Source organism: Solanum stenotomum, chromosome 7, assembly GCF_019186545.1.
Source record: "Solanum stenotomum isolate F172 chromosome 7, ASM1918654v1, whole genome shotgun sequence".
NCBI classification, from domain to species: domain Eukaryota; kingdom Viridiplantae; phylum Streptophyta; class Magnoliopsida; order Solanales; family Solanaceae; genus Solanum; species Solanum stenotomum.
The window spans coordinates 8,285,291-8,357,379 of NC_064288.1; the positions used below are offsets into that span (position 1 = coordinate 8,285,291).

At 33.3% G+C, this 72,089-nt stretch overlaps 2 protein-coding genes and 2 pseudogenes across 3 annotated transcripts; 2 read left to right on the plus strand and 2 right to left on the minus strand.

Moving 5' to 3' along the window:
• The first annotated feature begins 13,292 nt into the window (after window positions 1–13,292).
• LOC125869615 (uncharacterized) lies at window positions 13,293–18,776 on the plus strand (annotated as a pseudogene).
• An 18,623-nt stretch (window positions 18,777–37,399) lies between these two features.
• Window positions 37,400–42,644, minus strand: LOC125871821 (RNA exonuclease 4-like). Its single transcript, XM_049552500.1, has 7 exons — window positions 42,537–42,644; window positions 41,919–42,070; window positions 41,709–41,842; window positions 41,377–41,594; window positions 41,078–41,284; window positions 37,954–38,034; window positions 37,400–37,731 (listed from the first exon to the last, which is right to left on the minus strand). Exons 1-7 carry the CDS (start codon window positions 42,584–42,586, stop codon window positions 37,443–37,445), a joined length of 1,131 nt encoding a protein of 376 aa, XP_049408457.1. The 5' UTR covers window positions 42,587–42,644; the 3' UTR covers window positions 37,400–37,442.
• Window positions 42,645–44,204: 1,560 nt separating this feature from the next.
• Window positions 44,205–46,146, minus strand: LOC125871812 (heavy metal-associated isoprenylated plant protein 32-like). The gene is made up of 4 exons (XM_049552489.1): window positions 46,126–46,146; window positions 45,604–45,679; window positions 44,708–45,068; window positions 44,205–44,226 (listed from the first exon to the last, which is right to left on the minus strand). Exons 1-4 carry the CDS (start codon window positions 46,144–46,146, stop codon window positions 44,205–44,207), a joined length of 480 nt encoding a protein of 159 aa, XP_049408446.1.
• An 18,018-nt stretch (window positions 46,147–64,164) lies between these two features.
• Window positions 64,165–67,284, plus strand: LOC125870169 (endo-1,3;1,4-beta-D-glucanase-like; annotated as a pseudogene). The gene is made up of 7 exons (XR_007446868.1): window positions 64,165–64,385; window positions 65,193–65,214; window positions 65,873–65,999; window positions 66,192–66,282; window positions 66,394–66,483; window positions 66,618–66,686; window positions 66,878–67,284. The product of XR_007446868.1 is annotated as an endo-1,3;1,4-beta-D-glucanase-like (transcript).
• Window positions 67,285–72,089: the final 4,805 nt, after the last annotated feature.

Genomic DNA, 72,089 nt, shown 5'->3' on the forward strand with positions numbered 1-72,089 from the left:
ATTTTCAAATGATCATAACTCCTAGCTCAGGATGAGTTAGGAGTATTTATAGATATGGTTGGAAAGCTCTTGGAACTATCTTTCCAACGCTGCCAAGTTTGCGCGATTCTGAGTTCGTATGAGTGAGATATGCACTTTGGAAATTGGGCAGTTGGATTAAGGAAATGTCCAATCCGGATTTTTAAGGGTAGTTTGGTCTTTTCCTTACCCTTTTATTTTAATTCGTTTCTGGAAATTAATAAGGGGTCTAAACTGAATTAGATCAGTTTAGACATTTACCAAATAGAGCTAGGGTTTTGGAGGAGGAACGCAAGAAAAGAGAAGAGGAGGAAAAAGCTAAATTCTTCATCGTCGTAAGGAATTGCTTGCGAATTTCGCCGAGGATTCAATCCATTAAGGTATGTAAGCTTCCATAGTGTTGGGTTCTTTCACCCACACGCCAATCATGATTTATTCAGTGTAATTTCGTTCTTGAAATTTAAAGATTAGGGTTCTTGATGAGTCTTGATAAGTGTTCTTGAAGTTTCATTAAGTTTTGAAGTAAGATTCTGCTTAGGTCAACTTTAAACGACCATATCTCTTAGAATATTAAGAGTTACGTGAGCCATAACCTATCCAATTAAAGGTAATTGAATCTACTTTCCAACCCTACCAGTTTCACATCAATCCAATAGCTGAGTAAAAAGTTATGACTATTTTAGTAACCTATACAGTGCTGTTACGAATTAGCCGACGGGAAAATATTGAAAACAATCGTCTTTGTCTTTTTACCTCCAAGAAAACCATCACGAATTTCTTGACTAATAAAAAGCTCAAAACAATCAGATTTTCATCTTCACTCATGAAAATCATAATTTTTGGCTATAGAGATTTTAAGAAACTAACTTGAGAATCTCAAGAAAGGTCTTCTTGATTGTTTACCCTCAAGCTAGGGTTTCAAGACTTCTAATCAAGTCCTTCTTCAAGATTCTTCAAGAACCTTATTTTTTTTCAAGTATGTAAGGCTATCATGGTGTTGGACTAGTTCATACTCACGCCCTACATCTACGTTTAAATCGGTAAAAGAGGAATCTAGGATTTTTTTTTCCCTAGATTTGAGTATTCTTGAAATAAGGTGATTTTGAGTTCTTGAGTTTGTGTTTCTTTTAAAAGTTCTTCCTAATTATCGAATTGCTATATTGTTATTGAGATACTCCATAAACATGAGATCATGAACCTTGAATCCATACATTCAAAGTCAAGGAAAGTCAAGAGCCAAGTCTAGGAAGTTCTTAGAGTCTTTTCAAGAAGTCTTTTGCAAAATGCTTTTAACTTTGTTTTAAGACTTAAAGATCAAGTTGAGTAAAGAGTAAAGAGTAAAGATTTGAAGTTCATTTCTTCAAAAGAATATGGGGACTAAGTATTCCCAAAGAGATTTAAAATGTTTTCACATTTAAATAAGAGCGGAAACTGAGATTTCCAAAGAGTCTTCGGGCTAGTTTTCAGAAAAGAGTATTAGCTTTTTAAATGAAGCAAGTAGGGAAACTGAGATTTCCAAGGTAGCCTTTGAGCTAAGTTTTGAGCACTAATCTCAAATCACAGAAGAAGTATGTTTTTAAAACATAAGAGCTAGTATATTTTGGGAGTAGTATTGAGCACCGAATTGGGGGCGGGCATGAGTTCAGATAACTCACGTCTCCATAAAACCATGTAGCCATCATGGGTAGAAATGGGTCATACTTTTTAGATGAACCCCTTTCGAAATAGACTAGTGGATCCATTAGGCAGTTCAGGTCCTATACCTTTGGCCAGGTATAGGATGCGCTGGCAGCGTGAGGTAGATCGCTGTATCATCACTATAGCTCTTAAGTGATGGTTGTCGGTTAGAGAAACTCCCACATAAGTTATTGTATTTTTATATACATTAGTTCATTGTATTTTTAAATACATTTCAGAGTTATTTGTATCTTGCATACACACAGAGTTGATATCATGTTTTTAAACAACTTTTCTTTATATTGCACTTGCTTTTGAACTGCTTTATATTGAAATGAGTTCTGTCATGTTGAGTTGAATTGAGCCAGGTAAGTTCTTCAGTTTCTCTCAGATTCTTTCAAGCCTATGTTATTTTAGCATTCCAACTTGCATACTCGTACATTCAAAGTACTGATGCCAGTTGGCCTGCATCGTATTATAATGCAGACACAGGTAACTAGGATCGGCATTCCGGTGCATCGTTGATCCAGTGAGCAGTCTAGAGTCTGTAGGTGAGCCTCCTTGCTTTCCGGAGGATCCCTTTCACTGCTTTCTAGTTTAGTTCATTAGGATGTTGTGGGGTCTGTCCCAACATCCATCTCAGTTGTTATTAGAGGCTTCATAGACAGTCAGATGTTAGTCCTTTGAGTTTTTATTTCAATATCATTTCTTATTGTTAAGACTTGAGTTGCCATTTTGGCCAAGTTGAATGTTGACTATTAAACATTCTAAGTTATTTCATTAGTTAAGTTGAGTAGTGTGCTATTAATCTTTATAAATATGCATATATTATTCCGCTGAGTTAGTAAGCCAGGCCAAGGGTTCGCTTGAGGCCAGCAATGGTCTTCGAGTGCCAGTCCCGCCCAGGGTGTAGGCTCGGGGTGTGACATAACTCATAAAAAAATAGATTCCTTTGAAAGCAAGGAGGCCTCACTAAAGCTAACAAGCATATGAAGTGATCTCAACGGAATTCTTGTTGAGGATCTTAAGTAGCTGAATTTGCATCATAAAAAAATGCAAGTAGAATGACATTAGTACATTGAATGTACGAGTATATAATATAGTTGAATAACAAATATCTGAACTAAAAGCCTGAAGGTGACTCGGCTGAAAAAAAGTATAAATTATGATGAAAAATTATTTAAGCTCTTACTGTAAGGATACAATAATATCAAATATTGAACTAATACACATACATACACACACAGACATAGACACACACATATATATACACACACTTTATTTTACTTTACTTTACTGGGGAGTTTCTCTAATCGACAACCATCACTATGAGTCTCGTGATGATACATCATCTCGCCCACGCTGTTAGAATTGTCCTATACCTTGCTAGGGTATAGAACAAACTCAACTCATGGATCCATTAAAAGGTCTGCTCAAAAGCAGTGAGGAATTCCCGAGAGTCGTTGCAATCCTAACCCACGTTGGCTATGTGGTTTATGAGAAATGTGAGTTTTCTGAACTGTTCCCCCATATCATTGCTTAATATTGCTCCCAAAAAATATATAACTCAATGTTCAAGTAAAAGTAATCTTTGATTGAGATAAGTTCTCAAAATGGCTTCTTTAAGAGGTATAATTTCTACGTACTCTATCTTTCTGAAAAACTCTTTATACCTTTCTAAAAATAATATTCTCTTTTCAATGTGAAAATAATAGACTCTTTAAGGGTAATCGAACTTCTCTTTATCTGACTGAAATGCTTCTGAAAAACTCTTATACTTTTTTTAAAACAATATTTTCTTTCTCAATGTAAAAATAATACATTTAGAGCCATTAACGTTCTCCTTAAAAACTCTTCTAAAAATAATACTTTTAAAATATACTTTGACCCACTTTAAATTTTAAAATCAATGCCTGGAAATAATCGAACAAAAATTTTCAAAAAAATCTTATTAATTAGAGTTCATGTGAAAACATAAGCATGAACAACAATTCAAGGATCTCAATGAATAGAATATCATAATCTCATAATTAAGAAATCAAACTCGGAATAAGAACACAATTCGAATTGAGGAAAAATTATAGAACTGTAACACCCCAGAAATTTTTTGAGCTAAGACTCGAACCGTTCTTCGTAGTGAGTGAGATTTTACCAAGGAATTAAAAATTTCTTAAGTGTTAAGGTCAGTAGATGTAGCACCTTGAGTTCCAAAAAGAATTAAATTGGAAATAGCAAAATCTGAAATTTTGCAAGTTAAGCTAAGTATGAGTTTTGGGTCAACTTCAAACGACCATAACTCTTAGCTCAGGATGAGTTTGGTGTGCTACCAGATACCGTAGGGAAGATCTTTGAATTATATTTCCAACGCAACCGAGTTTGCTAAGTTTTGAGGTAGGATGAGTGAGATATGGCACTTTGAAGTTAGGCTGTCCAGGTAAGGAAAGTTAGCCGGAAATAGTGAGGGGTATTTTGGTCTTTTCCTTACCCAATCAGATTTAATTCATTTTTAGTAATAATTTAGGGGTATAATCTGATTAGGTTCAGTTTTATAATCCTAAAATTAGCCTAGGGTTTTAAGTGAGAGTTCAAGAAGAAAAAAGAAGAAGAGAGAAGAGGAGAAAAGAGAAAGGATCGAAGTGTTCGTCGAAATTCTTGAGAGTTGTTGCGGATTTTTGCCATGGGTTTAATCCCTAAGAGGTATGTAAGCTTCCATAGTGTTGGATTTGTCACCCACACGCCAAACAAGTTATTTTCAGAGCAAATTTCATTCTTGAAGTTGAAAGATTTGAGTTCTTGATAGGTGTTCTTGAAGTTCATTCTAAATCTTGTTGTGTTGGATTTTGATGATTTTCTTGAGATTAAAGTGAGTGTTTTTAGGTCTGTATTGAGTAGATTAGAGAGTTCTTATGTTAAGTAATCGAATCCAAGTGATTGGGGAAGAAACCATTTGATTCTAGGCGAAATAAGGTGAGAAAACGAGCAAAGAATTTCGTTGGATTTTCTGGGTTGGGGCCTGGCGCGATACGCCAGCCAGAGTGCCCCAGAGCCTCCTCTGAAGTTTAGGGGCTGGTACCCCGCGCTACCCATAGCGCCAGGGTCACCTGCCCCATCCAGTTTGTCGTCGGTTGCCCCGTTTGAGTTCGTTTAAAGTGCACCTTCACTTTTTTTCGATTCTAACTACTCTAAACTACTTCTAAACACCTAAAATCATTCCTAACATGATCATAACCTTGAATTCATAATTCAAATTCAAGGTAGAGTTGAGAGTTAAGTTTTGAGATTCTTTCGAACATTCTAAGTAAGTCCCTTTGAGTCCTTTTGTTGAGTCTTCAACTTCTAGTAACTTGTTTCAAGACTCGAGCAAGTGAGTATGAGGATGAGGAGAATGTATTCATGAGTCTACCTTGTCATCATGAGATCTTTCTCATCATGAACTATAACTCTTGCATTCATAATTCACATTCAAGAGAGAGTTAAGAGTAGAGTTCAAGAAAGCCTTTGAGTTCAATTGGGAATCCTTTGAAATCAACTATCGATTTGAACTAAGTTTTGAGGAAGTAAGTCAGAGAATAAGAAGAGTCGTATACATGAGTTCCATATAGTTATGTAGACCATCGAGTCGAGTTGTTTCATGCCCATAATTTCTCATGAACTTTGTAAGCTGAGCATCTTTCAGAGAAGTGGTATCTTCAAGTTCTAAGCCTTTAAGTGTTAAGTACCTAATCCCTTTTGAGAAGTATCTTTGAGTACTTAAGTTGAATATTTCATGCCCATAATTCCGCATAAACACTATAAGTCGAAAAATCTAGAGATGAGTAGTATCATTGAAGTTCTTGAGTTCCAAGTATTTGAGTTCTATCTATTGTTATTGAAAACTTTGCATTGAGTCGTTCATATCCATAATTCGGCATGAACCATATTTTAATAAGTCTTCTACAAACGTTTTAACTTTGTTTTAAGACTTAAGTTTTGAGTTCAGTAAAGAGTAAAGTTGAAGTTCATTTCTTCAAAAGTATATGGGGATTATGTATTCCCAAAAGAGTTTAAAATGTTTTCACATTTAAATAAGAATGGAAACTGAGATTTTCAAAGAGCCTTCGGGCTAGTTTTCAAAAAAGAGTAATCGCTTTCTAAATGAAGCAAGAGAGGAAACTGAGATTTCCAAGATAGCCTTTGAGCTAACTTTTTGAGCACTAATCTCAAATTAGAGAAGAAGTATGTTTTTAAAACATAAAGAGCTAGTATATTTTGGGAGTAGTATTGAGCACCGATATGAAGGAGAGTTCAGACAACTCACAGCCCCCATAAACCATGTAGCCATCATAGGTAGAAAAGGGTCATACTTTTTAGATGAACTCTTTTCACAATAGACTAGTGGATCCACTTAGTAGTTCAGGTCCTATGCCATTGGCAAGGTATAGGATGCGCTGGCAGCGTGTGGTAGATCGTTGTATCATCATTATAACTCTTATGTGATGGTTGTCGGTTAGAGAAACTCCCACAGAAGTTATTGCATTTTTATATACACAGTTATTTGTATTTTTACATACATTTCAGAGTTATGTTGTATCCTTGCATACACACAGAGTTGACAGCATGTGTTTAAACAGTTTGTTTTTTTATATTGCACTTGTTTTAAATTACTTTATATTGAAATCAGTTCAATCATATTGAGTTGAGTATCTAGAGTTGAGTACCCAGAGTCGAATATCATATCTTTGAGTTGAGTATCTTATCTCTGAGTTGAGTATCTTATCCTTGAGTACTTTTGAGTTGAGTAAGTTGAGTAGTTTTGAGTATTCCTTGAGTTGAGTAAGTTTGAGAAGAGGTAAGTATGTTTCCTTTTTATCAAGTTTCAAGCTTATGTTTATGCTTTAGAATCCCTCTTACATGCTCGTACATTCCACGTATTGAGCCATTTGGCTTGTATCTTCTCATGATGCAGACACAGGTATTCATGATAATCAACAGGAGTTTCATTGATACATCCGAGAGTTCGAGTTAGCTATGGTGAGCCTCCTTGCTTCTGGAGGATTTCATTTACTTTTCAGTTGTTAGGATGTCGTAGGTCTTGTCCCGACTTCCATCTTTGTCAGTTAGAGGCTTCATAGATAGACAGTAGAGTTTCAGAATGTTTATTCATTTATCTTACAAAATGTTTTAAAGACTTAAGCTGCCTATTTTATGGCGAGTTGAATATATTATTTTATTCAGATTTTTTCATTTGAGTTAAAGTTTTGTATTTCAGTTTCACGAATTTAATTCAATTTTTAAGCGTTTGCATGCTTGAGTTAGTCTTCCACTTGTAGTCAGCCAGGATGAGGGTTCGCTTGGGGACCAACAATGGTCTTCGAGTGCCGACCACGTCCAGGGTGTAGACTCGGGTCGTGACAAGAACTTTGAGTAGAAACTAGATTCAACTTTTACTGACTGGATTTAGATGTAGGGCATGAGGACGAAATTATTCCAACACTATGAATTGCCTTACATACCTAGAAGAACAAAGTTCATGAAGAAGTTTAAAGAATAACTTGATTGGAAGCCTTGAAACCCTAGTTCCTTCCAATTTTCTTTTTGAGTTGGGGAGTTGAGAGCGTAGAATTAAAAGAAAATTGAGTACTTGGTGGAATATATTTCCCTAACTGAAGTTAAAATGTCATGACTTGGGCTTAGTAAAAGTGGAAAAAGACAACAGAAACCCCACTTAAAAAGTTGTTGAAGACCTTTCATGGGGCCATCTATGGTTCGTGGTTTGATCTACGAACCATAGATCTTATCCGTGGAATTCATATTGAAGTTTTAAGGCTAAAAATTCATTCTACGGGATCAAACTACGACTGTAGAATCTTCTATGACCCGTAGATGGGTCCATAGGAATTGGACCTAAAAATTTGACTTTCAGTACTTTATCCACGAGTCAACAGTACGATTCATAGCTCTTTCGACAACTCGTACAAGTGACTCGTAGGTTACTGACTCAGAAAAATCTGTTGTTGTAGTCTCTTGTAAAATGTCAACTTCTTACTTCAAACTCGAAATGAGGCAAACTTGGTGGCATTGAAAAGAAGACTCATAGACGTTTAATTTGATAAGTCATGGTCTATTTTATTCATTATTAGAGTATGATCCTTTGGAGTTGACCTAAGTAGAATCTTATATCAAAACTTAATCGGTAAAGAAGCTTTCAACTCAACTTTGTGCTAGGGGATTCTAGTGACCTTAATTCATATCCAAAATCATTCCCACACTAAAGAATTAACCCTAACACCTACGAAAAATTTAAGAATCACTTGATACGACCTTATACGCAAATGAAGAATGGTTCGGATCTTAGAATAGAAATTTTTGGGGTGTTACATGCGGGTCGGGGGGGGGGGGGGGGGGGGGGGGNGGGGGGGGGGGGGGGGGAGACGGGGGTAATAAGTCTTTACTTAATTTAAGGTGTGTCACTGCAATTTCGGTTATAGTTCAAGGGAGTACTTGTGTCTTATCACAAATTTTTCTGTAAACAAAGAAAATTAAAGGGATAAGGCACAAGTTCCCCTTGAAGTATACTCTAAATTCTAATGACTCACCTAAACTTAACGAAGGTCTCATTATCCCCCTAAACATTTTTTCAGTATTTTTTACTCCTTTTGTGTTGATGTGACATAGTGAGTATATTCACTCTCTTGAAAGCAAGTGAGAGAAAATATGGTCAATATGTACACTTGTCCTTTTTTAATTGGACATTGTAGAATAAGTTATATATATTTAATTATTTTCACTTCTTTCTTTTATAAAATATTTATTCTCCTCCCCACTTTAAACTTTTTATTTTTTCTTTCATTGAGTTATTATCTTTTCAATATTAATTATTTTTTAAAAATATGTGTTTTTATAAAAGATTTTATTTTTAAAATAATAATATTTTTTAATAAAAATATCCTTTAATTTTAATGTTTTTAATGTTTTATTTGAGTTCTTTCACTTATTTTGATATACGTCTGAAAATAATTTATTTTAAATACAAAACATTTGAAATTGAATTTAAAATCAAATCAAAAGTAATAAGAGACAAATAAAATAAAAAAGAACAAACAAAATAAATAGAAAAAAGAAGAGAGAAAAATAATGAATGAAGGTAAAAAAAGTTTAAACGGGACAAAAAGAAATTTTAAAAATTACATGTATTAACTTAGTTTAATTTATACACATGGTGGTGCATGTATATCACCACTTATATTTGAATTGGGTCTTGACTCCATGTCAGCATAAAGGGGTACAAAAATATAGATTAAATGAGTTCAAGGGTGATAGAACCTCGGTTAATCTTAGATGTGTCACTGAAAATTTGGGTATAGTTATAGGGGGGTGTGCTTGTGTTTTATCCCAAAATTAAATAATAAAAAGAATAAAATTATCAAGTAAAATAATGTGAAGTTCTTTCAATAATTAGAAAGGCCTAGGATAATGATTTTCCTAATTATTGAAAGAAATTCTCAACGTATTAATTATAATAATATTGAATTATTATTCATCCATCGTGAGTCTTAACTAATCACAATTATTTGTACCAATTGTAGTAATTTTTTGGTGTTATTCTCTTGAACTAATCCTACCTAGTAATGCAACCTACTCACGACACCATGTCAAAGCTTCATTATTTTTAATCTTAATTACTTTAAATCTAGCAATTAATCTCTAAATAACTAAGAAGTTACATTAGTCAACTAAGATCTAATACTTATATTATTTCCAAGCTTCCTTGATTAACAATATCGATATATATATATATATATATATAACATTTTATAGGTTGAATTTTTTATAGTGTTTAATTTTTTTTACTTTTCTATTTTTCAACTATTTGTTAGTTGAAGGTCCTATTGAAAAATAGAGAAGTAAAAAAAATTACACAAACAAAACTCCATCCTATAAAATATTCCCCTATATATATATATATATATATAAAATGATATTTGTTGATCAAGGAGGATTAACTAACGACCATCAAAGTGTTGTTGAACAAATAGAGAAGGAAAAACAAGATAAACACTATCAAACTATCGTCCTTTAAAATGTTCTATCAAAAATTCATCCTTTAAAATGTTCTATCAAAATCATGGAGAAGAAATTAAATTACTCATAATTAATATTGCTCAAAACACAACTAGAATTCATAATCAACAAGAAATATAGAAAGAAGGTAAAATTTGTCACCGAATTCCATTAGTCTAGCTCCTTGTGGGTTCTTGTCATCAGCCATTAATTAAATGAAAAGACATCTCGCTCAAGATCGAGTGATTTGTCCATTTTGGTTAAATAGCAAAACAAGGGGCCCATTTTGCATTTTTGAGGGAAAAAAGTGGCTCTTTTAACTTCAGATTCAAAAATAGTATGTCCCACGTAAAAGATAGGTAATGAGCTTAAAACATTCAATGTAATGATATAAACCTCACAAATATGATCAAGATGTGATGCGATAATGTACTAAACGTATAGGCTTTTAGTCAAATATCGTTTCACCTATTATATAAGTTGTCACATTACTACAAAGTACTATGTGTTATTTGCATAACAGATGAAATATTTATTATTCGGTATTTAAACTCGACATACATACTATATTGTTAGTTATTACATGATAAAATATGAAGTAAAATAGATGCTGCAACACGTAGATAACCTACGGATAAAATGTCTTTAAATTATACAATTTACATGACAATCATGCATAATTATTTATCGCACAATAATTTTTGCGTTATATATCGCACAATAAATTAAGTATTATTATTAATACTCACCGGATAAACAATTCATACAATATAATAATTTATTATTATTATTATTATTATTATTATTATTATTCAATCCATTTATCCTCCTCAAGCTCCGTTTATTTTACCAAATAATATTGGTATCACTTTTACTGCTTTTCATAAATTTATTGATAATGAGGTGGCTGCAGTAAGTATTAATGAGATTAATCGACTTATTTCTCAAAATAATTATTTGGGTTTGTATGTTAAAGTCATTGGTGAACATATTTGTTCTCTAGATAAGAAGTTAGATAATCTAACTAATCTGATTATTCAAATTGATGACAAGTTAAAATCAGCGAAACAAGTCTCTGAACAGGCTTCTACGTCCAAACAGCATGATGTCCATATTCAAAGACCTCCTGAGATTCAGGATTTTATTCTTAGAACCTCTTCATGATCTTGAAAGCCTTTTAGATAAAAAGTTTTCAGAATTTGGTGCAAGTGCGAAACCGATAAGCCTCGCTGAAGATTTTGCAGATGAAATGGAAGCCACTTTCCATTTCAAGACGCAAGTGGAAATGGAAGTTAATAAACGTCATGGTTATCCAAAGAAGAATAGTGGTAATACGTATGCTAGAAAACCTAGTATGCAAACTTACTATTATTCCAGACCAACTCCTCAAGATGTTTGAATAGAGGAAAGAGATTGGAATCAAACTGACACCTCTTATAGTGGAAGCGAGATTTATGAATGGAATCTCGATGGTTTGACTGATAGATACAGTTAAATATTTTAGTTCATAGGATACTTATGTATGCTACCATCTGCAAGAGTGTTAATAACACCGACAGGACTATTTACAAAATGATTATTGCAGGTTTTACGGGTCAATTAAGAGGTTGGTGGGATAATTATATGACCCTTGATGCAAAGGCAGCAGTCATAAACGCTAAGGCTACAGCCGAAGGAGTTGATAACCTAGGATTTTCTTTAGTTAAAAATAGAAAAGACGTTGTTTATACTTTAATCTTGACCATCCTAGAACATTTTAGTGGTAGATTTACCAATCAATATGAAACCATTAGATCTTTACTAAATGGTCTTAGATGTAAACATTTAGGTGAGTTTAGATGGTATAAAGACACTTATTTAAGTCGGGTAATGGAACTTCCCGAAAATGGCTTAGAATTCTGGAAAGCCAAATTTATTGATGGTTTAACTTCTTTATTAGCAGAAAGAGTGAAAAAGACTCTTAGAGATCCACAAGACCTATGGAAAGCTTATTGGGGCTTGTACGCAAGAAGGCATAAATTTGTGCAATGAGTTAAAACTCTCAAGACAGCTAAGGATGGATAAGCTTAGAGAAAAGTCTCAATTGGGAGATTTGTTTACTCAGTTCGGTTTACCAGATGCTTCTAAAGGTACCAACCGAGAAACTTCTAAATCAGAATCTCATAGATCTCATCATAAGAAAAGAAGATCTAAGAGAAGGACTAGAGAAGAAAGAGATGAGCGTAGGGCTCATCGTAAATCTCATAGATTTACCAAGAATAGATCAAGGCGGGATCTTGATAAGATTAAGTGTTATAAATGTGGAAAATTTGGGCATATAACTCCAAATTGTAAGCTAGAAAATCTTAAGACTCTAGAACTCGATGATGATGTTCAAGAGAAGATTTATAGTTTTCTATATACTTCTGGTTCCGAATCAGATTATGATGATTCTGAAGCAAGTTATGCAACAGAGGATGAGCAATCTGAGTCTTCTAAGGTTCATCAAGATTCGAATGATGCTTGCAAATGTCATGGTAATGTCTGTCACTGCGAACATGATGAATTCTACAAGCTGCAATCTCAGTTCGAAGACATGAACATGTTCACTATCACTGCAGACAATGTGATAGAACTTCTAAAAGAAGTTACCAATAATACTCTTCGTGAAAAGATCATTCAATTGGCTAATAATAAAACTAGCTCTTCAACTAGTATTCCTAGTGATAAAAAGGTTAAAGATGAATTTAATTATTCTGCTCCTTACTCCTTGTCTGAAGTTCATAATAGACTCTCTTCTAAACAAACCATGGTTATTCGTGATACCTCTTTTGATGATTTAAAAGGAGAAATTGAACATTTGAAGGAAGAAATTAAATTTCTTAAACAAAATCATATTATTTATGATCACCGTCCTACTCAGATTGAGTCTGCTAATAGCAAAGGAAAAAATAAGGTTGATGAATCTACTGCTGAAGAAAATACTCTTGCCAACACTTTGAATATTGATCCGAAACAAAATATGTTTTTAGGAATGATGCAAATTGTTACAGCTCATAAATGGTATGTTAAATGTACTATATTAATTGATAATACTCTTTCTATAACTAACATTGCTATGATTGATAGTGGCGCATGTGAGTTGCATTCAAGAAGGTCTTGTACCTACTAAATATTTTGAAAAAACAACTCATATGGTTAAATCTGCATCTGGTCGTGCTTTAGATATAAAGTATAAATTATCTAATACTCGTATTTGCCAAAATAAAGTTTGTATTCCTCACTTTTTTTTCTTAGTAAAAAATCAGTTATACCCTCCTATTATTCTAGGAACTCCTTTTATAAATGCAATTTATCCTTTTACTAATATAAATGCTAAAGGATTTTTTGCTACTTATAAAAATCAAGATATTAGTTATACGTTTATCACCGAGCCTATTTCTAGAGATATTAATGCTCTAATTGAAATGAAACAAAAGCATGTAGATTATTCACAACTTGAGATATTTAGTATGAATATATTTGATACTTTAAAATCTGCTAAAGTACAGGAAAAGATTAAACTCATTTCTGAAAAAATGGCCATTGATATTTGTACTGATCATCCTAGTGCTTTTTGGAATTGGAAAAAGCATACTGTAACTCTTCCATATGAAGATGATTTCTCTGAGGAAAATATCCCTACCAAATCACGTCCTTGTCAAATGAATACCGAATTGGTTGAATTCTACAAAAAGGAAATTGATAATTTATTACAAAAAGGTTTGATAAAGCCTTCCAAATCACCATGGTCGTGTACTGCTTTTATGTTAATAACGCAGCAGAAAAAGAACGAGGTGTTCCCAGGTTAGTTATAAATTATAAATCTTTAAATAAATTTTTTAAATGGATTAGATATCCTATTCCGAATAAAAGAGATTTATTAACCAGATTATATAATGCTAATATCTTTTCAAAATTTGATTTAAAATTTGGATATTGGCAAATCCAAATATTTAGAGATCATTCATATAGAACGACATTTAATGTTCCGTTTGGACAGTACAAATGGAATGTAATGCCTTTTGGGTTAAAAAATGCTCCCTCAGAATTTCAAAAGATTATGAATGCTATTTTTAATCTATATTTGGATTTCATCATAGTTTATATTGATGATATTTTGGTATACTCAAAGACTCTTGAAATGCATATTAAGCATTTAGACATTTTTAAAAAAATAGTTATTCAAAATGGTTTGGTCATATCTAAACCTAAAATGAGTCTTTTTCAAACAGAAGTTAGATTTTGGGTCATTTGATTTGTCAAGGAAAAATGACTCATATTCAGCAATCTATTGAATTCGCATCGAAATTTCCTGATATTATTACAGATAGGACGCAATTGCAGCGGTTTCTAGGAAGTTTAAACTACATTTTCCCATTCTACAAAAAATTGTCTCGAGATTTAGCTCAGTTATATGACAGGCTAAAAAAGGATCATAAAAAGCCTTGGATTAATAGTCTCACAGATCTTGTAAAGACTATTAAAGAAAGAGTTAAATCTTTACCTTGTTTAACCCTTGCTAATCCTGCTTGGCTAAAGATTGTTGAGACGGATGTGTTTAACATTGGGTATGGAGGTATATTGAAACAAATTAATTCACATGATAAAAATGAATATCTTATTCGATTTCATTCAGGAAAATAGAGCGATGCTCAGAAAAAATATGCGACGGTAGCTCATGAAATGTTAACTATCGTTAAGTGCGTATTAAAATTTCAAGATGATTTATATAATAAAAAATTCTTGATAAAAACTTATGCTCAGTTAGTCAAGTATATGTTTGATAAAGATTTTAAACATGATGCGTCTAAGTTAATATTTGCTAGGTGGCAGACACAATTAGCCCCTTTTGATTTCGAAATTCAGTATAAAAAGGGAGTGATAATTCCCTCCCAGATTTCTTATCAAGAGAATATCTTTCTTCTGATGAGTTTTCTTGACTTCTTTCCTGATGAAGATTTGGTTACGATTTTGAAGGCAGTTCCTCTTAATAGAGATTTAAAGGAACTTATATTATGGAAAATTATAGACGGAATGGTGATAGATATCGTCAATGATTACATGATTGAACAAGAACTTTATGAAAGATTTTATTGTGATGAAGTTTATAACCTCTTGAATGATTAAAAATATAACCTCTTGAATGATTAAAACTAAATGTTATATTTGCAGGATGGATCCTCCTTGGATAACCAAGGCTAGAGGAAAAGGCAGTTATACTCGCGGAAGGGGAAGATCATCCCCAAGTTCATCAAGATCATCATACGAATCTTCATCATCTAGTACTCCAATTATACAAAAAGGAGGAATGATTTTATATAACTTAAACTCTAGAGCACAAGAAAAAGCTTCATCATCAATACATCTGGAAGATATTCCATAAAGTGATCCATTATTTGCTAAACTACAGGAGTTTCTAACTCAAAAGCAAGGTGATTCTTTTGCTTCAATTACCAAAGAAGAAGCCGATGATATCAAAAAATATGAAAAGGTAGAGAAAAGAGAAATGATATTTCTCTTAGAAAACTCTGAAATACAGAGAAAAGAAGAACCTTGGAAGATATTCCAGAGGTATTTAGTAAATGGGATTTATTTCCCGAGTGAGTCATACAAAACGCGAAAATATTATGAGACTCTGCTGATAAGCACAGGTGTTGAATTTCAACATTTTTCAGGATATAATACAAGTGAGAATGTTTATAACTTCTCTAAAATGATTATAAAACACGTCATTCAAAATGAAGATTGGGTATTTCCTCAATGACTGAAAGACAATTCAGGCTTTATCAAACCATTTTTTTGTAATAAATTATCAATTTCCTTTTTGCAAAATTCAACCAATTCAGTATTCATCTGACAATAACGTGATTTGGTAGGAATATTTTCCTCAGAGAAATCATCTTCATATGGAAGAGTTACAATATGCTTTTTCCAATTCCTAAAAGAACTAGGATGATCAGTACAAATATCAATGGCCATTTTTTCAGAAATAAGTTTAATCTTTTCCTTTACTTTAGCAGATTTTAAAGTATCGAATATATTCATACTAAATATCTCAAGTTGTAAATAATCTACATGCTTTTGTTTCATTTCAATTAGAGCATCAATATTGTAACACCCCGTATCCAAAAATAGAGATTTCAGATTTCTGATGTTACAGGTGGCACTCACGGACACCATCCACGGACCGTAGATGGACTCACGGTCCGTCCTGCAAGTCCATGGTTCGTGACAGAAAACTTCCCCAGAACTCAGACAGAAAATTTGGCTAAGTCCCGACTCACGGACAGACCCACGGTCCGTAGATCAGACCACGGTCTGTGGTCTGTGTCCGTGGATCGAGACTTCCCTTACCCAGCCTCTGACACAAACTATGGTCGACCAGCACAGACCGTCATTCGATCCACGATTCGTAGGTCTGACCGTAGATGAGGGTCAGCAGCCAGTTAGCTGAAAAATATTGATGGGTCAACTTCAGACGGTCATAACTCTTAGAACAAAATGATTTATCTGTTCCATGACCTATGGTTAGATAGATAATTTAATTATCTTTCCAACGCCACCAATTTTGCTAAATTCTGACCTTCGAGTAAAAAGTTATGCCCATTTTAGTGAAGCCCTGTCAGGCAGACTCGACCTACGGACCCAATCGACAAACCGTCGATTGATTGACGGACCGTAGGTCCATTCCGTCAGTCACTCCGACAGCAGTTAATTCATGGTTCTTTTGGTCTTTTCCTATTTCGTTTAACCCTTTAGATACGTTGTTTAAACCCTAAATCATGAGGTTTTAATCAGTTTAAGCTTAGAAACATAACTAGAACTTATCCAAGTCAATTCATAAATCAAAATCTTAGAAAATTAGAATCAAGAGAGGGGAAAAAGGTCAAGAACCCTAGTTCAAGAACGCAGCAAGGTTCCATCAGTTCCAGCCCCGAAATCAAAGGATTTCTCCGTGGAATTCGTCACCAGGTATATGGGATTTTACTAGTGGGTTCCTTTCGCCCATTAGGTCCCTAGAATTCAGTCAGATTCTTGATTCCATGTTTATGAACAGACCTAGGGTTTCTAGAATTTCGACAGATCATCATGCATTAGTTATTTAAAGGTTCCAAATCAGATTATCATGTTATTGCCCAGTTTCTTACATAAATTTCAGAACCCTAACTATGTATTTCATTAGTTCTTGAATTACACATGCTAGGTCAGATATTTCAGTTATTCAGATATATATGCTCCAGTTTTATGCCACATTATCAGTGTATTTCAGTATACACCCTATTTTGAGTTATAAATCTTGAGAAGCTTTTTTTTAAGACAACACTTGAGTTTTAAACTGAGTTTTTGAGAAAGTTAAGATGAGTTTGAGAAAGAGCTTCTAAAACATGATTAGTATGACAATTGAGTAGGTCACCAATGTATGAATAGTATGGTATCTAGATATACCATCAATGTTTATGCAGTATGACTTCCCAAGTCATCAATGATCAGAGTATTGTTTTCTAAAAAGGAGTTTTCAAGTATGAGTATCTACATGTCAGTATTTTAAGCTATTCAGTATTTCAGTCATAATATATTCAGTTATACATGCCTCAGTTTATGAATGCATCATTATCAAATTAATTGTTGCATTCTCAGTTTGCATGTTCAGTTTCGAGGTATCCAGTATTTACAGAAATTCAGTCATAACTAGTTAACCACTTATTCATTGGGAGTAGTATAATACCGAGTTGGACTAGGGTTTCAGCGTACCCATATAGTCCCAGAACTACGAGCCACGTAGGTGTAAGTCCCCTCTGTGGGCAACATAAGTTTAGTGATCACGCCAGCATGCCTCTATACCTCTGGCAGGGTATATTGGGTCCTCTCGATGGGCGTATACATCGGAATCCACATTTAGCTCATGTGGTTTTATGTCGGTTATTAGTAGCTCCCACAGTTCAGTCAGATTCTATTGCATTGACCATTTATCAGTATATTCAGTATTTAGTCTCAGCATGTTATAAATTAGTCATTGCATTCAGTTAGCTCAGCATTCAGTATCTATATCATGTTCAGATTATTTCATTGCTTTATTGCTTTGTTCAGTTATATGTTATTTCAGCTTTACTCTATCTTGCATGCTCAGTACCTTTCAAGTACTGACGCATACGTGCACTACATCTTCTCGTGATGTAGGTTCAGGTTCTCAGCATCCAGATCACGCTTAGATCGGTTCCCGATCTTCAGTTCAGCAGCATCAGTGGTGAGTCCTCATTCTTCGAGGACTAGTAACATGTTTATCCTTACTGCTTTTAGTCTTTAGTTTCAGTTTTGCTAGACCTAGTTGGGGAATGACCCAACATTTCTAGTCAGTTTAGAGGCTTATTTCAGACATAGTTAGATTCAGCTTAGTGTTTTGAGTTTGATATTTCTTTTGTATTAAACTCTCAAATATGATATATTCAGCTATAGTATATGGGTATTCCCCATCTTTTCAGATTTATTTATGATTTAGCTTCCGCATCAGTTTATTATCTTTAGTATGCTCATGATAATGTCAGCAGGGTTAGCTTGGCATCACTTGTGGTCCTAGGTCCCGTGTCCGTGTCTCGAGGGTAGCTCGGGGCTTGACAAACTTGGTATCAAAGCATTAGGTTTAAGAGTCCTAGGATGTCTGAAAATCCACACTAAGTAGAGTCCTTTTCATGGGTGTGAAGTGCACCACATCTAATGAGAGGGAGGCTATGAAGTGTTTTAGGAAAACTTCACTTTCTTGATATTCTTATCGTGCGTTGGTATGATCTCCTTTCTAATCCATCGTTATGCGCTTAAGATCATGCCTCCTCATAGAGCTTAGGCAAGGAATTCTAATGCACGCAATGCTAACGCAGTTCCTCTAGCCCCAGATCAGGAAGTTTCGGAATGTAGAGTTTCGGAATGCCAATTCAGCTTTTGGCTCAGATATGACCAACAACAACAATCAACAGGTTCCAATTCCTATTAATAGAAATGATGAATCAGTGGCAGCTAGAGTTTGAGATTTTTATAAGGATGAATCCACCTGAGTTTTAGGGTCACAAGTTGGTGAAGACCCACAAAACTTCATTGATGAGGTTAAGAAAATCTTTGGAGTGATGCAAGTGACTGATAATGGTAGGGTTGAGTTGGCATCCTACCAGTTTAAGGATGTGGCCCACATAAGGTACACTCAACGGAAAGATTCAGGGGCTACTTTATCTTTTATGACTCATTTCATAGCAGTCCAATTCAGTGTTAGCCCAGAAACTCTTCCAGAACCCTTCTCAGTCTCTACTCCAGTCGGTGACCCAGTTATAGCTAGACGGGTATACAGAAATTGCCCTGTCACAGTCTCTCAAAAAGTCACCTCAGCAGATCTTGTAGAGTTAGAAATGGTAGACTTTGATGTCATTCTAGGCATGGATTGGTTACATTCATGTTATGCCTCAGTTGATTGTAGAACTAGGATTGTTCGTTTTCAGTTTCCAGACGAACCAATTCTAGAATGGAAGAGTAGTAGCTTAGCGCCTATGGGTCGATTCATTTCTTACCTTAAGGCCAGAAAGATGATCTCTAAGGGTTATCTCTATCATCTAGTTTGGGTTAAGGATTCTAGTTCCGAAACCCCAACTCTTGAGTCAATTCCAGTGGCTAATGAGTTTCCAGAAGTATTCCCAGAAGATCTTCCTGGAGTTCCTCCCGAAAGGGAAATAGACTTTGGAATTGATCTCCTTCCAGATACCCAGCCTATCTCTATCCCTTCTTATAGAATGGCTCCAGCTGAGCTTAAGGAATTGAAAGAGCAGTTGAAAGACCTTCTAGATAAGGGCTTCATCAGACCTAGTATTTCGCCATGGGGTGCACCAGTGTTGTTCGTGAAGAAGAAAGATGGTTCTCTCAGAATGTGCATTGACTATAGGCAGTTGAACAAGGTCACAATCAAGAATAAGTATCCCATCCCCAGGATTGATGACTTGTTTGACCAACTTCAGGGTGCTAGTCATTTCTCAAAGATAGACCTCAGATCAGGTTATCATCAGCTTAGAGTCAGAGATAGTGACATTCCGAAGACAGCCTTCAGAACTCGGTATGGTCATTACGAATTTGTAGTTATGTCATTTGGACTAACCAATGCTCCTGCAGCTTTCATGGATTTGATGAACAGAGTGTTCAAGCAGTACTTGGACTTGTTCGTTATCGTCTTTATTGATGATATCCTCATTTACTCTAGGAATGAGGAAGAACATGCGAGTCATTTGAGAGTTGTTCTGCAAACTCTCAAAGATCGCCAGTTATTTGCAAAATTTAACAAGTGTGAGTTTTGGTTACAATCAGTTGCCTTCCTTGGGCATATTGTGTCTAGTGAAGGAATTCGAGTAGATTCCCAGAAGATAGAAGCAGTGAAACAATGGCCCAGACCTACCTCTGCTACAGATATCAGAAGTTTCTTGGGTCTAGCGGGCTATTACAGACGGTTTGTGGAAGGATTTTCATCCATAGCCTCTCCATTGACTAAGTTAACTCAGAAAAAGGTTAAGTTCCAATGGTCAGATGATTGTGAGAAAAGCTTTGCAGAACTGAAAACTAGGTTGACTACAGCTCCTGTCTTGACTCTACCAGAGGGTTCAGATGGTTATGTGATCTATTGTGATGCATCCAGAGTCGGCCTAGGTTGTGTGTTGATGCAGCGAGGTAAGGTTATAGCTTATGCTTCTAGACAGCTTAAGGTACATGAGAAGAATTATCCAACTCATGACCTCGAGCTAGCAGCAGTGGTGTTTGCACTTAAGATTTGGAGACATTACTTGTATGGTGTTCACGTAGATGTGTTCACAGACCATAAGAGCCTTCAGTATGTGTTCACCCAGAAAGAGTTGAATCTTCGCCAGAGAAGGTGGCTTGAGTTCCTCAAAGATTATGATATGAGCGTGCATTACCATCCGGGTAAGGCGAATGTAGTAGCAGATGCCCTTAGCAGACTATCCATGGGTAGTGTAGCACATGTTGAGGAAGAAAGGAGAGAGCTAGCAAAGGATGTTCACAGACTTGCTCGCCTAGGAGTTCGTCTTATGAGCATATCAGATAGTGGTGTAACGGTTCAGAATGGGGCAGAATCTTCTTTGGTAGTAGAGGTTAAGGAAAAGCAAGACAGTGATCCAATCTTGCTTGAACTTAAGGGTGCAGTCCACAATCAGAGAGTGGAGGTTTTCTCCCAAGGGGGAGATGGTGTACTTCGCTATCAAGGTAGATTGTGTGTTCCTGATGTGGGTGAATTGAGACAGCATATTCTCGCAGAAGCCCACAATTCCAGATATTCTATTCATCCAGGCGCCACTAAGATGTACCGTGATCTACGGGAAGTCTATTGGTGGAATGGTATGAAAAGAGATATAGCAGACTTTGTGGCTAAGTGCCCCAATTGCCAGCAAGTAAAGGTAGAACATCAGAAACCAGGAGGTATGACTCAAGAGATTGACATTCCTACTTGGAAGTGGGAAGTGATCAACATGGACTTCATCACAGGTTTACCTCGTACTCGCAGACAACATGACTCCATTTGGGTGATTGTTGATAGGGTTACTAAGTCTTCTCGCTTTTTGGCGGTCAAGACTACAGATTCGGCGGAGGATTACGCCAAGCTTTACATTAATGAGATTGTGAGGTTGCATGGAGTTCCTTTGTCTATCATCTCAGATAGAGGTCCTCAGTTTACATCTCATTTCTGGAAGTCATTTCAGAAAGGTCTTGGTACTCAGGTTAATCTTAGCACAGCATTTCATCCACAGACGGATGGTCAGGCAGAGCGTACCATTCAGACCTTAGAGGACATGTTGAGAGCTTGTGTGATCGACTTCAAGGGTAGTTGGGATGATCACCTTCCTCTAATAGAGTTCGCCTACAACAATAGCTACCATTCCAGCATTCAGATGGCCCCTTATGAGGCATTGTATGGGCGTAGATGTAGATCTCCAGTTGGTTGGTTTGAAGTAGGTGAAGCAGCCTTGATAGGACCAGATTCGGTCCTTGATGCTATGGAGAAAGTGCAACTCATTAGAGATAGACTTAAGACTGCTCAGAGTCGCCAGAAGTCTTATGCAGATGTGAGAAGAAGGGAACTAGAGTTCCAAGTTGATGATTGGGTTTTCCTGAAAGTGTCACCCATGAAGGGAGTGATGAGATTTGGCAAGAAAGGAAAGCTCAGTCCCAGATATGTAGGCCCTTACCGGATCTTGAAAAGGATTGGTAAAGTGGCTTATGAGTTAGAGTTGCCAGCAGATTTAGCAGCAGTGCATCCAGTCTTTCACATTTCTATTTTGAAGAAGTGTGTGGGTGATCCAGCATCCATAGTGCCATTAGAGAGTGTGGCCGTGAAAGATAGCCTTTCTTATGAGGATGTACCAGTTGAGATTCTCGATCGTCAGGTTAGAAGGTTGAGAAATAAAGAAGTCGCTTCAGTCAAGGTTTTGTGGAGGAGTCAGTCAGTAGAGGGAGCTACTTGGGAAGCAGAAGCAGCCATGAAGTCCAAGTATCCTCACCTCTTTCCTTCCGATTCCATTCCAGCTTGAGGTAATAGTTCCTCTTCAGTTTTTCAGTCATTCATGCGTAAATTCAGTCTTAGAATCATGTTCCTTTAGTTGTACTTGCATTTTCAGCGTATTTGCATGTTCTTGGAACTCAGTTCAGTCAGAAATTCAGTTCTCAGTGTTCAGTGGTAGGGATTGCAGCCCTCTCCCTCCATTTCAGCTAGTTTAGTCTTCATTCGAGGACGAATGGTCCCAAGGGGGAGATAATGTAACACCCCGTATTCAAAATAGACAAAAATGCAGATTTTGAGAAGTTGCAGGTGCAACTTACGGTCACCATCCACGGACCGTAGGTCAGACCACGGCCCGTGCTGGTGGTCCGTGGTTCACCACTGCAACCCCTCCCCAAACCAGCTCAGAAATTTGGCTAAGTGTTGACCCACGGCCGGACTTACGGTCCGTAGGTCAGGTCACGGACCGTAGTTCGTGTCCGTGGATCGATGCCCCAAAAGCCCAGCTTCAGTCCCGAACTACGGTTGACCAGCACGGACCGTCATTCGATCCACGGTCCGTAGGTCTGACCGTAGATCGAAGGTTAGCAGCCAGTTAGCTGAAAATTCTGATGGGTCAACTTCAGATGGTCATAACTTTTAGTACAAAATGAATTATGTGTCCCATGACCTATGGTTAGATAGATAATTGAATTATCTTTCCAACGCCACCGAGTTTGCTAAATTCCGACCTCCGAGTAAAAAGTTATGCCCGTTTTAGTGAAGGCCTGTCGAACAGGCTTGACTTACGGACGCAATCTACGGACCGTAGATTGACCTACGGCCCGTAGGTCCAATCCGTAGATCACTCCGACAGCAGTTAATTCAGGGGTCTTTTGGTCTTTTCCTATTTCGTTTAACCCCTTAGATACGTCGTTTAAACCCTAAATCATGAGGTTTTAATCAGTTTAAGCCTAGAAACATAACTAGAACTTATCCAAGTCAATTCATTAATCAAAACTTAGAAAATTAGAAGCAAGAGAGGAGAAAAAGGTCAAGAACCCTAGTTCAAGAACGCAGCAAGGTTCCTTCAGTTCCAGCCCCGAAATCGAAAGATTTCTCCGTGGAATTCGTCACCAGGTATGTGGGATTTCACTAGTGGGTTCCTTTCGCCCATTAGGTCCCTAGAATTCAGTCAGATTCTTGATTCCATGATTATGAACAGACCTAGGGTTTCTAGAATCTCAACAGATCATCATGAATTAGTTATTTAAATGTTCCAAATCAGATTATCATGTTATTGCTCAGTTTCTTACATAAATTTCAGAACCCTAGCTATGTATTTCATTAGTTCTTGAATTACACATGCTAGGTCAGATATTTCAGTTATTCAGATATACATGCTCCAGTTTTATGCCACATTATCAGTATATTTCAGCATAAACCCTATTTTGAGTTATAAATCATGAGAAGCTTTTCTTTAAGACAACACTTGAGTTTTAAACTGTGTTTTTGAGAAAGTTAAGATGAGTTTGAGAAAGAGCTTCTAAAACATGATTAGTATGACAATTGAGTAGGTCATCAATGTATGAATAGTATGGTATCTAGATATACCATCAATGTTTATGCAGTATGACTTCCCAAGTCATCAATGATCAGAGTATTGTTTTCTAAAAAGGAGTTTTCAAGTATGAGTATCTACATGTCAGTATTTTAAGCTATTCAGTATTTCAGTCATAATATATTCAGTTATACATGCCTCAGTTTATGAATGCATCATTATCAAATTAATTGTTGCATTCTCAGTTTGCATGTTCAGTTTCGAGGTATCCAGTATTTACAGAAATTCAGTCATAACTAGTTAACCACTTATTCATTGGGAGTAGTATAATACCGAGTTGGACTAGGGTTTCAGCGTACCCATATAGTCCCAGAACTACGAGCCACGTAGGTGTAAGTCCCCTCTGTGGGCAACATAAGTTTAGTGATCACGCCAGCATGCCTCTATACCTCTGGCAGGGTATATTGGGTCCTCTCGATGGGCGTATACATCGGAATCCACATTTAGCTCATGTGGTTTTATGTCGGTTATTAGTAGCTCCCACAGTTCAGTCAGATTCTATTGCATTGACCATTTATCAGTATATTCAGTATTTAGTCTCAGCATGTTATAAATTGGTCATTGCATTCAGTTAGCTCAGCATTCAGTGTCTATATCATGTTCAGATTATTTCATTGCTTTATTGCTTTGTTCAGTTATATGTTATTTCAGCTTTACTCTATCTTGCATGCTCAGTACCTTTCAAGTACTGACGCATACATGCGCTACATCTTCTCGTGATTTAGGTTCAGGTTCTCAGCATCCAGATCACTCTTAGATCGGTTCCCGATCTTCAGTTCAGCAGCATCAGTGGTGAGTCCTCATTCTTCGAGGACTAGTGACATGTTTATCCTTATTGCTTTTAATCTTTAGTTTCAGTTTTGCTAGACCTAGTTGGGGCATATCCCAACATTTCTAGTCAGTTTAGAGGCTTATTTCAGACATAGTTAGATTCAGCTTAGTGTTTTAAGTTTGATATTTCTTTTGTATTAAACTCTCAGATTTGATATATTCAACTATAATATGTGGGTATTCCCCATCTTTCCAGATTTATTTATGATTTAGCTTCCGCATCAGTTTATTATCTTTAGTATGATCATGATCATGTCAACAGGGTTAGCTTGCGATCACTTGTGGTCCTAGGTCCCGTGTCCTTGTCTCGGGGGTAGCTTGGGGCGTGACAAATATATCTAGAAATAGGCTCGGTGATAAAAGTATATCTAATATCTTGATTTTTATAAGTAGCAGAAAATCCTTTAGCATTTATATTGGTAAAAGGATAAATTGCACTTATAAAAGGAGTTCCTAGAATAATAGGAGGGTATAACTGATTTTTTTCTAACAAAAAGAAGTGAGGAATACAAACTTTATTCTGGCAAATACGAGTATTACATAATTTATACTTTATATCTAAAGCATGACCAGATGCAGATTTAATCATATGAGTTGTTTTTTCAAAATATTTAGTAGGTAGAAGACCTTCTTGAATGCAACTCACATGCGCCACTATCAATCATAGCAATGTTAGTTATAGAAAAAGTATTATCAATTAATATAGTACATTTAACATACCATTTATGAGCTGTAACAATTTGCGTCATTCCTAAAAACATATTTTGTATCGGATCAATATTCAAAGTGTTGGCAAGAGTATTTTCTTCAGCAGTAAATTCATCAACCTTATTTTTTCCTTTGCAATTAGCAGACTCAATCTGAGTAAGACGGTGATCATAAATAATATTATTTTGTTTAAGAAATTTAATTTCTTCTTTCAAATGTTCAATTTCTCCTATTAAATCATCAAAAGAGGTATCACGAATAACCATGGTTTGTTTAGAAGGGAGTCTATTATGAACTTCAGACAAGGAGTAAGGAGCAGAATAATTAAATTCATCTTTAACCTTTTTATCACTAAGAATACTAGTTGAAGAGCTAGTTTTACTATCAGCCAATTGAATGTTTTTTTCACGAAGAGTATTATCGGTAACTTCTTTTAGAAGTTCTATCACATTGTCTGCAGTGATAGTGAACATATTCATGTCTTTGAACTGAGATTGCAGCTTGTAGAATTCATCATGTTCGCAGTGACAAACATCACCATGACATTTGCAAGCATCATTCGAATCTTGATGAACCTTACAAGACTCAAGTTGCTCATCCTCTGTTGCATAACTTGCTTCAGAATTATCATAATCTGATTCGGAACCAGAAGTATATAGAAAACTATAAATCTTCTCTTGAATATCATTATCGAGTTCTAGAGTCTTAAGCTTTTCTAGCTTACAATTTGGAGCTATATGCCCAAATTTTCCACATTTATAACACTTAATCTTATCAAGATCCCTCCTTGATCTATTCTTGGTAAATGTATGAGATTTACGATGAGCCCTACGCTCATCTCTTTCTTCTCTAGTCCTTCTCTTAGATCTTCTTTTCTTATGATGAGATCTATGAGATTCGGATTTAGAAGTTGTTCGGTTGGTACCTTTAGAAGCATCTGGTAAATCGAACTGAGTACAAAAATCTCCCATTGTGACTTTTCTCTAAGCTTATCCATCTTTAGCTGTCTTGAGAGTTTTAACTCATTGCACAAATTTATGCCTTCTTGCGTACAATCCCCAATAAGCTTTCCATTGGTAAAATTATTATAGGGAATAATTCCTTGTGGATCTCTAAGAGTCTTTTTCACTCTTTCTGCAAATAAAGAAGGTAAACTATCAATAAATTTGGCTTTCCAGAATTCTAAGCCATTTTCGGGAAGTTCCATTACCTGACTTAAATAAGTGTCTTTATACCATCTAAACTCACCTAAATGTCTACATCTAAGACCATTTAGTAAAGATCTAATGGTTTCATATTGATTGGTAAATCTACCACTAAAATGTTTTAGGATGGTCAAGACTAAAGTATAAACAGTGTGTTCTCTATTTTTAACTAAAGCAAATCCTAGGTTATCAACTCCTTCGGCTGTAACCTTAGCGTTTATGACTGCTGCCTTTGCATCAAGGGTCATATAATTATCCCACCAACCTCTTAATTGACCCGTAAAACCTGCAATAATCATTTTGCAAATAGTCATGTCGGTGTTATTAACGCTCTTGCAGATGGTAGCATACATAAGCATCCTATGAACTAAAATAGTTAACTGTCTATCAGTCAAACCATCGAGATTCCATTCATAAATCTCGCTTCCACTATAAGAGGTGTTAGTTTGATTCCAATCTATTTTCTCTATTAAAACATCTTGAGAAGTTGGTCTGGGATAATAGTAAGTTTACATACTAGGTTTTCTAGCATACGTATTACCACTATTCTTCTTTGGATAACCATGAAGTTTATTAACTTCCATTTCCACTTGTGTCTTGAAATCGAAAGTGGCTTCCATTTCATCTGCAAAATCTTCAGCGAGGCTTATCGGTTTCGCACTTGCACCAAATTCTGAAAACTTTTTATCTAAAAGGCTTTCAAGTTCATGAAGAGGTCTAAGATTAAAATCCTGAATCTCAGGAGGTCTTTGAATAGGGACATCAGGCTGTTTAGACGTAGAAGCCTGTTCAGAGACTTGTTTCGCTGATTTTAACTTGTCATCAATTTGAATAATCAGATTAGTTAGATTATCTAACTTTTTATCTAGAGAACAAATATGTTCACCAATGACTTTGACATACAAACCCAAATAATTATTTTGAGAAATAAGTCGATTAATCTCATTAATACTTACTGCAGCCACCTCATTATCAATAAATTTATGAAAAGCAGTAAAAGTGATACCAGTATTATTTGGTAAATAAACAGAGCTTGAGGAGGATAAATGGATTGAGTAATATTACCTGATTCATCTTTGTAAGATCGTTCAAGAACGTTGATGAATAAAGGTAAATAAGTGGTTATAAACCAAGGCACAAAGAACATAATATGATTATGTAATGCACAAGTTTCATAAAATTCTTGAGAAATATTATTTAAATCTTCTTTACTGTAAGTGTCAAAAAACAAAGTTTTAAACCGGTTCCATTTTTCATTTAAAAATTCATTTTGAATATATTTTCTTGCCAGTGAACCTGGACTAAAATCAATTTGATGTTCTCTCATCATTAAGTATCATTAAGATTAAAATTCATCTCGGATACAGAAGGAAAATCTTTATCAGAATCATCAGATGATTTATCATTTGTTTGAACAATGTTTAACCAAGGATCAATTTTAATTTTTTGTTTTTCTGTAGATATAACTGTTGATAAAGTATGTAATGAAGCAGCTCAATTTCTAGCTGGACCATAACAAGGTTCTATTGGAGAAATATGTTGAATAGCCAGTCTTCTATCAGAAGCAAAAGAATGTCTACTATAAGGAATACTTTTTCCATCAAACTACATACAAATTTTTCATCGGAATTTTGACTAATATGAGAATATTCGGAATTGGTGACAGCATCTGTCAGTTGTTCAGGGGGTATAACAGAATCTAGAATCCAAGTAGTAGGAAAATTAATTTCTTCCCATTTTATAGGTCTTCTATTAGTGACCTTAGATCTGGCGAAATTAGTTTCTACCAAAATAGTTTGATCAGATGTATCATATAACTTACATCTAGGATTTAAAGTAGCAAGTAATTTATAATAGATTCTATAAGACAAGCAGATTAATTCAGAACCAGCTGCATAGTTATAACCATGCATCTTAACATTCAAAGTTAAAGCATCTAAGATATTAGAATCAGTCAAAGATAACTGCAAATTTGGCTGAGCATTAAAATAAACTGGGCCATAGGCCACTGTAGATTCTATCAAACCCATCAAATACTGTCAAAAATTAAGATTTCTTGCGTCACTAAGAGCAGCTTAGAACGTCTCTCGTAACCCTTTAAGAGTCAAAGGCTTGAAAGCAATTTGAACCATGCCAATATGCAAAAATTTATATTGAGATTTATAAAATTCAATATCACGCTTATTTAATAAACGAATAGTTTGTTCTGATGAGTTTAACGCCAAAGACTGCTCAGTTGTTTTAATGAACTGCTTATTTGAGATTTTATCAAACCAACCATAATCATAAACAGTTTTTATATTCACTTTCGGAATAGTCCATTTGTTTAACAAATCAAGGTTTTGAGGTATATCTACCTCTTCTAACCGAATACTTTTAATATCTTCTTGATCCATAAAAGAGAGAATGTATCTATGCCAAAATTCTTCACATCAAATATATATATATATATATATATATATATATTAATTATTATTATTATTATTAGGCTCATCGTAAATCTCATAGATTTATCAGGAATAGGTCTAGGCGAAATCTTAATAAGATTAAGTGTTATAAATGTGGAAAATTTGGGCATATAGCTCCAAATTGTAAGCTGAAAAAGCTTAAGACTCTAGAACTTGATGATGATATTCAAGAGAAGATTTATAGTTTTCTATATACTTCTGGTTCTGAATCAGATTATAATGATTCTGAAGCAAGTTATGCAACAGAGGATGAGCAACCTGAGTCTTCTAAGGTTCATCAAGATTCGAATGACGCTTGCAAATGTCATAGTGATATTTGTCACTGCGAACATGATGAATTTTACAAGCTGCAATCTCAGTTCGAAGACATGAATATGTTCACTATCACTGCAGACAATGTGATAGAACTTCTAAAATAAGTTACCGATAATACTCTTCGTGAAAAGATCATTCAATTGGCTGCTAGTAAAACTAGCTCTTCAACTAGTATACCTAATAATAAAAAGGTTAAAGATGAGTTTAATTATTCTGCTCCTTACTCCTTGTCTGAAGTTCATAATAGACTCTCTTCTAAACAAACCATGATTATTCGTGATACCTCTTTTGATGATTTAAAAGAAGAAATTGAACATTTGAATGAAGAAATTAAATTTATTAAACAAAATCATATTATTCATGATCACCGTCTTACTCAGATTGAGTCTGCTAATAGCAAGGGAAAAAATAAGGTTGATGAACTACTGCTGAAGAAAATACTCTTGCCAACACTTTGAATATTGATCCGAAACAAAATATTTTTTTAGGAATGATGCAAATTGTTACAGCTCATAAATGGTATGTTAAATGTACTATATTAATTGATAATGCTTTTTCTATAACTAACATTGCTATGATTGATAGTGGCGCTGATGTAAGTTGCATTCAAGAAGGTTTAGTACCTACTAGATATTTTGAAAAAACAACTCATATGGTTAAATCTGCATCTGGTCATGCTTTAGATATAAAGTATAAATTATCTAATACTCGTATTTGTCAGAATAAAGTTTGTATTACCCAATTCTTTTTCTCGGTAAAAAATCAGTTATATCCTCCCATTATTCTTGGAACTCCGTTTATAAATGCAATTTATCCTTTTACTAATATAAACGCTAAAGGATTTTCTACTACTTATAAAAATCAAGATATTAGTTATAATTTTATCACTGAACCTATTTCTCGAGATATTAATGCTTTAATTGAAATGAAACAAAAGCATGTCGATTATTTACAACTTGAGATATGTAGTATGAATATATTCGATACTTTGAAATCTACTAAAATACAGGAAAAGATTAAACTCATTTCTGAACAAATGACCATTGATATTTGTGTTGATCATCCTAGTGCTTTTAGGAATCGAAAAAAACATATTGTAACTCTTCCATATGAAGATAATTTCTCTGAGGAAAATATTCCTACCAAATCTCGTCCTTGCCAGATGAATACCGAATTGATCGAATTCTGCAAAAAGGAAATTAATAATTTATTGCAAAAGGGTTTAATAAAACCTTCCAAGTCACCCTAGTCTTGTACTGCATTTTATGTTAATAACGCAGCAGAAAAAGAACGAGGTGTTCCCAGGTTAGTAATTAATTATAAACCTTTAAATAAATTTTTAAAATGGATTAGGTATCCTATTCCAAACAAAAGGGATTTATTATCAAGACTATATGATGCTAATAACTTTTCAAAATTTGATTTAAAATCTGGATATTGGCAAATCCAAATATTTAACCATTCTTATAGAACGGCATTTAATGTTCCGTTTGGACAGTACGAATGGAATGTAATGCCTTTTGGTTTAAAAAATGCTCCCTCAGAATTTCAAAAGATTATGAATGTTATTTTTAATCCTTATTTGGATTTCATCATAGTTTATATTGATGATATTTTGGTATACTCAAAGACTCTTGAAATGCATATTAAGCATCTAGACATTTTTAAGAAAATAGTTATTCAAAATGGTTTGGTCATAGCTAAACCTAAAATGAGTCTTTTTCAAACAGAAGTTAGATTTTTGGGTCATTTGATTTATCAAGGAAAAATGACTCTTATTCAGTGATTTATTGAATTCGCATCAAAATTCCCTGATATTATTACAGATAGGACGCAATTGCAGCGGTTTCTGGGAAGTTTAAATTACATTTCCCCCTTCTACAAAAATTTGTCTCGAGATTTAGCTCTGTTATACGATAGGCTAAAAAAAGATCATAAGAAGCCTTGGACTAATAGTCTCACAAATCTTGTAAAGACTGTTAAAGAAAGAGTTAAATTTTTGCTTTGTTTAACCCTTGCTAATCCTGCTTGGCCAAAGATCGTTGAGACAGATGCGTCCAATATAGGTTGTGGTGGAATATTAAAACATATTAACCCGCATGATAAAAATGAATACCTTATTCGGTTTCGTTCAGGAAAATGGAGCGATGCTCAGAAAAAATATGCAACGGTAGCTCATGAAATGTTAACTATCGTTAAATGTGTTTTAAAATTTCAGGATGATCTTTACAATCAGAAATTTGTGATAAAAACAGATGCTCAATCAGTCAAATATATGTTTGATAAAGATTTTAAACATGATGCATCCAAATTAATATTTGCTAGGTGGCAGGCACAATTAGCCTTTTTTGATTTCGAAATTCATTATAAAAAGGGAAGTGATAATTTCCTCCCAGACTTCTTATCTAGAGAATATCTTTCTTCTTAAAAAAATGGGTTTTCTTGACTTCTTTACTGATATTACTTTGGTTACAATTTTGAAGGCAGTTCCTCTTAATAGAGATTTACATGAACGTATTTTATGGAGAATTATAGACGGAATGGTGATGGATATCGTCGCCAATTACATGATTGAACAAGAGTTATATGAAAGATTTTATTGTTCTGAAGTTTATGACCTTTTAAATGATTAAAATTAAATGTTATGTTTGCAGGATGGATCCTCCTTGGGTAACCAAGGCTAGAAGAAGGGGCAGTTATACTCGCGGAAGGGGAAGATCATCCTCCTCAAAAACATCAGGATCGTCATACGGATCCTCATCCAGCTCTCCTATTATACAAAGGGGAGGAATGAGCTTGGTAAAACTAACAAGCTCTTCAAAAGAATCTACTTCTTCAATACATCTGGATGATATTCCAGAAAATAATCCATTATACGCCCAACTGAGAGCATATTTATCTCAAAAGCAAAGTAATACTTTTGCATCGGTGGCAAAAGAAGAGGTTGATGATATTAGATCCTATGAAAGGGTAGTAAAGAAAGAAATGATATTTCTTATTGAAAACTCTGAGATACAGAGAAAAGAAGAACCCTGGAAGATATTCCAGCGATATTTACTTAATGGATTATACTTCCCAGGAGAGTCATACAAAACCCGCTCGTATTACGAGACCATTTTAACGAATACAGGTAGTGTTGAATTTCAGCACTTCTCAGGTTATAACACCAATGAGAATGTTTATAACTTCTCCAAAATGATCATAAAGCAGATTATATCAATTGAAGATTGGGGTATATCCTCGATGAAAGAAAGGCAGATCAGCCTCAATAAAATCCCTACCAATTTCACTTATTGGAATTATATTAACGCTTTCAATAAAGTCCTTTATTATAACAATGAAAGGCATAAACATACTTGGTTTATCAAGGTGTGTGCAAAGATATTTGTTGACCCAATTCCTAACTGGTTCTTGAACTGGTGGTCATACCACGGACCGACGGTAAAGATTTTACCTGATCCATTTTTAAAGTTATACAAAAACTGGGTTAAGGTTTCACCAGACCTTAATGATTTATACCACTCAGATCATGTTTGTTATATAGAAGAAATTGAACAAATTTATTTCTTCATAGAATTCTCGATTCCATGGATCCATAAATGGACCCCGGAAGTAGGTTTTACTGAAGAACAAATTTCATGCTTATATCGGATTTATTATAATAATTTCTGGGATAAATTAATGAAGAAGGATCCCATGACTAAATTATTATATGGCCAAGAATTATTGGACTCTATTTCTCAAAGAATCCAAGATTATGGTACTATTCCTCACAAAGGAATAATTGCTGACAACTCCGTCAAACATATTGCCAGAAGAATTTCCATTCAAGATGGAAATAAGGAAGAAATGATAAAGGAGTATTTGGATGAAATTAGGAGGAATCTACTCCTCAATATCACTCACTATGAAAAATCAGACACTTCGATAAGAAGTGAAACAAGTGATGATATCGCAAATGATGCTCAAGAGGCCCAGCCTTGTGAATCGGCGAAACCAATGACATAAGATATGATGTCTAAAGCAGAAGGTTTACTTAGGGAGTTGAAAAAGAAAGACAAGATGACCACTATTGATTAACAGTAGATACACTGTTAAACCACAGTAGAAAAAATGTTACTGTACATTTGGGACCCATTGATAAGAGACCCATGGTCACTGTAGATCACTGCAGATAGATCCCTTTTTCTTCTATAAATAAGATCTTTTGTAGTTGGAAGGAGGGCATCGAAAAAAACACTCTCTCTTCATTAAATTGTTTGTTTCTCTTAGTTTGTAAAGCTCTCGGTTTGCCGGAGGTTCGCCGGAAGTAAATAAAGTTGTTGATATTTCTTATCGGCCCTGTTGGCTATTGTTACAAGGTAATTTAATTCTCTTCTTTTAATTTTAAATCTTTTTATATCTCCGATCTGAAAGCTGTGACTATGTCCGGCTAAAAATTTATATCTATGCCGGATAACTAACTTCTCTTTTATATAGACCATGAACGGATCTAAGCTTTATTTAAATATAGAAGAATTTTAGTATGGCTTCTCGACTTAGTTCTGAGATTGAGGTACAGTCAGATCTAGTGCTACTTTTATTGGCTTTGTTTTTATGACTTCGTCTGATGAGTCGTGGTTTTTAGCCCGAAATTGAGTTTGATAAGTAGGGTGCTTAATACCCAGTTAGAATTATCAGACACATGGGCTCAATAAAAGTATGTATTAGCTTCTTGACAGGCCCTTTGCTTGGGTAAAATAATTAAATCATGCAGTCTGAGAAACTATGTTAAAATTCTTGTGTATTTCGATTCTTATGTAGTTGGACTACCTCTAAGGATATTGACTTGTTTGATCTATGACTGGGCGGATCACCGCCAGGTCAGTGATCATGTATCGTTGGTATCTATTAATTATTATTATTATTATTATTATTATTATTATTATTATTATGTTTATTATGTTTATTATTATTATTTTTATGTTTATTATTATTATTATTATTATTATTATTATGTTTATTATTATTGTTATTATTATTATTATTATGTTACATCATATCATCATCATCATTCATATTCATATACTAGTGAATTTGTCCGCGCTTCGTGCGGCTATAAAAGACGATAAGATATCAAACATACGATAATAAAAAATTCATATAAAATATAAAATAAAGATAAATCATAAAGAGAACGTACAAAATAAATAAATAATGCAACATCATTCTTATGACCTTAATCATTAAAAAACAAACGAAAAAAATGAAATTAATGCATAATTATTCGAGTTCGTGTCGACGTCGTCCACCCCCACAGGCCGTTCACCAAACAAATAGCCCTTCCTTTTGTTCTTCAAATCAGCCAAAAACATGAAAATAATAAGCACCGGAAACATTACTTAAAAAGGCAATAATGTGATTTTTTTACTATGTCTTATGCTTTCTCAATTTATAACACTATAATATCAAATATCAAATACTGTCATGAATATGACTATTAATTATTTTAGGGATTATGAGGATAAAAAGTTATGGGAGTGATAAATTTAAATGCCATTAAATTTTACATTAATTAATATGAATGAATGGTTAATTGACATATTTATTTATTATATAATATACAAAATAAAGAGAAATCATAGAGAGAACATATGAAAAAATAAAATAATGTAATATTATTCCTATGATCTTATTCATTAAAAAATGAAAGAAAAAATATACTCCCACAAATCGATCACCATTCAATAGTTTTCATATTATACTTCAAGTCAATTAAAACATGAATATAGTAAACATAAAAAAACATAACAACTTAAAAAGTTAATGTAATCATTTTTACAAAGTTTTACAATATCTTCATTTTTAACTCTACAATATAAAATACCAAATAGTTTTTTAAAATGAGAGGAATACATTCAACACTACATAAATTAGATAGACATAACTATATTATTTCTTTAATCATCCTTTCTAAGTATACCATAACTGAATAAAACTCATAACAATAGCTGAATAAATTATACAAAGAAAAAAACAGAAGATGGTCTTAATTTTCACAATTCTTTTAATTTGCTATAAAAAGTTCATCAAATACAAAAAATAATAGATAATTTAATTTAATTAACTGCCAAATGAGTGACTATTCTACTAAAACTAAATAATTAAAAATAAATAAAATAATATATTTACACAACCTTCTACCATACACATATACTGAGAGCAGACAAAAAGATAGCGGAATACAAATTTTCAAGCATAATATGAAACTGCGAAACTAAAGAGTCATAATCATAACTAAGATTGCATCAAATTGAGAAAAAGTAAGAAAAAATGCAATTTCAAAAAGAAATTAGGGAAAAAAAAGTAAAGATTTGGCTTTTGAATGTACTTTCATGTCTAATTTCTGAGGAAATAAACACAAATTACTTTCTTTTCTTTTGGTTATTACCGTGTTATCTTCAAAGTCTTCATATTGTCTCATGAACTACTCATATCAAGATATCTACTCAAGAAGAACAATTAATTTTTTGATTTGTAGATGCAATAGATTAAACAGTTAAATAGTGAAAAACTTAAGACTATTATGCAATCGAAAGGGCATATTGTAGCTTAATGACCCATTTAATTATGATCATTTTAATGACCCATTATAATGTAATAAATACAAATAATAATGAAAGAAATAATTCATATTTTTTAAGGTTTGAAGAAAGAAAATAAGGAAAAAATTCAAAATTATGAGAAAATAAATAAATAGTAATAGAGGCCAATGAGGCATGCCACATCAGTGGGTTCATTTTCAACTTTATTAATATATATATATATATATATATATATATATATATATATATAGATTACTCCAAAGTGCAAAGTTAAATCACCATTTTACCCTTACTCTAAATAAAAATATTATAAATTATTTAATTAATTAAATATTAGATAATAAAAACATAAAGAATTTGAAGAGTTTGAAATCAATAAGCTAAATGCCAAATATATAATCTCATCGATCACTTGTATTGAATTGACTAATAATCGGAAGGATTATTTCAGATGTCTCACACTTTTGATTTCTTTCTCTACTGCAAGATTTTTATCATTAACAATTTTATTCATTTATAGTGACATTGTGAAATTTAAACCATTAGAACGATTGACATGATATCAATTTGTCATTCTTTTTCTCTCACTTTTATATTTAATTCGATGTACTTTCCTTTCAGTTCTATAAATTTTCTTTAAATGTATCTTTTTATATTATTTTCTTTTACATTGTTAAAATATTGAGAAATGATACAAATATGGTTGGTGGTGTATTTGTAGATGAAACTACACGAAAAGATATCATGCACAAAGGTGCTAGAAGACTAGAAATATGAGGGATTTTATCTTTTTCAATATATTGATACTTTTTTTCAATTTAAGAAAATGTTATTAAAATATGTACAAGATAATAGTTTATTATTTTAAATAATATAAATTTATAAGAATTATTATGGGATATACGTGTCCAGATATTAGTACGTTAAAATCAAGAAACTCGTAGATTGAAAAGTTAAATTACCTAAATATCCCTTTCAAAGTGGGAACTCCAAAGTTAAAATTTTAAAAACCTCACATCCGTAGAAATATTCTACCTCTGTTTCAATTGTTTGTCCTATTTTTCTTTTTAATTTGTTTTTAAAAAAATCTCTTTCCTTTTTTTTGACAACTATTTAGTTCCAACTTTTCACGTGACATGTTTAAACCACAAGATTAAAGAACATTTTGGTACATTTGACATATCTTAATTTAAGACCACAAAATTCAAAAATCCTACGTATTTACTTTCTTAAATTCCGTGCTACGCATGACTCTTGTTTTCATTTGCACTGTTTGCTATATATATATATATATGCAATAAAACTCTCCTTTTCAACGCGACATACAAGGGTGACTAATGTGACAGTAAATCAGAGGAATCTGCTTCTTTATTTAATAAGAAGAAGAAATACTTCTATATTAGCAAGTAGAAATAAAATGTGTAGATAGCCAACTTTTCTTCAGGGAAGAGCATCACCATCACTCACCTCTGCGCGCGCTGCATCCCGTGAATCTAGACACCAACACTTATAGTTGGATCTTGATATCTCTAAGAGCTCATTAGGCGTCATGTTCTCGTGTGCCATGGATTTCCATGGATCAGAGCTACTGCTAAAGCTTAGAGCTGGTGAATTTGATACCCTAATAGTCCCTTCCATTGGGTGGTCTTGTGAGCGGATCCTCTTGTACAACCGCATGACAGACACTGAATCTTGGTAAGGATCATGGAAACCAACTTGAATATCATATCTGTTTCGGTCCAAAAGTTTCAGTTAGCATAGCACGGAAGAGTGCCTGAAATTGCCTCGTTCAAGCTCCATGTAAACAAGAAACCAACAGTGACTGAACATTTTCTTCGCTAGCAGGGGGATATCAAAGTTAAACGAACCATGGGAATATAATGGACAAACCTGACCAACAAAAATACGAAGATAAAATAAAACTAAACATGAGAGTGAGCAAGTTGCTTGCCCTAGATAAGTCTTGGTTAGGTATTTCAGAGAGTGGCTGACGAAATTGGTCTTCATCAGGGGGCGATATGTTGCAGTATCTCTGCATAGAATGAAAGCAAGACATGAGTATTTCAGGCGATGGATAGGGGGATGCATCTCGTGCAGAAAATATCTCCAAGGCATATGGAAATCGCTTTTCCATATACCCAACTTGACTGAAAAATACAGAGAACGTGAACAATTGATATGATAATTGTTACTTTTATCTTCTCTCTTCTGTTCGAATTTGTCAAAATGGATTACAAGAAAAGTCAGCACAAGCTCGCTGATCAACTTTCCGTGACGACCACATATTCTCCCATTGATGGAAGGAAATCAAGGCATCATGGAAGGACTTAAATGAACAAGTTTATGAAGTTCTAACCTTGACTTTTAAGCTAACACATTTATTAGGTACCGACCTTGAATTTTAACAAATACACACATTTTTTACTAGATCCAAATTTCTTGAATTTGTTTTTACAGGTTTCACCACACATAAAAGTGAAACATAAACTACTATTGATACTGATGCATAGCAATTCAGCATGCTGAGTGACTACTGTTAAGAATAGTGAGCAAAAATAGTTAGTTCAATATTCAAAATAGGAAGTGTATAAGTTAGTTAGTTGGTTATATATATTAGGACTAGAGAATCAGTAGAAGAAGAAGAATAAGAAGTAATAGATGAGGAAGAAGAAGAATCAATCTGATATAGAAGAAACTGACTTATGAGAGTTAGAAGTTCTCTCACAATTCTCTCTTATTGATTTTTTGAAGTAGAATTCGTACCTGCTGCATTTACACAGTGTGAAACTTCTGATTTCTTGTCAAGGAATTGTAAGACCTGATTATACTGCTCTCTAGTCAATGTACAGGATTCCAGCTGATTCTGATGTGGTAGTTTAACCTCTCCATCACACCTCAACTGTCCACTTCCTGCATCACTTGCATTTGACCTTACTCCATCATCAGACCTTGACCTTAAACCATCCTCAGACTCACCAGTTACATTATATGCATAATTACTTACTCCCTTCTTTTTGAACTTAAAGTCCGGTGGATATCCAATCATCTTGTAACAATTTTCCCTTGTATGTCCTTTAATTTTGCAGAAATCACAGACTAGATTATATCCCTTCTTGAATCTATTTTGAGTTCCACTTGTCCTTGAGTACATAACAGCATCAAAAGACCCTTGTAGACTTGATGGACAAGTACCCAACACTCCTGCATTAGCTACAACAGACCTTTGACTTTCATCACTTAAGATCATAGAATAAGCTTGATTAACACTCGGTACTGGCTTCAGCATCAGAATTTGACTTCTTGCTTGTAGATAGGAGTCATTCAACCCCATGAGAAACTGAAACAACTTCAGATTTAGATGATGCACACCATATTCCTTTGACCCCTCACAAGAACACCCTGGGATTGGGACTAGAGCTTCAAACTCTTCCCACAGCCCTTTGAGTTTAGAATAATACATAGACACAGAACTGGTGCCTTGACTTAATGTTGCAATTTCTTTATGCAGATTAAATGCTCTTGACCAATTAACTTTGTTGAATCTTTCGAACAAATCATCCCATACCACTTTAGCACTTGAAGCATACATTATGCCTCCTAACAAACTCTTTGAAACAGAGTTCATGATCCAAGATAAGACTATAGCATTCACTCTTTCCCAATTGCACTCTAGCCCTAGAAACATTTCTTTCTTACAAGATCCATCAACCATTCCCAATTTGTTTCTTCCCAGCAATGCAATCTTCATTGATCTAAACCAGATTGAATAATTTTCCACCCCAGTTAACTGAAATGAGATAATCTGTATTCCACTCACATCAGAAGAATGCAAGAACAAAGGATGATTGTGATCGATTACCAATACTGACCCAGAACTGGTTCCAGTGGCATGTGCTTGAGAATCTTCAGAGTTTGGTACCATTTCTTTGAATCTATTTGAAGCTGACTTTCTGCCAGTTGAAGAGTTGCGGATTTCCCAGAATAAAGCAATGAATATCTTGCTTGAATGCTCTAATACCATGTTAAGAATAGTGAGCAAAAATAGTTAGTTCAATATTCAAAATAGGAAGTGTATAAGTTAGATAGTTAGTTATATAACCAACTAACTAACTTATACACTTCCTATTTTGAATATTGAACTAACTATTTTTGCTCACTATTCTTAACAATTACAACATCCAGAAGATTCTCACAAGTGAGGTGTAGGGAGGGGAGATGTACACAGACCTTACCCCTATGCTTCTGAGGTAGAGAGACTGTTTCCGATAGACCCTAGGCTCGAGAAAATCATTTTACAGGACTTGGATTAGGCCAGAAGGATTAAAATGGATGGTGCTGGACATAATTACTTATATTGAAATCATGATATAACCAAATTCTGCATAAAAATAGCTAGACTCTTAACTTTATTTTTATCTATATAGAGATTCTAACTTGAAGATGTGGGAGTTCAAAACCAGTTCATGTAGAGGAGTCAGAAATTTATCTTCTTGGGTGGGGTGGGGTGGGGTGGGGTGGGTATAATGGTACTTGGGGTGGAGTAAATATTTGGCTGATCCCAGCAAGTAGAAGGATCAACGTACCAGCATTTAGAGGAACATCAAGAAAAAACTTTAGGGGTTGGAAATTACACAAAGAGGGCCATTTAACGCCTTACCTAAGTGGGCAAACAAAAAACATGCAGCAAGGGCCTCGCAAAAAATACTAGGCTTCTTGACATCAGTACCTGATTAAGCGAGTTAATAGGTCCATATCAAGAACAAATCTACTTCAACTTAAGCATTAATGCTCCACCCACAACAATAGTCAATTATAAGCTACTCCCTTTCTCTTTTTCTTTTTAAGAACGGTGTTGTCCACGCCAAATTGCGCGCAACTTGACTATTTTGGTGCTCTTAAAGAAGCATGTTATGTCAAATTATGGATAAACAAGCCGTCCATGTTAATGTATGGCAGTGAATGGTGTAATACACCTAATACAGATCAGGACCATGTCTGGACATAATAATACAGGATTCAAGGTTCCGAGAAAATGACTTTCATTTATTAGAAAGGAAAAAACAACATAAACTTACCTCCAAAGATGATCAGGATAATTCATTTTCAAGCAATCCAGATGTTTCTCAAGGTTATGGCCAACAAGTACTTTTGCTCTTCCACCATCCAATCTTACTCTACTAATTGACTCTCCATTGTGAAGAATCTGGAGAATTCTCTCCCGGACTTCATTCAGAGGCATGGCATCTTGTAGATTTACCTCCGTTATACCAGTAATTTCATACCTGGCACACAATGATGAGGAAGTATGAAAAGGTGCAATGCTAAAAATGTCACCACAAACTATAAATTTATATGTCAATTTGCCAGCAGATACCTATAATCAGTCACAGGAATCTGAGGTAGAACAAAAGTGTGAAAAATAAGCTTCTCATCTTCGTCAACTAGGCATACCCTTGCACAAAGGTCTAGAGAGCAATCACTTCCCCCTCCAACCATTTCACAATCTATGGCAACTGCTTCCCGATTTTTTATGCTGCTAATTCCATTACTTATATCCACTTCGTCTTCTGAATAAAGCATCTCTGCTGTATCCTACAACAATTATAAATACACATTCCAGCAACTAAACATACATCTAGAGTATCTAAGTGCAACTGAATGACTGATTCTTGAGAATGCATCCAGAGAGAAAAGTCATCAACTCACAATGGGTCGAGGAGTGGCTAGATGACACATTTCCTCATGCTCGTTGAGAGAGTCCACACTGCTGCAGATTTTCAGACACAAAATGCAGCCTCTTTCCGCAAAGATGCTTGAACATTTCACTTTGGACAATGGACCTAAATGTTTAGTGAAAAGAAAGCTTAGAGTGCATTTACACCTAAAGAAATTCATAGTTTAAGCACAATAACTGACCAGCAACGTGCTCCCTTAGTGATTCAAACGATTTGCAATGCTTGTTACAAACACCACATTTAGGGTCATGAACTGAATGATAAGAGGTCTTTATATGTTCAATGAGATGTTCCTTCTTCTTATACTGCTTGAAACAAGCAGAACACTTGTGCCTGACATCACATACAGAACATAAGCAAACACATTCAGGCAAATGAAAATCAAAATTTTACACAAGATTATGTCTTTACTCCTTCCATCCATAAACAAATACTAACAAATTCAAGCACCCAAGTGTGTGACCTAGTGGCCAACGAAGTGGATTGAGAACCTGAGGTCTCAAGTTCAAATCTCAACACATACAAAAACACTAGGTAATTCTTTCCACATGTATACGGTAAAACTAGTCGAGGTGTGGGAAAGCTGGCCCGAACACCACACTTGTAAAAAAAAATGACAAATTCGAAGTATAATGGTGAAAGCATCTATTGAAAAGGACAAAAAGAAGAAATTATTTTGACTTATTAGTATCGCAATAACAGGGTTTAGACTTTAGGAAAGTGGATTGTTAACTTATATGAACAAATTGATAAATAAAAACAAAAACCCCATTAGTATCTCCATTGCAGTTGCAATTACCTTGTAGTGGAGAGGGGTTGCAGAGGAACTTCTGACGGTTCGAATTCCATTGAAATTTGAATGAACTCCGCTGAAACTGAAAGTCGAATTAAAGAAAGTAAAAATGGACATGAATTGAGTAATCATGCATACAAATATTCTCATTTTTTTGCTAGGTACTAAATTGAGTATGCAATTGCAATTTGCAGGTCCCTCCATAAAGGAAGAAGGTACAATTTAGTCCCAATAATTTAGTATTCATATCATTTATAATCATATTCTCATTCAGCCCACGTAATCATATGTTGGTTCAATCCATTTAGTATGCCTGATTTTTAGGTCTAAATCTTAATCATTTACAATCAGAATTAGATCTGTAGGAGCGTCTTAATAACATTCAAACATATTTAATACGCGGTAAAAGAAATCATTGTCTCCTCTCTCTTCTTTCTCGGGTTTGCTCGATTTTGCTCTCTCTACAAAAAATTCCCTTTCTTTTCTCAACTAAACATCATTTTTTTCCTCTTAAACTGGTAAGTTTTCATAATCTTTACAAGTTGCGCGAAAACTAGACTATAACATTTATTGGACCATTCAAAATTGTAAGTCTCAAAAACTTGAAATAGTATGTTAAAGGATAAAAAGTATAAGAAATATTTAGAAATTATATCCAAGTAAATACTTTTACGTATAAAATAAAATATAATGTCAGGTTGGTTTGGTTTGATCTCGGTTAACTTTTTTTAGTTAAAACCAAATCAATCAAAGTATAGTCGTGTTTTTTTTTTCATATACCAAACCAAGTCAAACCAAACTATTAGTCGAGTTCTTTTCCAATTTAACTCGATTCGCAATTTTGTATTTTCGGTTCGATTTTGTACATTCCCGGAGAGAGGTATGAGATTGTGAGAAGAGAGGACAACGATCACGATGATTAACATAATAGTATTTGAATGTTTGTATGAGGAACTAGAGGACATTTGTGAAAAAATTAACGAAGTTGTATAGGCTCGTCAAGACAAGAGAAAGGAAAACAGTGTAATTGCACGTTAAGGATGGAGGTAATTGGTCAAGATGGCGGTGGTTGGTAATGGCGGAGTCAAAATTAAGAGTTTGGGGGTTCTAAATTTTAAGACAGAAGAGAAAAATATTGCAAAATATGTTTCTTTGAATAAATAAAAAAAAGGTTTGAACCTACAACACTAGTATGAAAGGCAATCCACCAATCATTCTTTACCACTGAGTTGTCAATCTTTTTGTTGGGGTTCACAAGTTAATATACATATATATTATATATTTATTCAATTTCTAATACAAATACAGAATCTACGAAAAAACTAGTGGGTTCATCCAAACCAAAGAAGACCCACCTAACTCTGCCTCTAGTGGTTGGTCAAGAGAAGTCTAAGGTGTAACTCTTCCTGAAGAATCTAATACCTAGTTCATCAATTCCATAGTTACAAAACGTAATTGCATAATAGGTAGACATGGATAGGCTATAAAAATATCATTTTCCCTTAACTTCTGAAAGATACGTCTAATAATTCATTATAAGTCAAGATTAAAGCATAGAGTTCCACATTAACAGTAGCTTAATTAGCACATAAATTAATTTAACTGCTAAAATATATCTTTCAATAGCCATAAGCCCATAATCCATTCCAGCATATTTCCTCATAGATAAAATAATTAGTAGTAAAATGGCCTAAACCTGCAAAATACACAAGCATTTTCAGTCAAAATATGTATAATTTGTGTAGAATTTGGTGTTATACCATTCTAGGAAGAGAACAAATTAAAGTTTATAAAAAAATTCCCTAAACATACTTTGACATAACAATAATTTCACACCTACAAAAAAAATGACAATTTCACCCCTCTCCCCACTCACCCCATGCCAAAACCCCCATCCCCGCTACCCTGTCACCTTAGCACAGGGGGCAGAGCTAGAAATCTATATATAGGTTCGACCAAATTCAATAACTTTAATTCAAATTTTGTTTTTATACTAAGAAATTCATTTAACATGTACAAAACTTAAATTTAAAACCAATTACCAATCACATCCCCTAAAGGTTACAAACCATAAAGTTCAATCACGCCTTTAATCATACTCCCAACCCAACAACCACCTCGTATACAATTTTCACAGTATATGTCTAGATTATATCAAGCATGAGATGACATATTACCTAGGATATGAAGAAGCATGATGACCATAGTAGTGAGGTTGCTCCATCATCATGGATCTTCTCATTGAATAATTGTATGGACTCATTGGCATTGTGTTATAGTAGTCATGGCCACGACTATAACCATAGCCGTGGCCATGGCCGTAGCCGTAGCCAAGGCCATGGTAGCCATGGCCATAACCATTATAAGAAGGACGATAATGTGTTGTGGGAGTAGTAAGAGAAGGATGCTTGAGCTTTACATGTACTATTTCTGCATGTTTTCCTGTTCCTTTTAATGCCTTCACTAATAAATTTGGATCAACTTCTCCACATACATTTACTTCTCCTTTTTCTGCATTTATTGTCAATGCATACACTCCTACACATACACACAAAAAAAAAAAAAGATATTTCACTAGTAAGAAAAGACAATTCAACTCTCAATCTTAAATGCTATGAACAAAAATATCAAATTTCATTAATTTTTTTTATAATTATTGTGTTCGGACTAACTTACATGTAATTTAATTCAATTAATTTAGAAATTAAGCAAATTATCTAAAACCAACAAGCAAATGAAAAATGAGTTTTATCCGGGTCGATGAAGCAATAACTCATTGTTTAGCCTAAATTGATTCGAATAAAACATGAGATCGATAAGTTATTATAACTTATCTCATTTGTTAATCCAGCCTATTTTTAGTCAACTAAATATAATTCAACTCGTTAATTAGACACCTTTGTTTGCTTATTCCTTTTTAAGATGGATTCAATCAACTAATTAACTCCATCAAACTCCTCAATAAATATCAATAACATGTCGTGACTACTTACCCTTATTTACTGTAAACTAAAATAAGCGACGTTTATTTAAATAATGTGCGGAATTAATTAGTGATATATAAGCATGTTACCGCATACGGAGCTCAACACTTCCACCATCTTCATCTTGCACGCATCGCAATGGACATCCACTTTCAATATGCAACTCTACAAAAATACAAAACAAATAAACATTACACTAAAATTAATTTTACAAAACCAATCCTAGGGTTAATGCAAATGTTTAAGAAAACAAAGGTTGTGATGGTGGAGTGGTAAATACTCATTCCTTAGTAATCAGAGATCTTGAATGACATATATAGCCACATATAGCGTTCCCCTAAAAATTATACTATGTGTATATAGAAAATTGTACGAAATATATAGGTCAAAAATTATTTTTCATACATATATATATTAAATCTTGGATATCCTTAACAAAATCTCTTACTGCACCACTGTAAAACAAACTGTAAGTATGAAATTGTCTTTGGTAGAAAACACTTGAACTTTAAAGTAAGACTTCTGGAGTTAGTCAAATCCCAAAACAGATACAGAATACCGAGTGAGAAATAAAAGTAACGAAACAAAGGATTTTTGTTTTTATTACTTACCACGTCTGCAAAGGGCTCCATGAAAATTAGTTCCTTGAACGTTTAAACAACTGATAAAATGAAAAAGAAAGATCAAATAATTAAAATCAAAGTTATATCCAAATGTTTATAACAAATCAAAAGGAGAAAAAAATTCTAGTAAGTACTACTTAGTAATATTTAATTATTTTTGTCCACAAATAAAATTATATTATTATATAAACTAAATACTCAATGACCATGATTTTTACATAACTTGAATGTACATAGATTAGAGTAAATGGAGACCAAACTTGTAAAGAATATTAGAGAAACTAACCTTGCAATGAACAGTCAATTATGAGGGGGAAAAAGTAATTAGAGAATAAAACATTCGGTGAAGATGGGTGCTAATTAAGGTAGTATTAATTACGAAGTCATATTTAGGAGTGATTTTCTAAGATTTCCATATTTTTTATTTATTTAGTTAAAATCAAGCAAAGATTTATTCATATATAATATATGGTTTATATGATATGATAGATCCCATCTTCTTATAATATAGTTAAGTATTATTTGCATTTTCTTTCTGAGAAAAGGTATTTTTAATATCCTTACCAAAATTATCTTAAAATAGAGAATTTTAACTTGTATGTGAAAAAAAAAGATTTTTTAATATTATTACCAAAAGTATCATGGAAGAGAGAATTTAAACTTGTTTGCTAAAAAATATTTTTGTACATCTATATTTATTTATCATAAATTAATAAAGAAATAGTATGTGATGGTAACATATATTAAAGCCTAAAATTACGCATTAATTTATTCATTGTTGTAAGTTGAATTTGTTTCTTTCCCTTTTGTGGTACTAAACATTTTTTTAGAAAATGTCAAATAAGTGGATTTTTTTAAACTTATTTTTTAGTGTTTGATAAGTTAGCAAGATAATATTATATCAAGAATATTTATATGTTACTTAGCAAAATTGAGTGGAGATTTGGTGGTGGCAGGAGGTGGGATGGTCAAGGTGTGAGGATTGGATGAGTTGGAGACAAACGTCATTTATATTAAGCAACTTGTTTTTCCTACTTCCATTAGTGAAGTCATTTTCCTAATTTTTAAGGAGCTTGTCTTCTTACCGAAATTGTTTTTCGAACATATTGATCAACCAAACATAGAAAAATTGAAAAATCTTTTCCATAAAATGTTTCCTCCATACCAAACACACGACAATAGATTTTGTAACTATTTATATATTATTGTTGTTAAATATAATATAATAATTATATTATTATTATTAAATAATTACTCCAAGATTTTTTATTTGTTGTAATGATACTATTTTATTGTAAAGAAACTTTCTGTTTCACTGTCTTTTTTTGTTTTTGTGATAAAAAATAATAATCTAAAAAGATGAGTATTCTTAAAATATAAGAATCTTTGAATGTTGGTTTTGGAAATATATATGATAGTATATTACAATAATTTGAATTTCAATGGCAATTTATGATAATACAAGTGACGATAATCCGTGTTATATATGGACTCAATAATATTTGGTTATATTTTTTTATATGATTCATATTTGAATGTACTATTATTTTAAAAGGGAGTTAGAAAACAAGTTACAAGTTATTTTTTAAATTTGAACCATAATTTCAAATTAAATTACAAATTTTCACAGTGAAACACTAATTTTCAAGCATTTTTAAATCTTTTCTCGTCAACAAAAAAAAAAACACAATTGTTGCAATCAAATTACCTTTGTCCTTTGGATAAACAACCCATTCTGCTTTACATATTCCCAAATTATTTTTCAATGTCTAAAGTTATATATCAATTAATATGACTATTGTGATAAAATACTTATATTAATTATTAATTTAAAAGGCGTATAAAACTTTAAATGGACAAATAAAAATGAGTAAGAAATATAGATGGTGGAAAAATATGTAACTTTAATTTCATTTAAAATTTATTAAGAAAATATAACGTAATTTCATTTAGAATTTATTAAAAAGAACTATCTACTAATAAGTACTAATATATGTGGGAATAAGCTAGCTACAAATATATACTGTGAAAATAAACAAATAACAACTATAGATAAACCAACAACATAAATAGACATGTTGATGATTAGCTACCTGCACACTTATAAATTACTACTCCCTTCGTCCCATTTTATGTGGCACTTTTCGAATTTCGAGATTCAAACAAATCTAATTTTGATCATAAATTTTCCATAGATCTTTTAAACATTTTGAATTATCAGTTGTTGTGACTTATAGTACTTTTTATATAGTTTACAAATATATAAATTTCATTTCAAAAAAATTGAAGATTTTATGAGCAAATTTCTGATCAAACTTAAATTGTTTGACACTCGAAAAATGAAAAGAGCCACATAAATTGTTGGAATAGAGGGAATAGTAAAAATAGATAGTAAACATATTCCATCTATCATGTTAGATTACTAATGCTCTCAAATGCTTAGGCCTAACTAGAGCTGTCAAAAAGGGCCGGTCCAGCCCCATCGGGCCCAAGCCTCGAGGGCCAAGGAATTTGAAGGGGTAGGGTGGGCTGGCCCTTCATTTGGTAGGGCCTGAAAATGTTCAACCCAACCCAATCCTAGAAGGGCAAAGGGCTGGGGAGGGCTAGCCCTTCTGTTTTTCTTTTTAATTTTTTTTACGTTCCAAACTTATAATTCTGTAACATCAAAAAAATGAGAAGATTTTCAAATCAAATATGATAAACAATGATGTTGTTTCAATAACACTAACAAAAATCTAGTGTAATTAGCATGTATCTCGCATACTGGATATGCGAGTGAGATAAGAGAGTGACAAGCAAGATTCAAATCAAATATGACAAACAATGACGTTGTTTCAGTAACACTAACAAAAATCTAGTGTAATTAGCATGTATCTCGCATACTGGATATGCGAGTGAGATAAGAGAGTGACAAGCAAGATAGGAGGGAGGAGAGGGCACGAGATTTGTATATATATCCTAGATACATGCGAATCTACTTGAATAAAATGTATCTAGAAAAAATAAACCCAATTTTGAGTCCATATATTTCGAGATACTATCTGGGTACGAAGATTTATAATATTACAACATAGCGTGTTTTCAAATAATTAGATTATATACTAGTGAGATTATTGTAAATTACTCTTAAATAAAAAGTTTTGGCCCATGGACCGACCCCAGCCCAACCCCGATCAAGCCTCAAGGGCCAAGGGCTTATATGGGTCGGACTTATAAGCCCTAGTTTTAAATGGGCTTGAAAAATTCTATCCCTACCCCATCCCAATAATGAGTAGGGTTGGGCCGGCCCATGGGCTAAACCCATTTTGATGGCTCTAGGCCTAACAACCAATGTGTGGATAAGATAATATGAGACAAACTTTAGGTGAAATAATAAAAATTGGGTATATCTGATTATAATACCAAGATGAAATAGACTTTGAGTTCAATTCAATATTAAAAAAATTAACTCAAAATAAAAATTGTACAAGCCCACAAAAGAAGACAAAATGTCATTCTAAAAATTAGCTCAAAAAATACCCAAGAATATAAGATGAGAAAATCACCATCCAATAGAACAATACTAACAGTTTTTATTCCACTTTTTCTTTACTACGACAAAATTGTCAATGTAAACTAAAAATGGAAAAAAAATATTTAAAAAAATCACCTCACTAATTAAAAAAAGACAAACTCCTTCCCAAATAGGAAAAATTACAAAAATATACTACTTAAGACTTTTATTAACAAAATATCAATATACTTATATTTAATTACAAACTAAGTTTTTAAATTACATACATAACAAAACATTTAATTTTTGTATTTATTTTAATTTTGTTTTACAGATTTTTCTCTCTCATACTATTAGTATTTCGTGCCTTTTATATGGAGTATAATTAGGATATTAATATTTACCAAATATTCTCTCTCCTAAACAATTTCAAATACACACGATTCATTACTTTTATTTTTTTCCGTTTTTTAAGCTTAGTGGACCTTTTGGGGATCATAATTAGTTTATTCCTTTTTTGATAAAGCTGTATTTTTACCAAGAAAGGGGTGTACTTATCAATGTGGAGTTATAGTTTCAAGAAATCTTAAAAATATTTTGGGAAGTCAAAATGGTTTCTCTTCCATATTCTTCTTCATTTTTCTTAACCTTTAATCTTCTTCACATAAACGATTCACAATCCAACTAACCAAAAAAATTATCAATTTTCGATGGAAAAGACTCCACGTAAAAGTATAATGTGTCTTTTTTGTGGTTGATTATACTATGTATTGTACTAATTATGCTGATTGGGTAATATTTGTAGGGATTGTGGTCTGTATACCTGTGTTTTTGCTGAATATGTGTGCCGTGGAGATATGAACATATCTATGTTGGGTGTAAATGCTGAAAATCTTCGATTGAGATTTGGAGCGTTACCTTGGGAATATGGAAAGATGAAAATTGATACTGAATCTGTTAGTGAAGACGAAGCTTCTAAGCAAGGTGGTCGGTCAAATCGGAGGGTCAAGGAGTAAAAAGTGTTATTTCTTAATACAGAATTTCATGAATGTTTTATGGTTTTGAATCTCTTTTGTTATTTTGGATTGTACTTTAGTTGCGTTTATGATTTTGAGTTCGTTGTTGGATATTGTCTTTATTATGTGATTACGCATTTATTTGGTTGCTTTTTTGGTTAAATTTTGTGATAAATTTATAGTGTGAGTTTGGCTTGTACATGTATGAGTTTGGTATAAATTTAAGTATAAATTGGGTTTTATAATTATTGAAAAATTATACAAAATGCTTGTATATGATCAATTGGATTTCTTTCAAAGTTGCAGGTTGGTATACATACCAATGTGTTTATCCCGTTTTGTGTTTTTTTCTTTCATATGTAAACCAATTATTTTTTTTCAACAACGTTTTTTTTTTATGGTTTCAGTGTTAACCAAGATTGTAGTCATAAGCCATTTATTGAAATATCAAAGTATTTTACCATAATTTTAACCATTTAATGATCTTAAAAAAACAGTCAAAGAAATACCAAAGTATTTTACCAATATTTTACCCATTTAATAAACTTAAAAAAAAAAAACAGTCAAAGATTACATACCCTTAAACCAATTTTTAAAATTTATGATTTTATCAGGTTACTTCAATAAATGTAGGAACTATTTTTCATATTATTATTTACACCAATTCACATACTTAAAATACACTAAAATATGTACAATATTTTTGTTTATGAGGTTCTAATTATATACCATAGATCGTCAAACTTGTAGTTTTTAACACCACCAATTACACCAAATAATTTATTGCTGCAGTCATTTTAATATACGTATGTTCATATGTAAGATAATATACCATCATCATTATGACATTTGGTTGTTATATATACCATCATTTATACCAAGTTTTGTACCAGTTGTAACCAAAGTAAACCAATTTTACAGTAATTGAGTGTTAATTATTGTAGCGTCCAAACTAATATACTAACATCTAATACTTTTCAATTTATTGTTTTAGGTTGGTGTATACTCCAAACATTTGTTTTACTATATACACCATTATGATCCTTTATTTTTACAATAAATTTGTGCCTATTTACCATAATTTCACCAAGAAATTGGCTTATTTACCATATCAAATCAACAGCAGAATATCATCCAATAAGTTCATTTTTTTCAATATTTCTGGATATGTGACAACACGTAATCCAAAAGTGTTCATGATATCTATTATATACAACCATTTATAACAACTATGAATTCAAAATATGAATAAGATAACTCAGAGAAAGGGAGTTTTGTTTTGGTAGGAAACCTCTATTTATGGGAGACAATATATAGCATATTTGAATAAATTAGGGAAGATAAATTATTGGAGAAATTTATGGGAATCGGGATAAGCATGGCTGATTTGGAATTTTTATTTTTTTAACTTAAATTCTACTTTTGAAAAAAAAAAGTATTGCTATATAATTGGAAAAAAAAATATTGCTATGTTGGTGTAAATATAGTTGTTAAGTTGTATAGTTAAAAAATTGGCCCTTCCAAATATCACTTACGTATAAATTATAACTAAATTATATCAATTTCAATTTTAATTTGTAACTTGTAATAATTACTAGATACAAAGAGTTTGTGGTCAATATATATTATTTCTTTATTTTAATTTATATAGCACATATAGAATTAAAAGATTTAATCAAAATTTTATATAATTTTTTAAAATAATTTAAGTTGTCAATTACTGCAATTTACAATACTTTTAACGTAATTTTTAAATAACATATATTACTCACCTTGTTCCAATTTATGTGGCTCATGTGAAACTTTGAGAGTCAACCAAATTTTAATATATATTTTAAAATATTTTAAGTTGTTAATTATTGTTATTTTTAATATTCTTAATTAATGTGATTTTCAAATAATATATGTTAATCTCTCTGTCATAGTTTATGTGGCATATGTGACATCTTGAGTGTTAACCAATTTTTTATATATTTTTTAAAATATATTTTTAAGTTGTTAATTATTGTGATTAATAATACTCTTATCGTAATTTTTAAATAATATATTTTACTTCCTCTGTTTTAATGTATGTGGCACAAGTGAAATTTCGAGAGCTGAACAAATTTTTAATATGTTTTTTTTAGTATTTTATTTTGTTAATTATTGTAATTTATAACATCATTATTTAGTAATTTATAAATACATAACGTATTAAAAAGAAAAATAAGACAAATACAAAATGGAGAAATTATTAAATGTAAATAGAGGAGAAGGGTAAACCAGTGAATTAACTGACTGACATAAGCTCTTCTATTCGCTTCTATATATAATAGAAAAGTAATATTATTGTTTTAGTAATTTATAAATACATAACATACTAAAAAGGAAAATAAAACAAAAAAATTATTAAAAATAAATAGAGAAAAGAGACAAATGATCAATTGACTGACTGACCCAAGCTCCTCTATTCGCTTCTACATAATATAGAAAAGTAATATTTTATTAATTTAGTAATTTATAAATCCATAACATATAAAAGAAAAAATAAGATAAATTAATTAATATAAAGAAATTATAAAACATAAATAGAGGAGAAGGACAAATCAGTCAATTGACCGACAGACCCTAAGCTCCTACATTTGCTTTTTACTAGCTCCGGAAACGTGCGTTGCACGTTTATTCCATAATACTTCATATAAATTTTGTATTGCAAATGACATATTTTATTCCCTTCAAATATTTGGTATTTATGAAAAAAAAATCCATCATTGTTTCGATAGGAACTACATATATCTTCCTAATAAAAAGAATATACCTTTAACTATAAAATTGATTAAAAGTGCATAAAGTAAAAATAACTAACTATTGCACGCATTCAATATTCAAATGAGGATATTAAAATACCACACGCTAGACTAATGTATAGAAAGCAACAAACCATGGTAAATTCTCAATAATAACAACAACATAACAACAGATGTACAATAACAACAAATAAGAAACATAAATGTTAAACTAAACAAATAAAAAGATACAAGAGAAGAGAGCATAGAGATTTTCTCATGTATTTTTTTCAATTGGTTTAAGTGTGTACATTATTGTGTCAAATGTCACTATTTATAGGATAACATTGAGGAACACAAAGAGTTATCATAAATATGATATTAATCCATTCGAGATCATCGATGAGACATGAGAGTTAAAAGCATAATGAATATAATTAATGGAGTTAAATACATTTGCACAATGAAGAGTTAGTGGTAATTTATGTATACTAATATGATGATTTACTATTTACTATTTAATATTTAATTTATTAAACAATTTATAACATTTAAATGTAATGGAGAAATAAAACTATAATCTAAGGATAAAATAAGTAAAAGAATTCAAATATATTAAATGTTTAATCATTTTGACTAATTATTAAAAAAATCATAGTAACTATGATTATGAAAAATCATCACTATTACTATGTAGAAGATGTAAAGATTGTTGGTTTTTTCTTGCTAATAATAACTTACAATTTAATAATGAGTATTGAATTGTAAAGAGTCAAAATTCATTGAATCCCAAAATAATTATTAAATGGAAAAAATAATATTTTAAATAATTTCAAGAAAATAAATTAAATTAGATATCTTAATTAAGAATTATTCTAAGGAAGTGCAAAAGTCATTAACATTTTTATTAAAATAATATAATTTAATATTTAAATTAAATAGTTAAATATTTTTATAACATTTGAATTTATAATAGGGGTAAAATCATAATTCAACTTTTAACTTTTTTTGCTCCCACTTATAGTAATATGTATATATGATAATAGAGTAAAGAAATATTATTATTTGAGTAATTTATAAATATATAATATACTAAAAAACAGACAAATAAATTAAAACTAAAAATTATTAGATGTAAATAAAACAGAAGGATAAATCGATCAATTGATTAACATATTCTAAGCTCCTATATTATTACTCCTATATAGAAGTGGGAGTTAATAGGACTAACAAAGCAATACAATTTGTACAACAAGCTAAGAAATGTGTACTTTACTCTTATTTATTAGTTTGATCTATTGTTACATGTGTAGTGCAACACTACTCTTTACCAAATCCTTTCCTCCTTTTGTGACACATGGATTCCACCTTCTTTACAACATTGATTTCCACTAGCTTTCATTTCTTCTTTATTCCAATGCTAATTAATGGAAGAGGCACTAATGTTTCGACTTTCATGGCTCTGGTAAAAATGAAGATGAAGGCTGGTGTTCAAGATTTAATCGATCATTTAGGACTCCAGTAAATTCATCTTTTCTTGGTTGTCACAGGTATGGTCTTTTTTCCCCTTTGGCACTGAAAATTTTCCCCACTAATTTTGATGCCATGTTGTTGGATTAAAGTAAATGCTTCTATAGAATGTAGTTTTATAAGACTCCATTTTTAGTTTTCCCTAGAAAAATAGCTTAACCTATTCTTATTTGAGGCTTTCTAGATGTAAAATCATGAATTAGTTTTATATTGGTTATTTGATTTTGATTTTTACTGCGGATAATAAATGACCACTATAGAAAATATGTAAAAAATTGTCAAGAACACAATTCATGTGATACAGCTTAATGAAATTGATTCAATTAGGACACTTAAAGAGAAAACAAGATCCAAACAAATCAGGCCGGACTTTTGTCTTTTCACCAAACTATTAAGGATCTGGCTTTTGCAAATTAGCGATTATATTATTTTTACTTCTCAAAAAATTGAATGATAGACGGATTCTTTGTGTTTTCTGTTTGTACTAGCATGTTAATGGCCTTAAAGTTTAGAGGTCAGGTTTCGTCTGCACGTCACTTATTTGATGAAATTTCCTTTAAACTTTGAAGGAATATAAAAGTCAATTGATTCGAACTATATACATAACATGTTCTTCACATAGAACTACTTCCAACCAACGTAGTCAACAAGTCAGGTGGAATCCCAGAAGTTTAAGGTAATATTCTGTTGAATACGACTTCTTCTTTGTGGCTACTACTTTCTACACTCATGTAGTATTGTTTTTGCACTTGTCTCTAAATTCTAAGGTGAAGAGTCTCTCAAAACTTGTTGCGGGGCAATACTAGATTTTCAAATTACATTTCATTAACTCATTTCACTCACTTCATTATTAGGAATTTGAGTTTGTTTCATCCTTAGCCATCTTCCACTTTAATTTACTTTTCGTCTAGGTGACACACCTCCTCAGCGCATACATATAGAGATCCTGTGATTTGATCCATATGATATATGAAAAGAATCAGAGGAAGACTCAATAGAACCATTGGCAAAGTCTGGACTATCGAAAAAGTGAAAAGTGATCTACACTATAGCTTCTCTCATTCCATTTCTTATTGTTGCTTTGCTTTTTAGTGCTTAAATAAGTTTATTTATTTTCCAACACGGGGGGAGTAAGTGTTTTTTCCTACAGAGAGGTTTTTTCTCCTTACTAGAGCCAAGACTCTATGAGGAGAGAAAGACTCAAGTCAAAATAAATGCATTGTTTTTATACCTTATCTCAAGTTACCCCTTAGTGCGGGTATGGGGCACTTTGTCAGAAATCGTTCATTTAGCAAGAAGTCATATTGCTTGAAAGCACACACAACACGTAGAAGAAGAGTTCGAGTGTGAAAACATTTACTTATGTACTTGCTAAACACTTAAGTAGCAAATAATGTATTTGATCTCTTTAGTTTGACAATTGAGACTTCATTTTCACGTTGAGCAGTAGAATCTCAATTTTTTTTATAACTTTTAATTTCTTAGGAGGCTCTGCATAGCTTATGTGTTTGCTAGCATTTGGATTGTCCTTATTCTATTGTCGTATAAATAAGAAAGAAAAACCACGTTTTCTTAGTGAGTTGAAGTAGACTTGCCCTAGGTGTCAATAAATTGATTTTGTATGCTTATTTATGATGTATAATTACTTATAATATTCTCTTTGTAGTATAAATCTGCAGATGATAAGAGTTAAGAAAACCATTTAAGGCTTATCGAAATTCTCTTAATTTTGCTTCTAAATCCTACATCTATGCTCTGAACCCTTAGCCTGGTTATCAAAATTAATTTGGAAATTATAATTGGCTAATACCACTGACATTCTATATTGAGTTTGAATTCTTCCTTTTATTCCTATTGACCATTTTAAAACATATTGTACTTCCTCTTTCGATATGGATGTATGTAAGTTTCAAGACGAGTGATGGACACACGTGTCTCATTTTTTCAGGTTCATTGTAGTAAGTATGTTATTTCTTTGCGTGGAAGCTGGATAAATGTTGTTAATATATACTCATGTGTTTTTCTTTTACCTCAAATCTGGATAAATGTTGTTTATGTTTCCTCCTATTTTGGGTGTCTCTTTTTTCATTAGGATATATATTTTTCCCATTTGATTACACAATTTGGGACATGAATGTTCTTATGTTGCTGCTTTGGTATGTGAATTCAAAATTTTGTGGGTCAGCGTTTTCCTGTGCTTGGATCACCTTTTTTTTTGTGTGCTTTAATTTCCTTCTAAACATGTTTAACTAAATTGTGAATCACAGAAAAGCATGTTAGCCATGAACAAATATGGGCTTAAAGAGACAACAAGCAATCTGTTTTGAATATGTCACTGTATTGCAGTAACCACATCCATGATAAGTCTAAATTAGCTATATCAACAAAAAATTTTAATCTAAATTAAACATTAGGAATTCTGTCCATTTGGAACTAGAGAAAGGCTTCAGAACAATTGCTTTTGTGCCTTTTCTTTTAGGTTCTCATAGTTCTACACTTCTATACCTACTTTATCAAGCAATGAATGTAACCAGTCAACCACAATTTTTTTTCATTTTATTTAGTATTTGACAAATTCGTTATAAAATGCCATACATGAAATCTTGAAAAAACTGTGCTTGACAATGTATTAAAGAAAGAACAAAGAAGCTTTGGAAATTCAAGCAATCATATAACAAATGAGGTGCTCTTTTGAGATGCCAAATGTATTATTGAAACCATTTACCAACTAAAGTGTCACGACCCGATTTCTCAAGTCATGATGACACCTACTATAACCCACCAGTAGGTAAGCCAACCCGTAACCCGGAACAACAAGTAATGGGTCTGAGGGTAGAAACTAAACAAGAGTAGGCAAATAACAATATAAACAGGCGGAAGCAAACCAAAAACATATATACAAATAAAGATCCCTCCCAGAACCTGGAAGTCACTAGTACAGAGCTACTAACAAAATGAGTACAAGTCCCAAAAGTGGACAACAGAGACTGGACTGTCTCGAAAGGTAAAAGACAAGTCTATATATATACAGATAGAGACTGAAATAGTACAAAATGTCGTGTGCTCACTCCCGTCTCCGGATCAGTCTGCTCCAAGCTTGATTCAACGCTGGCTACTAGTGCCCAAACCTGCATTACGAAATAGATGCAGAGCGTAGTATGAGTACCAAAACAACCGGTACTAAGTAGGCATCATAGGCCGACTGAACTTGAAAAGTAAAGGCAATATGAAAAGAAGGAATAACACAAACCGAAGTCAAGAACTAAAATCTAACTAACAAGGGAATGCACACGAGTGTACAAAGAACTAACTAAAGTAATCTATAAGCTAACTACACCTAACTGGGCCCCTATAAGCCCAAAAGGTACACTCGTGCGCAAGTTAAATAAAAACTCGAACGGACCCCCATAAGCCCGACGAGTACACAAAATAACTATAACTAAAGAGAATTGCATATGAGAACCCAAGAATGAAGAACACGAATCAGAACCTCAACCCTAATTAGTAAAATCTGACAGTATGGAGGCCGAACCTTTAACCGGATGCTCACCAGAAGTACCTAAGTAACCAATCACAAATATCAAGTATATGAGGCCGGAACTCTAACCGGATGCTCTATATAAGTATCTGGGAAATAGAGGTCGGACCTTAAACCGGATGCTCTATATAAGTATCTGGGCGATAGAGGCCGGAACTTAAACCGGATGCTCTATAAAGGTGCCAATGTAACTGCTGAAAGAGTCCTAATCGATCCACACTCATAAATGTCCGTGGAACGCCGTCCAAACTTAGCCAATCAATGTAAGTCCTTGGAACCAAATCGAAAATCAAATTCAAACCGCGAAGTAGAACTAGTGTCGCCGATGTAACTCGTGAAGCCGTAACATAGGGGAAAATAAGGATAACTATAGTCGGAGAAAGAGTATAGCCTAACTAAGGCCCAAACTATCAAACTCAAGTCTGCTACACCAGTCTACAGGGATCTAAGTCGGCCGAGCGACGTCAGGGCAAAACTAAGGCCTATTGGATCCGAATAATGTATTTCTAAGGCAAGCCCTAGTCAAACCTAAACTAAGGCCCAACATGCTTCAAATCAACAATAATTAAGCATGCAAGCACTCCACATAGCGAGGAGGGCCCGTTAATAACACAAAGCATGCTCACAGTTACCCGATAATTCCTGAAATAGGCTGAAAACATGATTTCTTAACACCTATGCAAGATTCAATAACTACCCAACGCAAATCCCAACTAATCAACATGCATTCACATTCTCGAGCTCAATCTAAGAGAGGAAAATCGTAGCCTACCTGTAGGCCGATCACACGCGCTCCAAAATCACTCCTTCGGAGCTTTCCCTTTCCAAACGGTCTCGAAACGCTGCCCCGCTATCAAAAATAGAGTTACAACGTTAATACGGTCGTTTAGACACCAAAATCACAACAAACGGAGATAGGTCAATTTTGGAGTCAAAACGGGAATCGTGGGACCCTCACAAGAAATTCCAAAATTAACCCCAAAAGTGGGTCCTAACCAGTTTTCCCAGCTCATGTCCAAAAATGGGATACAATTCGGGACTCGGGAACAACACAATATCAACATGCAACTAAAACCCAAATTTTCTCAAAAATTAGAAATGGGACAGCAGTGTATTTACCAAAAACGAGCGGTCTACAGTAAAATATGACAACACCACAATGTTCTCCTCGAAAAACCACTCAAGATAGCCTCAAAAATCACCAAAATCGGATCTAAAATGGCTAAGAAAACAAGTCTCAAAAATTTCCAAAATCAAGCTCACAAAAAGAGGTCTGGCAGCAGGTATTTTTCGAAAATTACCTCAAACGAGGACTCCAAATCACTATCCGAGCTCACCAACACGTTGTCCTCGAAAAATCTCACAACTTTGCCTTTTGGATCGCCCAAATCGGTTGAGAGATGAGAGAGTTATGAGGGTTTGAAGTTTTTGGAAATGTTGCTGGTTTTTCTGCATTTATTGCAGAAAATCTGCAATTTCCCAAAACTTAAAACTCCGACGGGGTGCTCCGAACTCGTTCGGAACCCCGTGCACGCAAACGAGATATGCAACCATACCAAATTCGATATTTCAGACTCAACGGCGCAGTCGAAATTTCCATCAGAGGTCATTTCGATAAAAAGTGGGTCCCACTTCCAAAAGCCATTTTAAGTCAAAACCCACAAAAGGGCTCGGAAAGATATCGAAAACCTCCAGACACAAAAGAAGGGTCAATCTAGACCAAACTCGACATTCCGGAGCTAACCACGCTGACAGAATTCTCATCCGAGCGCGTTTACTCAGAATGTTGACCAAAGTCAAACTTAGGCTTAAACTTAAAGTTAAAACGCCTAATCGCACCGACTCACACTGAAAACCTCGGGAGTCATGTCGACCATGCTACTAGCCTAAAATGACCCTTCCGGAGCTGATGGAATCGTCAGAATTGGATTCCGATGTCATCTTCTTGAACTTTTGATCGAAAATGATCGTTCAAGGTTCATAAGCTCCAAAACAAAAAAAACTCGCACCAAGACCAAACGAACGACCAGGTGACCGAACTGTCAGTCCTAGCAAGTCATAAAATGACTTGGGGTCGCTATAGGAACGCTCTAAACGACACACAAAAGGCAAGACACAGAAATGACCATGAGGGTCATTACATAAAGTTTCTCCTGAGATGTCTAGATGTCCAAGAGATAACATGTAATCTATCTCTGAACTCAAAACTCAGATGAAAATTTCAGTTCTTAGAATAGCCAGCTTGGAGGGTTCTATGCCCAGTTTATCAGTTGGAACCAAAATAGCCGATGACTAGAATCTACAATTCAAAAGAGAAGTACTTTCTCTATTTCTAGCATATATTTTTGTTTGGAATTCGATTATGTAGTTAACAGTAGGGGTAGAAAGGAGAAATTTAATATTTAAACAAAAATGCACTTTAGTATCAATACCAGTTCTGCTAATTTTATGCGGCTATTGATTTTCACGGGTGACATATGTATAAAATGTCATTGTTGTTAATGGATCTCTCTGAGGAATTGATCACATGTAAGTGCAATTCATAGCCTTCTCAAGTCAAGTATGAGGGCTTGCTTATAAAGTTGATTCAAAGCTTAAACTAAGGTGGACAAAGGTAGTAGCTGCTAACATACTATATATTTACAATGGTAGGTTCATGAGCCTATTAATTTTATTTTATTTTTAAATTAATGAGCCTATTAATTATGTTTAATGAAGTTAACTGATTTGTAGCTGATAGATCATTTGTATGAGTACATATTGAGGAATATGTTGTTGTAAAGCTAATATAGATTGTATGAATATAATTTTAAAAACATACTGGTATAATCTTTATTTGTTAAATAAGTTATTCTTAGACCCTATAGAGAATGACGAGAATTTGAGTAGAGAGGGCCATGACTTCTCAATACAAACATATACTGCCTTAATTTTTTAATATTTATAATTTAATAATTATCTTTGCATGTGTTTGTGGATAAACATCTATTTATCTTTTGGAAATATTTTATTAAAATTATCCAGAGACCTGAAACACAAAGTTAACTAGATTCACACCATTCCAGGTTAGGGAACAATGTACTGAGTGGTATCTTCTTGCACAATGAAATAGTTTCTTAAGTAAAACATTCTGTCAAGATTTGATTCTTTTCCTGACTTTTGAATTGATAAGCTTGAAATATAATGTAACTTAGACTTTCTTCTTTCCTTGCAATTCTAACTTATGATGATATGTTCCTTTAGAGTATTGTGTTATCTAAATTCTCTGCAAATTATTTTACTACAAAAACATGTTTTGTGGCACAAGGTGGAGAATAAAACAAATTTATTAAAAATTAGTTCAAAGAATAGGAAATGTAGCTCAGCGAATAGAGTATCTCTTGCAAGTCTTAACGTAGGAGAGAGCACAATAAGCGCATGTAGCTCAGCGAATAGAGTATCTCTTTCCTAAGCAGAAAGTCATAGGTTCGACCCCTACTTGGCATAGTAGTTTTTCTATATATTGCCTTAATTGTGACCAATATGATTGGCTTAATGATGGTCTTATCTCAGGTAATGACTCTGATTAACATTGTAGTACTACACTATGAATTCAAATCTTGGATCATATTCATAGAAGAGGTCAACAAAAGCTGAACTAGAGTCTGATGCACAACCTTATGAACAACCTTTGTTGATGTTATTCCTTACCATAATGGACTCGGAGCAAATGGACTTGTCCAACATTTTGAACAACATATTTCAGTTGTGTTTGTATCATCAGCCTCACCCTGGCGCATATGTTGAATAATTGTTTTATGCACTTCTTTAGAAGTAGTTCAACTCTCTTACCTGAGTTTAAGATCTGAGGATTAGATGAGCCATTTTTTAGGCATTCATGGTGTTATTTTGTTTTAATTAATTTAAGAATGTCTATATTATCTATGAAGGTGTTCTCTTGTGTAAACTAAGCGACACACTTTTGTATCAATATAGCCAATGACGCTTACTGTTGTGTATCATCAAACATTTACTACTTTAAAAATGTAAAATGTTGGGCCCGTGCTCAGCACGGGCTATGCCCCTCTAGTTTACTTCTATATAATAGAGAGAAAAAAAGACGAACTCCTTTCGAAAATCATTTAGATATAATAAATTATATAAACCAAAAGATTTCAATTTTACTTCTAATCTGTGAGTTGTAATAATTGAGTATACTGAAAAGTAGGGGTGGGCATGGTATGGTACGATACGATACGATATATGAAATTTTTGATATCGTAATTTTGATATTCGGTTTTTAGAATATTATACCATTACCATACCAATTTAATTTGATATGGTTCGATAATTTGAAGTTTAATTTTGGTATTTTATGATATGGTAAATCGGTAATCATAGTTTGTTTAATTTTGACTAGTATATGCTTGTATAATAGAGTATTATGACTTCGACAATTAAAAAAAGTCATAGATGTATCATACTAACACATCACACATGTAAAATATATAGAGCATTCAAAATAAAGTACAAATAACTACTTTTGTAGTTAAATTTCAGATACATTTCAATCAAAATAGAATAGTCAAAGTTTCACCTTCTAAACAACTCCTTTAGTTTATACTAATACTAGGTTGCATATTTGTTAGTATTATATATATATATATATATATATATATATATATATATATATATATATACCTATGTATTTTAGTATGGTATTCGATATTTCGGTATGTTTTTTCTAAACATCATATATCGTACCGAATACCAAAAAAAATAATTAAAATGTATATCATATACCATACCAAATATCATAAAACCAAAACTATAACTATGGTATTAAAAATTGAAAAAATTACTTGGATGAATGTCTTTTAATAAATAATTACAGATTTTAGCGATACTTTTTATTTATTACCATTTATAGTAATATATAACAATACTATGTTAAATCTGCAATATGTATTAAAAGTGAATTATGTATGCAATATATATGTATTACAATTGATTTTTTAAATATATTATGCTTGTTTGGTAAAAAATTGACACATTGTATTATAAGTGTATTAAAATGTGTGATAAATGTATTATCCATCAATAAAACTTGTATTATATGTGAATAATATATTGTTCTTTGTAATATGTATTAAAACTGTATTATAAATATATTAAAAGTGATCAAGTGAAAAAAATATATTATTGCTATAAATGGTAAATATTTTTTTATTATAGTATATATTTATGTAAGTTTCCCTTAAAAATTTCAATATAATATGATAATTCAGTATATACCATGGCATACCATGTCCACTCCTACCGAAAAGGATACTTTTCTACCCCTCTCAACAGAGGGTACAATTACTACATTATTATCGCCCAACCTCTTATTCAAAACCCCACCAAAATTCAATTTTTGATTGCGACCTGTAATCAGAGGTTTTGGTTCATCGAGAGGTTTTACATTCGGATTTTCTTGAATACAGAATGGTAGGTCTTGGGTTCATCCATTAGAGATTTTGTGTTTGAATTCTGTTATATACAAAATAATCTTTTATTAGGTAATAGATTTTTCGACAAATTCGAATTTAAACATACTTCAATATATAGATACAAGGGTGCAGTTACGACAATATTATTGCCCAACCGATTATTGAAAAGTCAAAACCTCACCATAACTACAAAATTCAATTTTTGATTGTGACTTTTAGTCTCCTATGAATATATTCATCAGTGATTGTGAAGGGAAGGCACTGTCTTTCTTATTGTATAACAAAACATGGCAGGGACTCAGTGCTGCGAGAATCCACCAGCTTTGAGCTCAAGCAGCGGACATGGATCTGTTTTTGAACTTAGAGGACTCAAAACCTACGTCTCTGGTTCTTCTGATTCCCAAAAAGCCATCCTCCTCATCTCCGACATTTTTGGTACTTACCTTTTAACCCTTTTCTCTTCTATGCATTTGGGTATCTGGGTTCTGCTCAATTTACTCTCGAGATTCATCAATTTGGTACCCGGAAGACAAACTTTTGAAAAAACAGAACTTTTTTTTTTGGAAAATATTTGGTTGGATTGTGGAAAAATCAAATTGGGTAGTGCTTTGTGAGATAATAATGTGTAAATGTTCAATGGAACAGTGGTATTATACTGTTGTTTTGTAGGAAAATGATCTTTTGTGCGGAGGTTAGTAAAGCAACCTTTGGCGTTAGGAGCTCACCTTTGTCCAAAAGTGAGGAAGTCATTTTCCCCCATTTGATGTAAAAATGGTTCTATTGCGAATATGTTTCTGGCAATGTCGGGGTATGGTGTATCGGAAACAGCCTCTCTACCTCCCAAGAGGTAGGGGTAAGGTTGGTATACGTACTACCCCTCCAAGACTCCACTTGTGGGATTACATTTCCCACGGGGTATGTTGTTGTTGTTATAATCAAACACCAGAAAATAACTTATTTTTGAAAAAACATTGCTGTAGTTTGGTTTGAGAATCTCAAAGTTCAAGCAAATAGTTCAGTACGACAAATAGTTGTTTTGCATTAGCAAGGACAAATATATGTATATGGGAGAAGGAAAAGAACTCCTCGCTTCCTTTTTCAGTACTACTTCTATCATCCTATTAGATGAGGCGTTTGCTATTTTGGAAGTTAAGTGGATCTTTCAATAGCTACAAAATTTTCAATTCTAAATGTTATGAACTAGTGTATTCTCAATGTTCTAATGTCTTGAATACTTTACAGGTTATGAAGCACCAAATCTGAGGTATGCACTGCTTCTCAAGTTCAGCTTGGAGTTGTCTAATAGTACCTTCTAAAGTTACTTTTTTCTTTTCCACTTAACTATTGTTATTTTTTCATATATTTCTATTCTAATGTTTGCACCATATGTATGCTCTTGGATGCTTCTCTGATGTCAACAACTTCATTTCTTGCTTTCTTAGATAAAAGAGTATCATATACAACTACAACTACAACAACAAACAACATACCCAGTGTAGTCGCATATAGTGGGGTCTGCGTAGAGTGTACGCAGACCTTACTCCTACCTTAGAGGTAGAGAGAACATTTCCAATAGACCCTCGGCTCGAGGGAAAAACCCCAGAAAAAGAAGTAACGGAAGTATAAGAAACATCAAAAAATAACAAAAAACAACAGATAGAAACTACAATACGATAATCAAGGTACAAGGAACAAGAGAGAAACCGAGAGAGGAGTTTGAATTACAGATTTTACGTTTATAGAAGAAAGTCTGATTTACAGATTTCAGGCGATCCACAGATCTTATCTTTATATCTTTTTCCTTACATTTCAATGGAAGAAGTTGGGATGATTGTTCTTTGCATTTTTTTTCCAGTAATTACGCTGCAAGAAGTTTCTCTTTTATCTTGGGCTGATTCCGAAACTTAACTGCTGTTTTGTAGGAAGCTTGCTGACAAAGTTGCAGCTGAGGGTTACTATGTGGTGGTTCCTGATTTTTTTTATGGAGAACCTTACAATCCTGAAAATAAGGAGAGGACTGTACAAGTCTGGTTACAATCACATGGAACAGTATGCCTTCTGATATATTTCTTCTTTTGTAATATTTCCATAGATATGCATCACGAATAAAAGGAGGCAACACCATCATTATCAGAGTTTTCCATCCATTAACTTGATCATGCCTGGGAATGTCATTGTGCGGCATTAATATTGTCAAGCTCACCGCCATGACATCCTTTTTTTTTTCCTTTGTTCTGTTAGGATAAAGGATTTGAAGATGCAAAGCAGGTTATTGCAGCTTTAAAAGATAAAGGCATATCTGCAATTGGAGCAGCAGGGTTTTGCTGGGGTGGTAAGTTGTTCAACTTTCTCTTTAAGGATTATTCATCCCTTGCTCACCTAGGATGTATAGAGTCAATTTCTTGTAGTTGTCTAAGATTCTGACCTTCTGTTTTCTTAACAGGAAAGGTGGTTGTACAACTAGCTACGTCTGAGAACATTCAAGCTGCAGTGCTATTGCACCCATCATTTGTCTCTCTGGATGATTTTAAGGGTACTGTTTTTTTTTACCAGAACCATTTGTGATTGGATTGAACTGCATCATTTTTTTTTAGGTTCTTCCTGTTTCCTTCTTTATCTCAACTTTTTCCCTCTCCCGAATGGAGCTGATGATGTATCTATTCGCAGAGGTGAAGGCACCTAACTCCTCCTGAGCTTATTATGCAGTTTAAGGAGATTTTATCATCAAAACCTGAGGTACGCGAACATTCCTATGTTTGAAAATGTCTTAATTTTAGAAACTCGACTTATCTGTGAAATAGTACACTCCCGTTTATCGGGTGGATGTATTGAGATTAGTGGATACCTGCTTCAGTGAATTTCTTTGAGTGCGTACAGAGTTCTTGATTTATCCTTCCATTTTCTTTTGTTGCTGTCCTAAAAATAAGGTAGACAGCTTTGTGAAAATATATCCTGGTGTTTCCCATGGGTGGACTGTACGATACAACGAGGAAGACAAGAAGGCTGTGCAGAGTGCTGAAGAAGGTCATCAGGATATGTTGAACTGGTTTGCCAAGCACGTCAAGTGAGTGGAAAGAACCGTAGCAGTTGAAAAGTTTGCAGTTAAAAAAGTATGAAAGTTAGCCATGATAAAAGTTATGGAGCTTAATTATGGATAAACCCTGTATGTATTGTATCTTTTGTTTAAAGAAGATTTATCTTGCTATGGTTATGTTAAATGTACTGTATGTTTAAAGATTGCTATTGCATGAACTCTAATATTGGACTTCTTTGTATGCTTTTAAGTAAAATGTATTTTAGTGGTAAACTTGTATCTTCAAATCCTGTTTTGTCAATGCCACCATTACAATGGAGTTTTGAGATTCTTCCAGGAAATCAAGAAATAAGTGTTTATATTGAAGATTTAAGTATAAATAATCAAGACTCATACGATCTTAACAGCAAAAATCATCAACTTGGAATTTCAAACAAAGTAAAAAATGGGGACAACATTTAAACACCAATCACAAGGAGGGGACACAATGCAAAATCTTGGTGTCCCCCCTTTAATTGGCCTTATGCGATACAAATTCAGATTTGATGGGTGTTGTGTGGTGCAAATACTTATTAATCAGGGCCCTAACGTAGATATCAATGGTGAATGATTAAATTGACAATCAAGGGACAACTAGTGAATAGAGATTGTAGCATGTTGTCATCTAAAGTTACATAAGATAGAGAAAGCTTTCTCAAAGAATGACAATTCGCCACATGATTAGCATATAATCAAAGATGCATCAGACCACGATTACTCATCAGGACCAGTTCTCTTATAGAGTTTGCAGCCAGGAATTTTAAAATAGGGAAGTGATATGATGAATGATCTCTATAGACTACATGTTTTACACCATTCTGAATAGCAATACCAAGCCACTTATCAATCAAAACGGAAATATCACCATCATCTCTTGCAATATTGTTGAGAAATTCAAACTTGTCAATAGGGATTTTTCCGTCTCTGTATCTCTTTGTAGTTTTATCCACTATATTTATGCTTTTATGACTAGAACCAACTTTGAATTTCAAGTTGGGATAAGTCAACGAGGCTTTTAGCCATGTTTTGGAGAGAATACTGTTGCTTCTTTAAAACTAAGATAACAGAGTATTTTGTGAATTACAGATTCAGGTTAATATGTTGCAGTGGGCTGATCTCTATAATTATTGTGTTTTGTTTTTTTGTTAAAATTTAAATATAGTTGAAGTTCATCTCTAACTTTTACAGTGCATCCAAAAGTTTCAGTGTTGTCTTTTTGAACTGCACCATAAAATTGTGAAGAGTTATAGATGTGATAGGAGCTTCCTTACGCGTAATTGGTTCCCAAGGAATCGTATCATCTTCAAAAGAAATATATTACAATGAACCATAAACATACATTGTACTTTATGTATAATGAATTTATTTTGATGTGAATTCATAAATATGATACATAATATAGTAAGATATAATAATTTTAATGTATTCATTGCACTTTATGTATGATAAATTTATATTTTATATGAATTCAATAAATATGATACATAAATTAATAAGATATCAAGAATTTTGATGTAATAAAAAATAACATTGGTTGAATCTCAAAATACTCTTTAAATTAATAAATATTAATTTATCGATTAAATAATACATCTATAAAATAATAATATTTTATCGTCCCACCTATATTAATTTAGTGGGGTTTAACTGTATTGTGAACTTAAAAGCTACAACAATTGAAAGGAAAATGATTCCCTTTTATAAATGAGGAAAATCTTTTTCCTCCTAATTTCTTGACTTTTGTCACAATTCAGACACACATTAGAGAGACAATGACCAAATGCCCCTCAATTTATTACCGAATTTTTAACTATACATTAATACTTTATAGAATTTCTATTACCTTCCTGAAATATTTTAAATTGAGATATTAACACCCTTTAAACGTCACCTCAACTCTTTGTTGCCTAGTATAATAAACACGCCTATTTATTTTTTCAGAATCAAAAATAAAAGAAAAAAAAATCTTTCCCATTTTCTCCACCATTCTTGCCCTAGAATCTCATCACCATTCTTCCTCTTCCTAAATCATTTTATTTTTTTCTTCATTGTTCCCAATGTCTCATCTCCTTCCGTCCACTTTCATCTCCACCACACCACACCACACCAACCAACCTCTGCCTTTTTTTTAATGTCTTTCCAATCATCTATTTGCACAAAACTCAATTGTTATTGTTAAATTTGATAGATTTGCTATCATTGTTATCTTCGAAGATAGTTCTCTTCCTGTTGGTTCTCAATTGCACTTCTCTAGATATGCCTATTCCTCCTTTGATGACTCCCAGTAGAGAAAACCTTAATTTTTCGATGTGGATTGAAAGGAAGTTGGGGATGGACAGTTCTTGCTCTGGTTGGTTTATGAATCAAAGGAGACTAACAAACTACAACAAAAACAAGTGCGCCGATCGAATTGACTAAACCAATGCAACAATCAAGAATTTGAAGATGACATTTTCTTGAGAAATCTCACATTCTAATACCCACTTCCAATTGTAGTCAAGAAACTTCAATTACTATTGTAAACAAAAAGATGTCTCCGATAAAAGTTGCAATTTTGTCTTTCGAAGTCGAGCTAAAAATATCTTTTATCGAGGTGAAGAAATTGAAGGGTACTTTTTTCTTTCTTTTATTCTTCTGTCTAAAATTAGGGGGAAGATTTTGAAGGTGTTATTATTGAAAAAGTATTTTGTGAATTAAAATGAAAGTATGAAAACATAAAATTCTTCTTGTATTGATGCTAGCTAGCCATGGCAGCTGACCGAGTTGAAGAGACGTAATTTGTAAAAGAGGGGAGGGTTAGAGATGAAAGAGAGTGTGTGTGATTTTAGCTATAATCATTATAGTATCTAATTAAGAAGTGACAGTTGTCAGATTAATTAATTTTGACTTGCTTATTTGCCTCACACTTGCCAATAGGAAAGCGAATACACTAGCTATGCGACATCACCATCTAAGGGTGTCAATATCTCTATTTAAAATACTTCAAGGGGGGTAATAAGACCCCATGAAGTATTGACTTGTAATTGAGAATCAGACAATCTGGCCATTTTTCCACATTAAGGGTGTGTTTGGTATACATTTCCAATTTTTCCATGTTTGGAAAATGTTTTTAAAATCAATCATTTTCCTCAAACTTAAGGAGAATATTTTTCCAAATCTCTACTTCATCCTTTAATTTTTTTTCTTACCCTACCCATATCCTGTACTCCACCTAACCGAATTTAAAAAAAAAAAAAACTATTTTTAGGAAATATTTCAAATTTAAAAAAAAACATTTTTTATGCCACCCCTCCCCCCACCCAGGCCACCTCCGTCAGTTTTTGAAAAATATTAATTTTTTTTTCATTTTTACACCACCCCCTACCCCCATGCCCCCCCTCCACCCCCACGTAGGCCATTCCCGTCAATTTTTCTTCTAAGAAAAAATTCAAATTTCAATTTTTTTTATTTTTAACGCCAACTCCACCCCTATCCCCCTCCCCCCGCCCCACCCCATCAATCTTTTTAAAAAAATTGTTTCTAAAAAAATATTTCAAATTCTTAAAAAAGTTCATTTTTTATGCCACCCCCTCCCCCGTGGGACCCCGTCAATTTTTTAAAAATAATTATTTCTGAAAAAAAAATTCGTGGGTCGAAAGTCTGGGTCAGGTCCTGGGTCAAATCTCAGGATCGAATTTTGGAACGATCATCCGGTCTTGTCCTAGTTTGGGTATCGGGGTTGGATCCTAAATCAATTATCGGGGTTGATTTTCAGATCAAAAATTATTTTTCTAAAGAGTATTTTTTAGTCTCAAGCCAAAAATAAAAGATATTTTCTGAAAAATATTTTTCATTCACTAATCAAACATTAAAAAATATTTTCTATTCACCAACCAAACATGAGAAAATAAGTTAAAAATCCACTTGTTTTCCAAGAAAACATTTTCCATGAAAAACATTTTCCTTCACACCAAACACACCCTAGATGGAGGAAATTTCACAAATAGAAAAGAGATTAAATTTAATAAGCCTCCTTAGCTACAATTTGCCTAATTACGCTCCATGACTATAGTTTTGTTTGCTATGGGTATTTTCATTAGTATAATTTGCTTGTTAATATTAGGGCTGGGCATTCGGTAATTTAGTTCGGTTTCATTTTTTTTTCGGTTTTTTCGGTTTTCAATTCTTGTAATAAGTGTACCGAACACCGAACCGAAATAATTCAGTTCGATTCGGTTTATGTTATTTCGGTTTGGTTTTTCTTGAAAACAAAAAATAATCACAATATAAGTTACCTGCTGGAGTGTTGGTCACCTCCTTACCTGTCGGTTGCTTCTAGATTCTGGTCGCGGCGGTCGGCTGGTCGGCTCCGGGAAGTGGGAAGTGGGAAAGCGGTCGGCTGGTCGGCAATCGGCTGGATGTTGGCGATGGGAGACGGAGGAGTAAGGAGTTTGAACTTTGAAAAGTTTGTGCAGTGTGCGGGATGAAAAATTGAAAATTGAAAACTGAAAATTTTGAAAAGTGTGCGGCGATGAAAAGTGAAAACTTAAAATTTTTGAAAAGTCTTGACCTAATTTGCATTTTTCCTATAATATTTAATATCAAGAATTAATATAATAATAATATATATTATAATATAATATATTTCGGTTAAACCGAAATATTGAAAAAACAAAAAATACATACCGAAAGTATGAAAATATATATCGAAAATCGAATCGAAAACCGAAATGCTGAAACTGAAATACCAAAAAAATGTGATTCGATTCGGTGTTTCGGTAATTATGCCCAACCCTAGTTAATATACAAACATGATAAGTCCGTTTGTAGAATTTACTTGCCAATAATACAAATTAAATAGGGTAAGTATTAGTGGCGGAGCCACATGAAGTTGAGGGGTGTCGACCGACACCCCTTCGTCGAAAAATTACATTGTGTAGCTAGATTAAAAATATTTTTTTATGTATATATATTACATATTGACATTCCTTGACTTCTACGCGATTTTACTTCTTTATATTATGACACCCCTTTGTCAAAGTTCTGGCTCCGCCATTGGTAAGTATATACAAATTATGTATTTATAC

Coding starts and splice junctions, on each gene's coding strand:
- LOC125871821 (XM_049552500.1), bottom strand. CDS start 42,586: ATGGAATTCGAACCGTCAGAAGTTCCTCTGCAACCCCTCTCCACTACA. Junction 41,843..41,918: donor ACTAAGGGAGCACGTTGCTG/GTCAGTTATTGT, acceptor CTAAACATTTAG/GTCCATTGTCCAAAGTGAAA. Junction 37,732..37,953: donor CTAACCAAGACTTATCTAGG/GCAAGCAACTTG, acceptor GGACCGAAACAG/ATATGATATTCAAGTTGGTT.
- LOC125871812 (XM_049552489.1), bottom strand. CDS start 46,146: ATGGAGCCCTTTGCAGACGTG. Junction 45,069..45,603: donor AGTGTTGAGCTCCGTATGCG/GTAACATGCTTA, acceptor GTGTATGTGTAG/GAGTGTATGCATTGACAATA. Junction 44,227..44,707: donor CATGCTTCTTCATATCCTAG/GTAATATGTCAT, acceptor TGTATTTTGCAG/GTTTAGGCCATTTTACTACT.